The 70113-nt window shown below is 56.9% G+C and overlaps 1 protein-coding gene across 20 annotated transcripts; it reads right to left on the reverse strand.

Moving 5' to 3' along the window:
* Positions 1-221: 221 nt before the first annotated feature.
* JAKMIP3 (Janus kinase and microtubule interacting protein 3) lies at positions 222-45057 on the reverse strand. Of its 20 annotated transcripts, XM_088020119.1 has the most exons (22): positions 44923-45057; positions 34842-35339; positions 29047-29262; positions 27512-27631; positions 26801-26947; positions 25917-26048; positions 23544-23579; positions 22712-22771; positions 21602-21730; positions 20433-20561; positions 18634-18717; positions 16904-16966; positions 14680-14778; positions 13504-13602; positions 13367-13426; positions 8950-9015; positions 8190-8258; positions 8026-8103; positions 4137-4340; positions 2724-2789; positions 1062-1100; positions 222-380 (listed from the first exon to the last, which is right to left on the reverse strand). In XM_088020119.1, the coding sequence occupies exons 1-22, from the start codon at positions 45055-45057 to the stop codon at positions 222-224; spliced, it is 2688 nt and encodes an 895-aa protein (XP_087876245.1). The 20 variants fall into 20 exon arrangements, with proteins under 20 accessions (XP_087876245.1, XP_087876246.1, XP_087876251.1 ...); XM_088020120.1 differs by lacking the exon at positions 1062-1100; XM_088020125.1 differs by lacking the exon at positions 222-380 and having other exon boundaries at positions 1081-1131; positions 13373-13426; positions 27512-27622.
* Between the last annotated feature and the right edge of the window lie 25056 nt (positions 45058-70113).

The following is a 70113-nucleotide window of genomic DNA, read 5'->3' on the forward strand; positions in this document are numbered from 1 at the left end:
GGTGGGAGTGTAGGGCTGTGGATGCTCCTGCACAGAAGCAGCTCTTTGCACCTGCTCAGCAGGGAACTTGTGCATCCCTGTCACCGGGATCGGGAGGCTGCGTCCCAAGGAGGGACCCCAGGGTCCAGCAGCCAAGACCAAGCCTCTTCCAGAGGAGCCCCAGTCAAAAACGAGTTTTAATTCTGGCTCATCAGAGTGGACAGCTGCCCGCTCAGAGGTGCTCAAAGCCCCCCTTTCTCCCTCTTCCTCGATGGGACGGGGTCCCCAGAGACCAGATCCTCTTGGGGCTTCAGGGACTGGACGGGGCATCTTGTTTTGCCGCCCAGGCACCCACTGCTCTCGGGTCCAGCTGGAGGAAAGGGGTCTGGCTCCTCTGGGGGCTGGAAGAAACAAGATTCAGGACACAGGTCAGGGAGGCTTCTCTGGAGAGGAAGGGGCTGGAGGGAGGGGGTGGGGGTGGGGTCAGGGAGAGGGAGAGGATGCCGCTGCCCCGAGGGGAGCCTCCTGCACACCCTCGGAAGGGCGCGGCATGGGCTGAGCGGGATGGCGAGGCCAGCGCTGCTGGTCCTCTCATCTTACGTCGGAAGGAAGCAGTGGTCAGGCCTTTGCATGTGGCCCTGGTCTAAAGCCTCAGTAATGGCACCACGGCTGGGCATGACTGATTTCACGCCTGTGAATGAGACTCGCGTGTCACGGAAGCCCGGGCACTTCCGGGCGAGTCTGCAGTGTAAGCCCAGCTTGTCCTCGGCGCCAGTGTTAAAGGACAAGAAACGCGAGAGGGCCGTGCTCTCCAGCGCTGCTTCCTGCCGAGGCCACAGAAGCAGGGACGCAGAGCGAGTGCGAGACGCCGGCGGGGTAGGCGCCACGAAGGGTTCCTCCGCGCTCCTCCCGGCTCAAGAGGGGCAAGCGCCCTCAAGCCCTCCGACCGACCCCTGAATCCTGGCCCTGGATTTGGATCGGCCCTCTGCACACGCCATGGGCTTCTGACAGCACGCGGGCAGCTCGAGCGCAGGGGGCCCCGCTGGCCCCTGGGGGGCGGCGCCAGCCGATGAAATACTCACCGTGTCGGGGCCAGGCGAGCTATGACCACAGAATGAACGCTAAGGAGAAAAATAAGAACAAAAATAGAAACTGAAAAGGGACGGGGAGGGCAGAGACATGGAGGGAAGAGAGAGAAAAAGAGTTTGTACAGCTCTGGCAAGAAAGGACCTGGTCGCAGACACAACAAGACGCGCCTCCAGCAGGCACGGGCGTGGACGTGGCGGGCGCGCGACCCCCGGGGCGTGAACAGTGCTGCCCGCGCACCCACACGCACGCGCGGCCGCCCGCCGCCGCTGTGGAGCTGATGCTCAGGACCCGCGCGGGCGGAGAATGAGGCTGGGGTCTTGTGGAAAGACGTTCCGAGGGCCGGGCAAACCCAGAGCCCCGACAAGGCGTCGGTCCCGGTCCCACGGTAGGTGGGAAAGAGCCAGCAGCCTGCACAGATGCCACACGGAAGCCTCCCGCGGCATTGGGAGGGCGGGGGCGGGGGGGCAGCCAACTCTGCAGCGGCATAGCCACGGGAAAGGAATTCACACCCGGCGGTTAAAATCCAAGTGTTTCATACGCACAAGGCTCTCCCGTGAAGATGCAAAGGGAAACAGACGTTTATTTGCGGGGGAGAGACCGCCGCCGCGCGGTCCTGAGGCTGGACCCTGAGCACAGCGCCCCTGCCCCTCCAGGCCTGTTCCCCATGGTCAGCGTCCACAGGGCAGCAAATTCTATTTGCAGGAACGCCTCCCTGCTTCCCACCCTGCGTGGTTCTAGGGCCCGCTCACGGGCACTCAGGGCATGACGACCACTGGGCAGATGACAGTAAAGGGTCCAGGGAAGGGGCAGGTGTTGTCACTGAGGAGCAGGGGTGGGTGGGGTGTGGCAAGCGGCCACTGGGAAGGGCCACACTCTCCTGCGGCCTCTTCCTGGGATGGAGGCTGTGCTCCCCGCGGGGCTCCCGAGCAAGCAGCAGCCTCTTGCTCTTTCCAGAAGAGACAAGGCCGGGAGGTGGCCCCACTGGCCGCTTCACTCAGCACCCAGTGGGGAGCTGGTCATTTGGCGAGATCCACCCCAAGAACCGAACATCAGTGTGACCATGGAGATATGAAAATATCCCTAAATCACAGAGAAAGAACGGCCCCCAAACTAAGCAAACACCACAGGAAGAGTGTTCCCTCTGGGCACACTCTGGGCACACTCTGGACACCTTGATTTAGGGAGGGCCTAATTGGGCTGAGTGGACAGAGCCCCGGTGACTCCATGCCTGGCAGGGCTGGGGGTCTGGGAAAAGAGCCAGCTGGTCCACCCCAGGCCCCAAACTTCCTGCACGCCAGCATCTGAGTATCCTAACCCCAAAGCAGGTGCATTAAGGCCCAGAAACCAGAGACTGGTGTTGGACAGATGACCTGCTTTCAAGAGGAAAATCTGGCCTTTCCCGAACTTGACTTTTAGACCAACCGCTTGGTGAACATGGAGGAATACCATATGTCAGCAGGACCACCAGCCCTACAAGGACCCTAGGTCGACGGCCCAGTTCCCACTGCTACAGCCAGGGAAACTGAGTCCGGGAGAGACGCAGCCCCTGTGAGGCGGCTCGGCTTCCTGTTCACCATCGCCCCACGCCCCAGAGCACACTAACTGGCACCACTCCCCATGAACAAAACAGACCCCAAAACGCGCATGTATGTTACCTTTTCCTCCAGTTCCTTTATTTGCCTCTTCTGACCTTCTATTCTTTCTTCTAACTCTTTAATTCTCTGCAATGTTAAAGGAGGAAAATCTTCACTCATCGGAGTATTTGGGAACCAAGGTGTTCGTTCATTTACGTGTTGGACAAGTCACAGAGCCACTGCCAGCCGGCACCAGGAGTGAGTGACCGGGAGCCTGGCTGTCCTCTCTCTGTGACTGCTCACCGCTCGGCATCCGTGGCCAAGCAGGATGGCAGCTTGGCTTTCCTCAGTTTCCCTGGCAGACACAGCCTTCCTCAGTCGTCTGCTCTGCTCCTCCCGCCCCTACAACTTCAGATCATAGACCGTGTGCTGGAAACCCCAGGAATCGATTCACACCCTTCCCAGACGGCACAAGCAGCAGCGTGAAGGGCCACCACAAGTCACAAAGCCGCCCCAGGGAGGACTCCCTTGCAAAGGTGATGCCATGGTTGAAGCCCTAGTGTTCACATTGGTAGACCAGGCCCATGAGATGCAAATTTGTGCATCCTCACTGGACTGGGATGCCTGGACCCTGGAAGCAGCCGAGCTCTGGCCACAGCCTGTCTAATGGGAAGGACGGGCCCACAGGTGCAGTCCTCCCAGTGACCACCCTGAATCTCGCAGCAAGTGTCCTGGCAGCCGACTGATGCTCTGATCAGACGTTACCCAAACATTCACAGTAAAGCCTGGGTCACTAATTTTTCTGACTTTGCAAGTGGAGCCTTTGTATTTGGGGTGTTCTGAGCACAGAACGCATCCATAAAGGCCCCTTCCGGGCCCCATGGGCATACACGGGAACAGAGGCTGTCTAATGCCCGGTCCCTCACCTGCTGCTAGAAGTGGACCAGCTGGATTAGCCTGAGGTCCTAAAGTGCCCAAGGTCAAGAGAAGGCCAGGGGCTGCTCCCCAGCCCACGAGCTGCCCAGACCACACCTTCACCACGTCCTTACAGTTGAAGGAGGAGACATCTTAGAGACCTTGCAGTCAGGAGACCCAAGAGAGGGCATGTGCCACCCCGAGGCTGGTCTGATGGGGCAGGTAGTGTGGCACAAGGGCCTGCCATGGGAGGGTGTGGCCACCAGAGATGTGGCTACCACGGGAGGGTGTGCCCATGGGACTCCGCGGATGAAGCACCCAGCCCCCTCTTCAGCCCCCCCCGGCTGACCCCCTATGCACCTGCTGTGCCAGCTGCAGCCCCCTCTTCAGCACCCCCTCCTGACCCCCCCAGCACACCTGCTGTGCCAGATGCAGCCCCCCTCTTCAGCACCCCCACTGACCCCCCCGTGCACCTGCTGTGCCAGCTGCAGCCCCCTCTTCAGCAGCCCCCCGCTGACCCCCGTGCACCTGCTGTGCCAGCTGCAGCCCCCTCTTCAGCCCCCCCGACCCCCCGTGCACCTGCTGTGCCAGCTGCAGCAGCTCCATGCGCTCCCGTAGGATCTGGGCATCCCGCTCCCGCAGCTCGCTCATGACCTGGCGCTTCCACTGCTCCACGGCCACCTTGAGCTTCTCACGCTCCTCCTCCGACAGGATCTCGGCCACTTTGGCCCCGGCCTCTTGCTGCAGGGCGTCGTACAGCATGGCCTCCAGCTCCAGGATGTGCTGGGGCGGGAGGGGACACGTTAGTCTGGCCTGCCGGTCAAAGGGAGCCCCGTGATCCCTTGAGGTGACAGCGCCTCCAAGCCACCCCACAGAGGGGCCTGTTTCCTCCTCGACCGGCTTACGTGACCTGTAGCATGGAAACCCAGTGCAGGAGTCGTTATGACAAGAGCATTCACTTCTACACGGGTTTTGACGTGTGCAATAAAACTTCGGAGGTAGAGTCTTAGCTCACGCTAACGTCTGGAAAACGGGTAAGCAGATATTCGGGACGAGAGTAGGGGGACAGCTCCGAGGAGCCGGAGGACTGGATGCTGAGGGAAGGCCTCTTCCTTGGCTCATGGCCTTCCTCAAACCCTGGGTTTACGAGCCCCAAAGAAGGAAGAGGGGCAGTGCTCACAGGGGTTTCTCTGATGTAAGGACAGAAGTGGGGGAGGTCCTTGACTTTCAGCCTCTCCCCGGGGAGGCCGGGCCACTCTGTGGTCCTCAGTGCCATGTGTGGTGGGTCAGTCGTGTACCCAAGAGATACGTTCAGGTCCTGATCCCTGGAGCTCATGAATGTGGCCTTATTTAGAACTAGGGTCTCTGCAGCTGTCCTCACGTTAGGATGGAATCATACTGGATGGAGAAGGCATCCAGCAATCCAGAGACTCGTGTCCTTACAAGGAGAGGGGGCTTGGAGGCAGTCACAGAAGCCATGGGGGGGAAGCCATGTGAAGAGGGAGGCAGAGGCTGGGGGACACCTGGAGCCGCCAGGAGCTGGAGGGGGCAGGAAGGACCCTCCCTGGGGCCTCAGAGGGAGCGCGTCCCTGCTGACACCTGGTTTTAGCCTGACCTGCTGGGCTCTGGGTGCCCCTTTCTCTCAGCTGCTCCCTGCTGTCTCGGACACGGCCTCACCTGCGCTGGCAGCCAGGCCCCATGTGCTTGCTGAGCTCACCTCCCGGCTTCATCACCTCCACTCTCCAGATGATGAATCCTGAGAACTCCTGTACCCCTGTGCCTGGTGTGCCCCGCCCAGCCCAGGTTAGGACCCCACGCCCGCAGAGCTGTCCAGTGCCCGCCCCTTCCCTGAAGCAACTGCTCCCTCGGCCCCAGGTCGAGAGATAAGTGGGCTCGTGAAACTTGCACGGGGTCCCGCTGGGGACAGCTGGGGTCCAGACCCTGCAGGGGGCTCCAGAGTTCAGGCCTCACGCCGCTCCTGAGGGCTCGGACACAGAGAACCCCTCATGCTGCTGGTCCCCAAACACGTGCTGCCCCACAGCTAGGGGCCACGGCGCTTGCCGCAGATCTCAGGGGAATGACCTGTAGTCCCTAGGTCCCCTCCATGAGAACACCTGAGAAAAGCCGAGAAGCTGACCGGCTGAGTGCGAGCCAGGCCCTGGGACCCGCCCCCCCCAGGCTGGGGCTGAAGCTGAGGCTGATGTGGGAGAAGGCCGAACAGGGGCCGCGGGCGCTGGCAGGGCCCTGGGGACAAGGAGAGAGCCGCGTGGGGCGTGGGGCTCACCCCTCTGCCGCCTTCCAGAAATCCAGCGCCAACCAAAGCAAAATGACCCCTTTTGCGGCAACTCAGCAGACAAAATGCATACCTTGTTATAAATTCCTAAGGACTTACCAACTGGATCTGTAATACTTTTAAAACTTTTTCCTCCAGAGATTTTCCTGATGCAATCTTTGAAAAAACCAAATTCCGAAACTACAGAAACCCATCCTCCCATCAAAAATGTAATCTCTTCAGAAATGAAGGGTCTTTTTTTCAGGCAAAATGATTATGAAAAGTCCTTTCAGCTTTAGTAGACATTTTAGGGAATGAAAACAAACCCTTTGGACCTCACATTTTATTGTTCTTGACAGTCACAAAATAAACTGTCCCCAGCTGTCACCACCCGCTCACTCCACATCAGCCACTTCTTAGAGCAGAGGCGCTTAGGCGGTTAAGATAAGCTCAAGCATTTAAAAATAAATAAAATGCAGTTGGGGTGTGTGGGGGCTGCTTACTGCTAGCATCACAAAGGCTTCGCACAAAGCTGGAAACAAGAGAGGTGCAGTGACCTTCTCCCCGACCTGAGCACCAGCCACAGGCCCCCTGTAGGGTACCAGCAACTTCCCGAGAGTGGCCACCATGCAGCAGGGACCATCGTTTCCCCTTCGAAACCCCCACCATCACCTTGAGACCACAGAGCAGGGAGGGTGTGAAGCCGGGGCAGGGGTCTGCAGCCCTGTAGCCCCCCGAGGGCACCCTGCTCTCTGAGACGCAGGTGCACGTGTGTGTGCACGCGTGTGTGATATTCAGCCCTCTCTGACACCCCGCACACTGACCCGTCTTTTCGACACTGACACCACATATTCCTGAACCGTATCCCGAGGAATGCCCGGGGCCTCGGGATGAGCTGTCCCTCCGTGCACGTGTCTGGGATGCAGGACCAGAGCACAGGGAGCAGCGGTGGGGGGCTCAGGGCTGTCCAGCTGCCCCCCAAATACTGCGAGCATCCTTCCCACCCAGCACTGTGGACTGCAAACAGGGATCTTGGCCCCTATTTCTGGGAAGGTCCATCAGTGCCTGTTCGGCTCTCCAAGGCCACTGCCCTCCACCACCTCCTCTATGGCCGCTCACACTGGTGGTGAGTGGGCCACCGGCACCACCATCGTCACCCAGGAGAGGAAGCCCACCCTCAGCTTGGGCAGAAGCTCTGCCCTGCCCCACGGGGCCCTTATGGGGTTAACGGAAACCACGCTGTCAGCTTCCAGGCTGGGCAGGACCCGCTGGTGCCCTACATGCTCTCTGCACAACTACCTCGCTCTCCTAACACTCCAGAAGGCGGGCACTCAGACCTCTACTTATCATGTGGGACGTCCCTGGTCTCAGGTGTCCAGCTAGTGGGAGGGTCCGTTCCCAACCCCTCGCCTCACAAGGGCCCCTGGACAGCTTTCCCTGAGCTGGCGCCGTGACTCGCTCTGAGTCTAAGGACTGGCAGTCCAGGCGGACACAAAGGCAGGCCTGGAAGCACCGTGCCGGGAGGTGGCATGGACTCAGGGTGTAACTGACTGCCGGGAAAGTGTGGGCGTCCCACCTCCGGGAAGCCCCCCGTGGTGCGCCTCGGCTGGACTAATCTGAGCAGCAAGGATGTGGTACCCGATCTGGATTCACCTCTTGAAACAAAGCAGCCCGAAGCTCCAGAGATTTCTCCTTGTCAAACCAGTGTCAGTGAGGACTGTGTCACCGTGGTGGAGACACGTCCACAAGGACTCCCCGATCTCCGTGTTAACCCCAAGTGGGGACCCCCACGTTTATCAGCGGAGGCAAGTGCTCCCCACGGCCAGGCAGATGTACAGGCAGATACAATGTCCATTCCTCAGAGTAGCAGGTGCACTCTCACAGGAAGTCCCAGAGACTGTTTCTTACAAACATTCAACTGTGCTCAATTAATTTATAAATGTGTTATGTGTCAATGAATCCCATTTTCTCAGCTCATTTTAAAACATCCATTTGAGTTTTGCATTCACGGGGTGAAGTGTTTGCTGCCGGACCAGTAAGGCATCTCTGGACCTCACTGACCAGGAGGGAGCAGTGCAGAGACTGGCCCCACGGTGGTCACACTGGACCCAGACCCCGAGAGACACCACACAGCATGTGAACGCTTTCCCCATTTCTACCTGAAATCTGCATGCTCCCCCTGTCGGTTTCTCTTACCTTGTGAGCCTGGTCCAAGGACTGCTTCCTGTAATCCAGCTCCTCATCCAGGTAGCCCTTCTGCTTACTGAACAGCTCCTGAAACACAAAAGGACCCCTGTCTCAGCCTCGGGCATCCACCTGCTGACGCCGTGCTGCAGACACAAAGCAAGACACCCACCAACCTTCTCACTCTCTAGGTCAACCATCTTCCGATGCAGGGCCGACTCTGTTTCTTCAATCTGCTGGAGCCACTGGACACAAACCGAAAGAGCAGGTGATAGTGACCTTTGGGTGGCCACACAGGCACCAAAGCCATCCCGCCCTCCCCCAGGCGCCATGGACAGCCTGAGAGTGGGACGGGGGGGCACTGTGAGCCCCGGGTGCCCAGCGTCCAGACAGCCCCACGTGGTGTCCGGGAAGTCTGTCCCCCACTTCCCCAGGGAGAGAAGGGTCATGAGCAGAGGTTCGGCAGGGACAGGGGCCCCTGAGCACTCAGCCAGCAGAGGTCCTCCCTCAGTCCCTTCCCCTGCACCCCTGCTTGCCAGGCCTCCCTCTCCCCTTCCCGCTGGAGAACTCCCAGGCAGGCTCTGGCTGTGGGGTGGGGGCCAGCTGCAGGTAAGGAGCCCAGGGGGGCTGGGCAGCCCCCAAGGGAGGGTCCTGGTGGGATGAACAGAAAGCCAATGGTATACAGATCCACTCCATTGCCTGGCCTTTGGAGGGGGGAACTGAGGCAGAGTTGGCCTTGAGACAAAGCCTGGCTGATCTGTTACCCGCAAACAAGGGTGGTGGGTGTTGTTTGACCCCTGCGTGTGTGGGACCTCCCAGGCTGATAGGATTCATGGATTCTCCACCCCACACCCCGGGAGCCCCTCCTCCAGGGAAGGCACCCTCTCCCAGCTGAGCCTGGCCCTGTCCCAAGAGTGGCCACACAGGTGCTGTTACCTTTTCAGCCAAGGTCAGGACTGTCCTAGCTTGTATGACGACCACTTGCTCCTCATTGGTCAGATTCTGCACCCAAAGCAGACATGGGTACAGTAAGGGGGGGTGCTTGCAGAGGCACCAGACTGAAATAATGAGGGCATGGGGTGGCGGGTGGGGAGGCGAATGGGGTGCCTGGTAGGGGGTGAATGAGTGGTACCTGAATGGGGGTACCTGGTGGGGGTGCCTGGTAGGAGGTGAATGCTGGTGTCTGGTGCGGGCATGAATGGGGTGCCTGTGGGGGGGTGAATGGGGGTATCTGGTGAGAGGTGAATGGGGTGCCTGGTTGGGGGGTGAATGGAGGTGCCAGGTGGGGGGTGAATGGAGATGCCAGGTAGGGGGGTGAATGAGGGTGTCTGGTCGGGGGTGAATGGAGGTGCCAGGTAGGAAGTGAATGAGGGTGCCTGGTGGGGGGTGAATGGAGTGCCTGGTTGGGGGGTGAATGGAGGTGCCAGGTGGGGGGTGAATGGAGATGCCAGGTAGGGGGGTGAATGAGGGTGCCTGGTGGGGGGTGAATGGAGGTGCCAGGTAGGAAGTGAATGAGGGTGCCAGGTAGGGGGTGAATGGGGGTGTCTGGTGGGGGGTGAATGGAGGTGCCAGGTAGGGGGGTGAATGAGGGTGCCTGGTGGGGGGTGAATGGAGATGCCAGGTCGGGGGTGAATGGGGGTGCCAGGTCGGGGGTGAATGGGGGTGTCTGGTGGGGGGTGAATGGGGTGCCAGGTCGGGGGTGAATGGGGCTGCATGAAGTGAAACTGATGGAGAGGCGAAGACGGCTGGGATCACAGGTAAGGTGACTTTCACTGATATGGCCTCCTGGAGTCTTGAATCGGTTTTATTCTTGATCCCATTGACCCTGACGCGCTCTCTGTTCCGCCCCGCCTACCCCCCAGTACTGGCGAGCAGATGCCGTAAGCAGTGGCTGGGGCAGAAGTGGTGGGAGGGGGCGTAAGGCAGCAGCTATACATGTGTCCCTATCGTCCCTTGTGCACATCTCTCTTTAAAGCCAGCTCTCTGCATAGGCAGCCTGTATTATCAGTTACTAAAACCCCACTCAGGAACGTGGGGTGAGGGCTCCCATCCCCGACGTCTTTGCCTTTTCTCTGCATGTTGTATTCACACCTCTTCCAAGGGGCCCACCTGGGTGGTCTTCTGGCTGAGTCTGGCTTTGGGGCCAATGAGCATCCTCAGAGGCTATAAGCACCTCACTCACTCACACCCTGACTGCCACCTGCATTCGCACCTGGGTGGGATCTGGGCTGTCCCCACTGCAGGGGCCAACTTGTGGGGCAGCGGGTGGGGGGTGGAGAACATGGGAATCAGAGACCAGAGCAGAGCAGAGCCTGCTGGAGGACAGCCCCCTACAGCCCAAAACCTATCTGCTCAGAAAGCCCTCCATCTGGGGTGTGAGCTCCCCCAAGGGCAGGGGTCCTCACCATCCCCTACCCCTATAGCAGTCAGCAAAGTTGGGGGCCAGTGACCAAATGCTGGAACACAGAGGCAAGCTCTGCCCTTGGGGCACAGTGCACCCTGACTCAGCACAGAGCTGGGCTGGCCAGGCACTCCGCACACCTCCTGCTCCTGGGGAAGCCGATCAGGTGCCCAGGTGCTCCCTCCTCCCAAGGCAGACAGGGACCAGGGGAGGCCGAGCAGGTGGCTTCAGGGAGAACCTATAGGGACTTGGTTGCACTGGGCTGACAGGCTCACCACCGGGTGAGCAGCCTGGCATTGTGATACCCTAGCCTGGACAGAGTGCCATCTGCTTTACCTTCTTGGCCCCTGCTCTCCCTTCCCCGGGTGACCCATCCATCTTCAATCCAGGGAGAGCAGTGGTGAGTGGTGCTGCCCGTCAGGGAGGATGGGGGTCCACTCCGCCCCTGCTGCCTCTGTTCAACCGCAAGGGCCCTGCCTCCTGAGCACACTGAGGTCTTGGGGCTCAGGTACCCCTGAGCATAGCCCGTTTAGAGGTCTGTGCACAGTAACCACAGCACTAGCATGAGGTGGCTGTGAAGGCAGGAGGGGCCGGGCTGTCCCTGTCGCCTGCTTCATAAGCTGGGCCACTCCAAGTTCCAGGAATGAATCTCTGGGCTCAGGCTCCACGGGGCACCATCCGGGTCATGAGGTGCACGTGAAGTACACCCATATGCTCCACTGTGACCACTGAAGGGATGCCCTCTAGGCCCATCGGTAGGAACTGCCAAGCTTTCCCCAGGGTCCCCTGAGTGTAAAACCTGAAGGTGTGTCCTCCAGTCCCTGAGAGTCTCTGTCCCCATGCTCTGAGGCCACTTGATGGCTCCATGGCAGTCCTGCCCACTGATGTTCTTGAGTAGGCAGCTATAGGGCTGGGGAGGGGCCCTGAACTGAGCTCATCCTACATCAGCTCTGGGACCCTGGGCAGGTGTCCTCTTGGGCCTCAGTTTCTCCAACTTGAATCAGAAGGTTAACCAATATGGTCCCCATGATGGGGCCTGATAACTCAGGCTTGGACCCCATCCCTGTATTGGCTAATGCCTCTACAACCCACAGCTCAGATGGAGCACAGGGTCTGGGGGAGGCGCAGATACCGCCAGCAGAGCCTCCCTCCCCAAGTGAAGGATGGGCAAGAGAGAAGCATCCCTGTCAACACAGGGCCCTGCACGTGTCACAGCTGCCGGGAAGAACAACTTGTCCTAAGAATACGTGTGAGTACCGGAGTTTTGGTGTGTGTGAATGAGAATGTGTGTGCTTGCATGCATTTGTTTCTCTTTTTTTCTCCTTCTACTTCTTGAAGTACACTGATTTGACCAAGTGCCTGGCTCTTTCTCAAGAGCAATGACCAGGATGGGGAGCCCAAGGTGTTTTAGGACTAACTGTAGACTGTACTTATTAGTATGCCTCGGGAGAAAAAAAACTTCCAGGTGGTGGAGTGGGGCTGCCTTCTGGCACAGTTGAGCTGCTCATTGGGCAGGGGACTCAACAAGTGCAGGATGATAGATAAAGGGCAGATGGAAGATGGATGGGTGGGTGGATGGATAGAGGATGGATAGAGGATGGATAGATGGATAACGGAGTGTGGATGCAGATTGAAGGATGGATGGGTGGAAGATGGATGGATGGAGGATGGATGGATGGGTGGATGGATGGATGGAGGATGGATGGATGGGTGGATGGAGGATGAAGGATGGAAGATAAAGGATGGATGGACAGAAGATGGAGGATGGATGGATGGATGGATAGAGGATGGATGGATGGATGGTGGATGGATGGATGGATGGATGGATGGATGGATGGATGGATGATGGATGGATGGATGGATGGATGGATGGATGGTGGATGGATGGATGGATGGATGGATGGAGGATGGATGGATGGATGGATAGAGGATGGATGGATGGATGGATGGTGGATGGATGGATGATGGATGGATGGTAGATGGCTGGATGGAGGATGGATGGATGGAAGCTGAAGGAAAGGAGATGAAGGACAGATGGACAGAGAATGGAGGATGGATGGAAAATGGAGTGTGTATGGAGAATGGATGGAAGGATGGATGGAAGATGGACAGAGGATGGATGGATGGATGATGAATGGAAGATGAAGGAGGGATGGACAGAGGATGGAGAATGGATGGATAATGGAGTGTGGGTGGAGGATGAAGGATGGATGGAGGATGGAGGATGGAGGATGGATGGAGGATGGAGGGATGGATGGATAGACGGATAATTGGAGAATAGAAGATGGATGTATGGCTGGGGATGGAGGGAGGGATGGAGGATGGATGGATGGAATGGAGAGATGATGGTTGGAGGGTGAAGGGTTGAGGGATGGATGGATGGGTGGAGGATGAAAGGGTACAGTCACTCAGTCATTCGGTAATCAGTATTCTTCAAGGAGGCTGCTGTAGAAATTGAACTGGCCCTAAATAAGATTTGAAGATTATTTACGGTCTCTGTCCCTCCCCCCAAACCAAGGAACTGGGAACCCCTAAGAGTCTGGGACATCCAAGGTACTGGAGGATCTACAGCCCCCACCTCCATTAAGGTGTGGCAAGGCTTAGAGACTGACTGGCATTCAGTAACCGAGAACACGTGGCCAGAAGCATCATGGCTGGCAGAACTGGGTATGCACAGCAGAGGGTTCCCCATCCTGGCCGAACAGAGGCTCCAAACCCCGTCCTTCTGGGTGCGAGTCACCACTCAGCCAGGTGCAGGAACATGAGAAAGGGGCAGGATTTCTCCCAAATTCCAGGGGCCTACCAAGCGGCTGTGGCCTCAGGGACGGTGCTGGTGGGCAGGGCAGATGTGGCAGACTGGCAGCAGGACTCGTGGGGGTCCCTGGACCCTGGGGGGCTGATGGGTTGGGGGCTGGCATGAGGAGGCATGCACAAGTCAGGAGAGCGACATACACTTACGGCGTTATCCCCCAGGATGTCCAGCTGCTTCATCAGCTCTGTGACCAGGATGTCCTGGAGGCAAAGAGAGGGAGGTGAATGACAGCCAGGTGGGGTGGTGTGGGGTGCAGGGGCGGGGGGCGGGGGTTTACCGTCACGCCTTCAGCTTCGCAGTAGGCCTGGAGGGGGCTCTTCCCGTCTGCGAAGGGGGTGTGGTGGAAGTTGATGGCCGGAGACTTCCTCTCCCTCTCCTAGGACAGAGAGTGGGAGGCTGGGCATGGGGGCTGTGCTGGGGGCCACCCAGGGACAGAGTGGAGACACAGAGGCCAGCGAATGTGGTCTACATTTGTGAAACAAAGCCCAGGGGCAGCAGAGGGCCGCTGCACAGATGCCGGCGGGAGCGGGACCTCCCGGCCTGGGGAAGGCCCTGGAGCCCCCAGCTCAGTTCCCTCAGCTCCGACTCCTCCGTCCTCATCCCCCACTGCTGACTTGCCGGGTCTGCCATGATCCCCAGGCCGTCGGGAGGCTCCGCGAGCAGTGTCACCCTCCACAGGCCTACCCGAGCGAGCCCCTGAGCATAGTGGCTGGTGGCGCTGCCCCCCTCCTCACCCAGGGCCACATGCCGGAGTCCTGGAGGCCAAGGGGCGGTCATGGGTGCATGCGCGCGCGCGCACACTCCCGGCAGCCAGGGTCACCGGGGGTCCTGAAGGTGGCTAGGACTGAGGAGGAGGCCCTGGAGCTGTGTGTGGGCAGCCAGCATGGCAGACGCCGGCCCAGGGCACGTCCTCCAGCCTCCCAAATGCACCACACCCCAGGAAAGACGGTGGAAGGTGAGGGCAGCCATGTGGCCGTCCGTGCGCAGCTGGACCCTCCCCCGAGGGAGCCTAGCTCCCACTTCCTCCTCTGCAGGAGGCCGAGGTCACAGGGGAGGACGGGGGCCCAGGACAGCCACGCACAGATGGGCACCTGGTCACTACGTGGCCCCCAACTGCCCGCACTGGGCTGCTTAAACGAGCAGGGAGCAAACGTCCACTGGCTGACCACCGTGGTCGGGCGTGTGGCCCCCACTCAGCTGCCACCATCACGGCCCCACAGGGCAGAGCCATCATTGTCCAGCCCCATGAGTCTGGAAGCAGACACTCATGTCTCATTCATTCTGGGCTTTCCTCCGTGGCCGTTGGGCAGAGAGGTACCTCCTTTCCAACCCACCCTCTTGGGGTCATGAGCAAGGGCCCAGGTCAGGAAGACTAAGCGCCTCCTCCATCACAGCAGCTCCGCAGGATGGTGGCCTCTGCCCAACGCACCCCGCACCCACGCCCCCGGCACACCTCGAGTTCCAGGATCCGGAACTCCAGCAGCTCGTTTTGGTCCCTTGCATCCTGGACCTCGTGTTTTAACCGACCCTCTTCTATTTCCATTTGTTTAATCTGTCAAATAAACACGTGGTCACGTGAGGTCCACTCCCGACTTTCCTGACAGCTTCTAGCTATCTGTGGGGATGGCTGACCTGCCCCGGCGCCCAGAGCCCTCACTCCAGCCAGAGTTGGCTCATCGGAGCAGGGCGGTTGCGGATGCAGGGGCAGATGCAGGGGGCGAGGAGCTGTGGATGCCCCCAGAGTGGCCCTGAGCCCAGCCCGGCTGTCTGAGCAGAGATGGGGAAGAGAAAGCCCATCAAAGGAAGAGCCGCTAAGATGTCCCCATGCGAACCCTGCTGTCGCCAGGACAGTGCTCCTTCGAGCCCAGGCTGGCCCAGAACCCGAAGGTGCATTGCTGTCCGACGGAGGGGCCATGGACCACAGCTGCCGGGCCCCCTCCAGAGCTGACCTTCCTAATGACGGGATTGTTCAAACAGAATCAGAAACAAGTCAACCTGACGTGTGAGGCCCGCACCTTCCAAAGGGTGAAGAGCGATGCATCCTGGGGCATGCGGCCTTGGGAGGACAGGGAAGGGTGTGCCAGAAGGGCGTCCACTGGGCCAGATGACCCGGCCCATCCCCCCTGAACTGAATGTGGGGAGCTGAATGCCCTGCTGGGATGCTCAGGGGTGGATGGAGATGGATCCAGGGGCTCAACATCCGGCAACGTGCTGTCGGGGGTGGGTTCCTTCCACAGTGCCTGGTGTCATGCTGCACAGCCAAGGCCATGGGCAGCCCCTACCATGAATGTGACCCCATGTACATGGTAGCCAGAGAAAAGTAAAGATTTAAAGTGTGCACCCGAGCACTGTAAGTGTGCACACAGTGTTTGCAAGCGTACATGAACATCTATGTGTGCACGTGAGTGTTTAAATGTGAGTGTTTAAGAGTGCACAGAAGTGCTTAAATGTGCATGCAAGCAGTATGTATGCAAACTAGTGTGTGTGCAGAGAAGCGTGGAAGTGTGCACACAAGTGTATAAAGAGTATGTGTGCACATAAGCATTTATATGTAGACGTATTTTTGTGCACACAGAAGCGTTTATGTGCATGTGTTATATGTACAAGTGAGCATTTAAGTGTGCACATGAACGTTATGTGTGCACACAAGCATTTCCATGCACACAGGTGTGTACATGTGCATGAGAGCACCACAAACACAGCTGCCGTGATTTAAGACACATCTGGACGGTCCGCAGGAAGCGTGTGGGCGTTATGCATGATTCAGGACCTAACAGCACCAAAGCAGGGCCCCGTGTGGGACTGGACTGTGGCCCACGGGCTTGGTTCAGAGGCTGCTGGTCTGCGCAGAGCAGGGTCACGGTGGCGCCCCTAAGTCTCGTGAGGACGCGCTGGCCTGGCTCTTCTCTAGAAGGGCTGTGGCTGCCCGGGCAAGTGCCTCTGCCCCTGCCCGTCCTCGGCCCAGGACGAGGCCCACGGCTGGTGGGGAAGGGCCGCACACAGCACCCTCACCGGGCAAGACGATGGTGCTGGTGGCCTTTCTGCCTCTGAACCGTAGCCCCCGCTCCCGTCCCTGTCCGAGCGCCCTGCTCCAGCGGCTCTGGGGTGCCACCCACTGGGGACCGTCCCAAGCAGCGCAGGTGTCATCTGATGAGCCCTGCACAGTGCTCAGCCCTCTGTGCTGTGGGCCCCGAGAACAGACTGACTTAGGGAGCTCGTGTGTAGAACAGGCGTCTCACCTGCAGGGAGAAGGGCAAGGGAGGCGGGTCCGGGCAGGAGCTCAGGCCGCTAACGGGAACGGGCCAGTGGGCACCGTGTTTTCTGGCCCATCACATAAAATCTTCCAGCGCACAGAGCCCCAGCTGGGGGTGGGCTGCAGGGACAACAGCGTTTTGGGGCTTCCTGTTAACCGGAAGCCAGGGGAGCCCACGGATGCATTGCGCTCACCCTTTGGAAGGTGCGGGCCTCACACGTCAGGTTGACTTGTTTCTGATTCTGTTTGAACAATCCCGTAACTAGTAAGGTCAGCTCTGGAGGGGGCCTGGCAGCTGTGGCCACAGCCCCTCCACCGGACACACTCACAGCTGCTGGGCGGACCCAGCTCCGTGGGCCCTCCAAGGGCCTCTTCCCAGAAGACAGTTCCCGGGAGTGCGGGGGGGTGGGGTGGGGGTGGCTACCTTCTCCACAAGCTCTTGGTTCCTTCGATATAGCGCTTGCTTCTCTTCAATCCACTTCATGTCCTTGAAAACGGAATTAAATTAGAGAAATAAATACACCCCGGGATTAAGGCAAAGCCAGCATTTAAATCACGATTCAGCAGAACGGACTGAACACCCAGCTTCCGCAGCTGCCGCCTGCCCACCGTTCCCGTCCTGCAGTGAATGAAAGCCTCCGACCCCCCGTAGTTGCCGGTGGGGGGCGGGGCGCCTGGACAGAGAGCAGACACCTCGCACCACCACGTGGCCAGCACTCCTGGACCATGCCAGCCCACGCCAGGCGCCAGTGGCACGTGGAGCCATGCAGGTGTCACGGGTCCAGGGACCTTGACACAGAGCCAGCAGGAGCCTGGGTCACTCGGGGGGTGTCCTGTCCATTCACACTCAGACACATGGACGGAGGCCAGCCTTTGTGCTCTGGTGAGAGACGTGTGTGGACGCCCGACCGACCCGGCCCCATGGTCAGGTGTCTCCAAAAGCCCAGATGCTCCCTGCTCCAGCAGCATCCTCAGTAAGGGGTCGGGAGGAACGCCCGCTGCCCCTCACACACTCCACTTGCTTCCAGGTTCTTCCCCGCAGAGTCATCTGTGCGTGTGAAGGTTCACGTCTGCAGATGAAAGGCAGCCGCGTCCTCCTCGGGCTCGCGCCCCAGCTACCCGGCTGCTGCAGTTCTCCGGCGCAAATGGCACGGCGTGGGGCCCAGGCATCCCACTCAAAGGTCCGGGCAGAGTCTGTGAAGGCCGTGCACAGCACAGCTCCTGAGCACCATTCCCGCTGCCCGAGCGCGTGGGGCCCCGGGGGAGGGGTGGTGGCCCCGATGGGGTGCAAGCCAGTCCGGCGGGTTTCAGGTAAACGGGTACAGGTGCCCAGCACGGAATCTGGGGCCGCACATGCTCAGGCAGGGGTGTGGTGTGGGCAACATGACCCTGTGTCGCTCAGGTCCTGCATCCCTGTGTCGCTCAGGTCCTCCTCTCTTCCATCCCGCCGTCCACCCAGAGGCAAACACGTCGAGGGCCACCGTGGGTCCACAATGGCTTGATGGCGAGCCAGGCGCTTTCCCATGCAGCCCAGGGGTGGACCCTCCCAGCCCTACACAGACGTCCTCCTGCCTCATCTTGGGTCCACCTGGAAGTGCGTCATCCAGCAGGCCAGAGGCTCGTGGCCACAGGCGATGGACGCCTGCCCCCAGGATTTGAAGAGCCCAGGGGCGCCTGGGTGGCTCGGTCATTAAGCGGCTGCCTTCGGCTCAGGTCATGATCTCAGGGTCCTGGGATCGAGCCCCGCATTGGGCTCCCTGCTCCGTGGGAAGCCTGCTTCTCCCTCACCCACTCCCCGCTTGTGTTCCTGCTCTCGCTATGTCTCTCTCTGTCAAATAAGTAAATAAATAAATAAATCTTAAAAAAAAAAAAAAAAAGATTGAAGAGCCCAGAGGTGGCAATGGGTATAGGGGTGAGGGAGAAACCGGCGGTCTCCAGGGGCAGCCCTGGCCCTGAGCTGGGGGAAGAGGCCTGCCCAGGCCCCGCTGTCAAGCCGTGATGTGCCCTTCCTCTGATACATGCTCCTCTCAGTGTCTGCATTTCTTAGTGGGGCGCCAGTCTGCAGGGCGCAGGCCCCCACACACCTGTGGACCGTCCGCGCCCCTCGGGCGCCCTCTGTGTTGCGGGGGCACACGGCTCCCGCCCAAGCCTCACCTGCCCCTGCTCGGCCAGGGTCTGCTCCAGGTCTTCTATCCGCGTCTGGGCCCTCTGCACCTCTGCTTGGAGCTGCTCACGGGTCTGTAGGACGGGAGGAGGAATACATCAAACTTTCTCTCGCAGCCAGGACACGGCCGCAGGGGTGGAGGCTTTCAGGGGGCCTCAGCCTCCGCTAAGGGAGAGGACGCCGTCCTCGAGTTTACAGGGAAGGCTCCGTGAGGAGGAAGCACTTGGAGCCAGCATCCTCACGTAGCTTAGGGGGACGCCCTATAGACTCATTCTGAGCGACTGTTAGGGGAAATGTTCATCAACAGGATGAAACAGCTGGTGAGGGCAGTGGAGCGCTGCGGGGCGCTGGCCACTGGGGGGCTTGTTCCGGGCTCTGGCTGACACGGAGGGGGAAGGATGGAGGCCGCACGGACCGGGTGCACGCACGCTGGGCCATCCGCCATCGGCCCTTCCCGTCCTGCACCGCGCCCTCTGCCGGTCCCGGATCACCTTGCTCCACATTCGGCCTGCACTTGACCCGCCTCCCCGGACCCTCCCCCAGTGCCCCCTGCGGAAGCCCACCCCCAGTGCCCGGTGCAGGCAAGGCCCCCAGAGAGTCCAGGCCGCCCTCCCTGGAGGGGTGCTCTCACGGGGTCCCAACCACAGAGCACTTCATTCCAGTACTCCTGCTCCCTGGGAACAGCTCTGGGCAGAGGAGAGCACCTGGGCACAGGGTCAGGTGGCCCTCAAGCTGAGGAGGGCAGGGGATCCCCTGGCCTGGCCCTGGGTTCCTCTTCGGATGACATCAGCGGACCCTGGCTCTCCCTCCCCTCCCCACCCCCGGCCTCCGCCCTCCTGGGGCCTGGGTGATACACGTGAAGCTGGAGGGAGATCAGTTTGCTGACAGGGAGTAGGCCCAGTGACTCTCCAGGCAGCGAGGATGGATGTGGCAAGGGGACCCCGCTGACACTGTGCCCCACTTCCAAGAGTCCACACTTAGCCGGCCAGCCGGAGTCCCAGAGCCAGCTGACTGGCCCCTTGCCCTGTGTGCTAGGGGCAGAGTTGGCCCCCAGGCCCCAGGGCAGCTGGGCAGGAGAGCCCTTCAGGTGTACAGGATGCAGCCCATCTCCTTGTGCAGGGCATCCCCTCAGAGCCCTGGCAGGGCAGGCCACGCGTCAGGGAGTGGGGGAGGGGGTTCAGGGGAGGGCAGGGCACAGCCCCCGGCCACGGCCTCCCCTGGGGGCCGGCGAGGGCACCTGTCAGCCCCGTGTTCCTGCCTTTGGTGGACGGGGCATGAGCGCCTGGCCCAGGGTCCAGGGAGGCAGGGGCAGGAGGGGGACACCGGCCTGGTGAGGCTCAGGGTCAAGGTGAGCACAGCAGCTGAGCTCAGGTGTATTGGATGAATGAGTAATCTTGGCAAATTTCCAGAACCGAGCGGCAACGCTGGCCCTTCCCCATCTCTGAGCCTCAGCTCCGGGACAGCCCCCCAAGAGCACCACTGGAAGGTTTTCGAGGAAGCAAACTTCCCCTTGCCCGCCAGCCACGGTCCCCAGAGGGGACACACGTGGCTCTCCGGGGGACCATCCCTCACACCTGTGCCTGGGACCGCTCTGGGAGGCCCCACCCACTGCCAGGCCAACATTGTTCCTTAATCGCCTCAGGGAGCATCGGCAGGCCCAGCAAGAACCGTGGGAGAGAGGGCTTGGCCCGGAAGGTGAAGCAATGCAAGTGTCCCTGCCAAGGCCGGGGGTCAAGCGGGGAGGAGCCCAGCGAGAGCCGGAATGTCGTGGAGTAGAAGTCAGTTAGACCTTAACTTCTCGCTCTGCATCCAGCGTCCCTCCGACCTGCTCCTGCAGCAAGGCGTAGGCTCGCTGCAGAGCCTGGTACTCCATGGTCAGCTGCCGGAACCTCAGCTCCGTCTCCTCCTTGGCCACGCCCTGGACAGGTGCACAGAGACGCAGCGTTACCTGGGGCCGCGGGGAGGTGAGCCTGGAGCCCCCAGGTGGAAAGGCCCAGCTGGCTGCCCTGAGGCCAGGGTGAACCTCAGGGGCTGGCAGCCAGGCCAGGGGCTCGGCGGGGGCCCCATCTGCCCCCCAGATGTGTCAGGTGAGACCTGGACCAGGGAATGCTTCTCCTCCCCACCCCCACCTTCCTGCAGAGATCCCTAAATGCCTCCTTCTGGCTACAAGGGCACCTGCTGCCCCAGACAGAAGGCAGGGGGCTGCTGCGGCCTTCCCAGGGCCCCCCGGGACCCCAAAGCGCTTGCTTCTCTGAGAACAAGGCGCAGGTCTGGTATGGACGGTGGCTGTGCCTGACAGTGACCGGGCCCAGGAACCCTAGCCCGACCCCAGCTCTCCCTGTGCTCCTCACCCCCAAGGCTGCGGCAGCAGCTGTTCTACAATGTCTTAGGTCTCTTAGTGGGTCCATGGCCATGGGCCACCTGCCCGGATCGGCCAGGGGAGGCCCTACCCATGGCTTTAGTGCCCCTGGGCCTGTCAGGGCCGCGGACAGCCTGCTACTCTTTGTCCTTCAGCCACAGGGGCCGAGCCAGCGAGACCAAACCAAGCACAGCTTCCTCCCACATGCGGGGCTCAGCCGGCCGCCTGCATCTGAGGACGGTTCCTTCCCAAGAAGGACTGGTGGGAAGGTCAGGCTGGGTGTGCTTTCATCAGAGACAACGCTATTCCGCACTGCCTGTTGCCCTGACGAACACCTCGGCGTGGCCCTTGGCGTTGCTGCCAGCCTCCCCACACTGGGTGGTTCAGACCCCCCGGGGCAGCCCTTTGAGAGGCAGGGAGCCCTCTGTCCCACTGTAGAAGGACATGAGCACAGGCTCCTGGGGGGCACAGCCAGGGAGGGCCCCCGAGCCCACTGCTCCAGGGGGCAGGCCACACAGCAGACCCCCACGTCCCCGACCCTGATCCTCGCTGCCTCCAGGCCCTGCCCCCGCCTGTCCAGAAGCCCTTGTGGAGGCTACCTCCTCCAGGTCATCGTCGGGGGTACACGGGGTCTGGTCCGTCCTGTCTGTCTGATAAGAGATGGAGGAGCCATCGGATTCCAGGGAAGCCTCTTCATCATATCCAAAGAAGGTCTCCACCACAACCGGCTTCTGGCCAAAAGGAACTGAGTTAGTCCAGACATGGACCTGTGTCCCCTCCTCACCCCATGTCCACCATCCACTCCACCCAAGTCCCTCCTGCCAGTGTCCCTGACACTCTCCCTAACTCCTGGCCTAGACGGTCACGGGAGCCTCCCGGGTCCTCCCTGTGCTGAAACCCCAACGGGCCCCTTCGTAGTCCAGCTCACGAAGGTCACCTGTCACCAAGGCTGGAGGGCACTGTGGCCAGGTCCACGCCCCTGTCAACCAACATCCTGTCTTGGCTGCCGAGCCCATCTTGATGGCTCCTGGCCTTTATCCCAACTGCCTGGCTTCTCCCCACTCCTGCCTCGTGGAAGCGCCAGGACGGTGGGGGGCCCAGGTAGAGAGGGTGGGCCTCCTCCAGCTGGTCCACTCTTAGAACTCTGCACGGCCAGGCTTCCAGGCCTCCAGAAAATCTCTAAATGCTCTGCAATAATCCTGAGGAGAGAGAGCCCCAGCACCCTGTCACTCCTTCCATGGGCCCTTCCGGGGGCCAGATGCGCCAGCGTTCGTGCCTGAGGAGTATCTCCTAGGCTGCGTGAGGACCACCTCCGAGCGGTCAAAAGCCAAACAAGAAAACACACGCATTTTGCATAAAGCAGAGCACTAGTTAACGTTCTCTGGGACTATCTCCTGAATCTCCTCTAATACAAAGCACACATTTATGGAAAAGGATTGTGCTTCAGATTCCCTGGGGGCACAGGTCGGCCTGGGCGGGGCCGCGTGGGGCCAGAGGCACCCCTGCTACAGCCTGCAGGGGGTGGGGGGCGCGAGGCAGGCCTGCAGGCCCCAGGGCAATGCGGGAATTCTAACTCCCAGGCCCGGCAGGGGAAGGCCAGAGTCCCACAGCTAACCCCTCCTCCTTGCTGTCACGAGAAACGCCTTGTGTTAAGTGGCTTTTAAAAACACACATTCTGTGTACACATACGTCAACATCATCTCCTTTACCTTGGGGAGTTTGGCCATTTTCTTTCTTTGCTTCCGAAATCTTAAAAGCTTATCTCGCTCCTGCAAAAAGCAGTGGAAGAGATTTTCTGAGGGGTGAGCAGTTCCGTTTATGCTCCCACACAGTCATCTGCACAGACTTGGAGGGTGGTTTCTAGATGGGCTACCGTCTGCATGGTCACAGACGCGGCCCTGCTCAGGAGCACTGGCACTGAAGGGGCAGATGGCGCGTGGTTTCTGCTTGGGCTGAGAGGAGTGACTGTCGCCCCACTATGCTCTGGGTGCTCCAGCCTCCTTACAGTGTGTGGCTGGGGGGCAGGCTCCCTGAGCAGCCCACACACAGAAATGGGAATCCGAGAGGGACGGAGCCCAGCCCTGCTCTGTACTCTCTGAGCAGATGTCTGGAGAAGCGGTAAACCCCACACAGCTGGAAAGGGACCCTGCAGACACATAAGGAGACCAAAAACCTGTTTCTCCCCGGGGAGCTCCACTGCGTTTCCATGACCCTGACCATGTACCAGCCACGCTTAGACTGCCGGACCACGCCGGCGGGGCAGAAACCCGTGGTGGGGGTCAGTGCTCCAGGGAGGGCAACCAGCCCTGAAGAATGAGCAAAGCTGGGTGCTGGCTCCTGCAGGCATCACCAAAGGCCACCTGGGGCATTTATCTGACCCTAATGGATGGGTGTTCTCCGTCCCACTGCAAAGCCTTTGGGCAGGTAGCATGTGTTGGCATGGCTGCCTCTGTCTGGACTAGAAGAAGCCACCAGCACCAGGGGTCCCAGGGACAAGTGCATGGGGCATTGGGTGTGAATGTAGGAGAGAGAATTACTCACTAGCACGCTCTTCACGTAGCCGGCGGTTTCAAGGGTCTAGGGAGAGAAGAGCTTGTTACAGAGCTGGGAGCACAGACCTGCGACCCAGGAGACCCAGAGCTTGGCAGCTGCCCCGAACCTCAACTTGACCGCTTCCCACTACCTGGAGAGGAGGCATCTGACCTGGCCCTCATGGTCCCTCCTCCCTCCCTCAGCTGACCTCCCAAGGGCACTGGGAACCTGCAGGAGCACCCGGGGGCCCTCGGCTCAGGGCCAAGGGCCTGTCACCTGCCTTTCAGAAACTGCGATAACGCACAATCATAACTGACCAAGATTTCTTCCTTTTCCTATACTCCCCGACCCCCCATAGGTTCTTATACATGTGGGGATTGACGGTCACTGTGCAGTTGAACGAGACAAGAGGTCAGCTTGCAGGCATGGTCGGGGAATGCTGTGTTGGGGAGACCCTGCCCTACAGCCTGTGCTGGGCAGTGGGACCTCCCGTTACTTTGGAGGCAACTTCAGTCATCAAAATGAAGCAGGGCTTGGGGCCCTGGCCAGCTCAGTCAGGGGAGCATGTGATTCTTGATCTCAGGGTCTTGAGTTCAAGGCCCATGTTGGGCATAGAACTTACTAAAAACAACAAGACAGGCCAGGCAAGCACTTCTGGGTCACGAGACACACCAGCAGGAGAGACACTGCTGTCCCTTCTGCTGCCCCTAGAGGTCACAGAATGACCAAGGCAACTTGCTCTGAAATGACCCGAGGGGACCCCAACAGGGTAACCAGAGGAGGGTTCGGTGCAGGACTATTTTCAACACTGTGCTGGGGGCATAGGGGCCATACGGACAGGGCAGTGTTAAGGGGGGGCCCTGAAGAGCCTGTGCACGGCCTAATGCCCAGCTCCTGGGCCTGGACCCTCTCTGGAAGAGGGCCTCTGCAGATGTGATTGCGTGGGGCATCTGGAGATGAGACCATCCTGGATTAGGGTGGGCAGGAGGGAGGAGCAGGGACACAGGGAGCTGGCCCACGGAGACAGGCGGACACCGGAGAGACAGGCCCACAGCCACCAGAAGCTTCCCCGCGGCAAAGGACGGACCCTGGCCTCGCGCTTGCGGAGGGCGCGCGGTCCTGCCGCACCTAGACAGGATTCTGGCCTCCAGACTGAGAAGAGGTTGCTGTGTGCTAAGTCCCCAGGTGCGCTGCTCTGCCCCGGGGGTCCCAGGAGCTAACACCGCGGCACACTGTCACTGAAACCCCGGGTCCAAAGTGATGAGGAGACGACGCGGTTGTAGAGGGCCACTCAGGCATGACCGCGGTGGAGCCCGCAGGGAGGGGCCGGGGCAGGAGGGCCAGCGGCCGGGGTAGATGAGAGGAGGGGGGCCGAGGGAGACGGGAGGGGAGGGGCCCGAGGGGCGGGAGGGGAGGGGCCGAGGGGCGGGAGGGGAGGGGCCCGAGGGAGATGGGCGAGGAGGGGCCGAGGGGCGGGAGGGGAGGGGCCGAGGGAGGTGGGCGAGGAGGGGCCGAGGGGCGGGAGGGGAGGGGCCGAGGGGCGGGAGGGGAGGGGCCGAGGGAGGTGGGCGAGGAGGGGCCGAAGGGCGGGAGGGGAGGGGCCGAGGGGCGGGAGGGGAGGGGCCGAGGGAGGTGGGCGAGGAGGGGCCGAGGGGCGGGAGGGGAGGGGCCGAGGGGCGGGAGGGGAGGGGCCGAGGGAGGTGGGCGAGGAGGGGCCGAGGGGCGGGAGGGGAGGGGCCGAGGGGCGGGAGGGGAGGGGCCGAGGGAGGTGGGCGAGGAGGGGCCGAGGGGCGGGAGGGGAGGGGCCGAGGGGCGGGAGGGGAGGGGCCGAGGGGCGGGAGGGGAGGGGCCGAGGGGCGGGAGGGGAGGGGCCGAGGGGCGGGAGGGGAGGGGCCGAGGGGCGGGAGGGGAGGGGCCGAGGGGCGGGAGGGGAGGGGCCGAGGGGCGGGAGAGGAGGGCCCGAGGGGCGGGAGGGGAGCGGCCCAGAGATGGGAGGGGAGGGCCCAGGGGTGGGAGAGGATGGGCGGAGAGGACTGGGGGGCCGAGAGACGGGAGGAGGGAGGCCGAGGAACATGGGAGAGGAGGGGCAGAGGCAGGGGAGGGGCGGGGCCGAGGGGGAGAGGGGTGGGGCCGACGGTCGGAGGAGGGACCAAGGGAGATGGGGGGGCGGAAGGGGCGGGAGGGGGGAGACCGAGGGAGGAGAGGGGAAGGGCTGAGAGAGATGGGAGGAGAGCCCAGGGGTGGGAGAGGAGGGGCGAGAGAGACTGGGCAGGACCGAGGAAGACGGGAGAGGAGGGGCTGGAGGGCGTGGCCGACGGAGATTGAGGGGGCGCCGGGGGGTCGCGGAGAGACGCGGGGGCTCCGCCGAGGGGGCGCGGGCACCTTAGAAAGCTCGTCTATGAGGTTCTGCTGCTCCACAATTTGAAGTTTCAAGAAGTCAACTTCTCTTTCGTCTTGACTTTGATCCAGGTCGTTTAAGGAGCTGGGTCTCCTGATGATCCCGGCCCTCTGTCTCTGCAAAGCCAACCAGACGCGGTCACAGGGGTGGGGTGAGGGGTCGTCGGGCGGCGGGGAGCCGGGGTCCTCCCTGCCAGCGGGCTCGCGCCGCGCAGCCCCGTCTGCCCGTCGGCTCGGGCCCTGGGGGCGCGCGCGGGGCGAGTCTGCACCCCCAGACCAGGCAGCGTGGGTGGCCCGCCTCCGCACACCCCGCCGCCTTCCGAGCTGAGCGTGGGAAGAAGGCATTTCTGCAGTGGGGTGCGGGGAGGGAGGAACCAACCCTCCCCTTCCCCCGCCACGTCGTGCTGAATGACCCTGGCTAAACTAAGAAGGGACACAGGAGACTGCACGTAGCGGAGTCTCGGGGTCTGTGCGGTGCTGGCCTGCTGGCTCCTTCCCCTCCACGCAGGTGGTCTGGGGCTCTTCCTACCTGGGCCTGAGATTTTCAGAGTCGGCAGATGCGGGGTGGAGCTCCTTCCTGGTGTTCGACCGGGCAGCAGGCCTGGGGCTGACCTGCCCAGTGACCTCCCCGCCCCGTTCTGCCCAGGCGGGTGCCCAGGACCGCTTCCCTCCAGTGCTCAGACCCTCACTCGCCGCCTCCTCTCCCAGCCAGCGCCCAGGTGTTTCCAGTCCCCGCAGTGTATGTGAGTCGGGGCGGGGGGGGGATCCAATGGTCAAGACTTTCACGTGAGAAGTGCAGTGGGTTGTTGGTCACTGCTGGTGAGCGTGAGCAATCCTCCTGGCCCCAAGGGCCAGGCGGGGCCCCTTACCATTTCTATGTTCTCCTGCGTGACAAATTTTAACTTGTTTTCCATCCGACGTAAAGTATGGGACAGATCTTCATTTTTCCGAGTGAGGCGTTTGTTTTTATCCAGCAATGGCTTGTACTGACTCTCAGCTTCCCTTAAGCGCTTTAACTGAAAGACAAAATTAATCACACAACATGATTTTAAGGGTAACGTGGAGCCAACAATCCCTGTACAGAGTTGGCAAACCGGCCAGAACATGCTCTGGCTCCAGCCAAGGGAGGTGGTCTGGGGCCAAGGCCCTATTTTGCCAACAAGAGCTGCAGTGGACTCGCCTGGCCCATGACCCTTCAGAGCCCTTGGAGAAGCTCCCACTCAGACACAGGTCACCTGGAAATTCCAGTGCCTGTGAGGAGTGATTGTGATGGCTTCACTGAGGCGGGAGGGCCTCACTCATCCCAGACAACACGCAGGACGGAGGGTACTTTTGCTCAATAATATGGAGCAGGGATCAACCAACCAGTGCCCGAGGCCCACATCCGGACCTCCCCACCAGCTTTTGTTCATAAAGCTTTATTGAAACAGCTGAGAGGCCTGTATGCAAACCCTGCCCTTGGCACCATCACTCCTCCTTTCCACAAGGAATTTTGGAGGTGGACGCCTTCTGCACCCCACCCCAGCAGTCATAGACCCATAGGATCCAGACCCGCGTGCCCCTGCCCCGCTGCCCCTCACCAGCTCGTTCCTTTCTTCCGACAACAAGGCATTTCGGTCCTCCAGCTTCCGAATGATCGCACTCAGCTCTGCAATTTTAAGTTGGAAGCGCCGAGCATCCTTTTCATCCAACTGCTGTTCCTAAAACAAAAATCAACTGCAAATAACTGTTCGTAGACACAGGCATAAAAACCTCTGCAAATCCCAGCGCACCATGGAAAAGAAAGCAGTTCTGCGTCATGATCGCCCGTGATTGCACATGGCAGGTAGTTGGGTGCAGACCCTCCCAGGGACAAGCGACCGATGGCTGACCACCATGAGCACCGCAAACCGCACGGTGGGGACAGAACGAAGGAGCAGAAATGTCCAGGATGTGCAGAGGTGGAAGGCCAGGGCGTACAAATGCAGGCACCGCAGGTGTGGGTGCCCCGGGCCTTCTCGGGGCGGCTGCTGGCTGCAGCTTTCAGGAGGGGTCTGCCCTGCGAAGGAGGTGGGGTCGCAGTTTCCCTGGTATGATCATGTGAGCACAGGAAAAGATGTTCAACTTAAGACTTTCAAAAGATGGTTTCCCAAGAAGTGTGCTCCCTCACACTGAGGTTCTATAAGGTCACTTTTGACACCTCTGGAACCTCATTCAAAAATCAGTGGAAACATTTTGATCCAGTTTCAGAATCTCTCTGGAGTTAACACAATCCATCAAGTGCCAGAGCAAGATTTAATCCAGTTAAGCCATTTATAATAAGATTATAAAAAATTATTTTCTATTCTTGAAAAGTCGCTGTCCTCGGGCTGGCTCAGCTCAAACATTTTGTCCTCAAAGCAAACAAATGCATGTCCGGGAAGGACAGAGGAATGGTTCCTCATTCAGCAGGTGCAGGAGAGGCTAGGGAGCAGGCCCCACAGGACCTGCACTGAGGTCCATGGAATTTAGACTCCCCCCACCCCGGATTACCCAGAACCACTCCAGAGGGCTCTGAATGAGGAGCAGCAATGAGTAATGAATGATGTCACAGCCCTGCGGCTGCTGGCTGTCCCCACACTGTCACGGCAGCCTGAAGGGGAGCAGAAGGGTGGCACGGTCACATGAAAAGCAGGTGGGGGTGACTGGTGAGGGTGCAGGCGATGGAGAGCCAGGAGCCTGTGCACATGGAGATGGAAGTAGTTCAGCCTCATCCCATCGCCCCCGGTGGGAACCAGGAACAGCAAGCAAGGACCCTTAGCCACCTGCAGGCCTGGCAGCTGCAGGTAGGCTCTAGCTGGAAGCCTTGGGGGGCCATGGGGGATGTGATCAAGTGAAGGCCAGTGCTGTGCCACGCTAGCCAGGAAGGAAGGAGACAGAAGTCTGTTTGCCCTCCGGCCAAACTGGAGAAGCCGAGGGGTCCGGGGTCAGCTGGTGGGCTGCAGACACGGTCAGCGTCCCCGGGGCAGGAGATTCTGGTTCTGGACTCTGGACCTAGGCTCTCAACTCCCTGGGGAGCTGCCTGAGCAGGGCCACAGAGCCGCGTGCAGCGCTGTCTGTGACTGTGTCACCGGGCAAAGCGTGGGGAGGTGCTTACAGGGCTTCCCGAGTGGTCTGAGGCGTCTCCTGCACCGCCTGCATAAGGAAGTTCCCGTCTGGGGCTGCCCAGGTGCCGATCAGCCTCTTTGACCTGGGACAGCTGCTCATCTAGAGCCTCTTTTTGAAGCTGCAGTCTCTGAGCATGCCCGGCTTGAACCCCTAACTCTCTCTCCAGCACGAAGACTGCTCTGTCTTTAAATTTTATCTCCTCCATCTACAAGGAGAACAGAACACAATCACACAGGCAGGCAGAGTACAGATCTGCAGTTACCATAGAAACAGGGGGAGGAACCCTTGGAACCAGCATAGGGAGGGTCCCCGTGGCAGCGGCCCTGCCAGTACGTCTCTGGGCTCAGAGACTGGATGCAAAGCAGGTCGCCCTGGACCAAGAGCCCCACTGGTCAGGCCGCAGTATGATGCCCCCACCCCGGACCCCCCCGTCCAGGCTGACCTCTGCTCTGCTGGTTCAGTTCAAGCTGGTGCAACTGAGACTCCTTCCTGGACTCTGTGCATCCCTCCCAGCATCCCTGTGCACCTGGCAGGACCACCCTCTTTAGTGCTGGACTGCAGGGGCTCCTGGTGGCGGCCACTGGGGGCTGGCATTGGCTGGCGGGTCCACAGAGCCCATCTCTGCCTTCTGCTGTGTGTTGGGCAGGGCAGGGGGATTCCCCGAGTTCCTTGAACCCCATCCATAGGAGAGTGTGAGGAGCAAGGTCCATCCTCCAACAGGGGGGCTGTGGGTATGAGAGGCAGAAGTTTCTCGGTGCCTCTTTCCTCTCCTCTCTGAGGGGCACCCAGCCCAGAAAGAGCCGGAGACACTGTTCTTGTTCTTCTGTACCCTGCCTCTCCTTGCGCCGAGGTGTGGACAGACAGCAGAGGTGCTGCCTGACTGCAGGCAAAGCTGCATTTTTAGTTAATCTTGCTTTGAGCTGAGGCTTGGGGGAGGGGGGTCTCCAGACGAGTCAACTCCAGACTAGAGGACAGGAGAATCTGGCCCACCCAGGCCTCTGCGTGCCCACAGGCTAGTGGCTGTGAGGGGTCCACGGCTCTCCCCATTCTCCCTAAAGTGCTCGGCCTCCTGACAGCTGCAAGATGGCCCTCTGCACGCAGCTGCCACCTGCCTCTGAGCCCCTCATCCGGGCTGCAGAAGGGGAGTGGGGAGGCAAACACACCACCTCCGCCCATTCTTCAGATGGACGGACTCGGCGGCTGCAAGGGGTCATTACAAATGGTGCTTGATTTATAAGACGACTCAGTTTAAAATGTATTTTCAAACAACGGAACAGGATGGGATACTTGATGCTTCCCTTGCTGTTTAAGGCTAAATAATCTAATAAATCAGCCATCTGCTGAAGTCAGCTTGGAAACAAAGAGATGAGATGTCTCATTAGCCCAGATCACAGAATTCACAGGCAAGCGATGAACTGAACAGAATAAAAGAAATCCTTAATTGCTAAATTCCCATTTACTGGAGCACATAGAAACACACTGAATTAGTGAAAACAAAGGGGCCAGTAAATATAATTGTGTTGCTAAGCGGCTATGTTCTGGGGTCTAATGACACTCACATTCAGACACTTAAAAACATCACTCTTCTTTCATCAGGAAACCAGAAAATAAGAGCCCAATGAAATGAGCTCTTTAAGCAGATGGTTTGGACCAAAAAGCAGACCTCCCTGAGACGTCACCCGTCCATGTCATGTGCTGCGGCCAAGTGGGGTGACCGGCTCACAAAGGAAATTCAAGGACAGGTGCTTTCACGCAGGGACAGGATTTGATTTTGCCAAGGTGGAAAGTCACTTTAAGATCAGCGACAGTGTCCCCCAGGGGGTCCTCCGAATGCCGTGGGGCCCCGCGCGCAGCAGGCAGCAGACGCCCAGGGCGGGGTCCTACAGCTCCCACCTGGAACGCCCATTTGTGTAGGGGGCATGCAGGCGCGAGATGCAGGCGCGAGATGCAGGCGCGTGATGCAGGCGCGAGATGCAGGCGCGTGATGCAGGCGCGTGATGCAGGCGCGAGACGCAGGCGCGTGACGCAGGCGTCCCGCTGCGGTGGTGGAAAAGCTTTGTCCAGTCCTGGGGGCCCCCACCTCTACAGGGAGCTCCCCCACCCCTCAGCCCCTCTCCCAGAGCTCCCCACCACTCCCCCCCTATAGCACCCACACACCCCACACACCCCACACACCCCCTCACCCCCATGAACTCCCCCACGCCCACCCCCTCCACACCCCTCTCCCGGTTACAGAAGGTGTATGGAAACCGAGGCAGCCCTTGGGGTGGTGTGTCCCCAGGGGAGGATGCTGAGGCAGGAGAATGGCCCTGGTGGAGAGGAAAGCGTGCCTCGCACACCCTGACCCGCCCCCTGCAGTCCAGAGCAGGCTCCGCACAGATGCACAGAACAAGAACCGCTATGGGGAGCCTGGGAACCTGCATTTACAGGACCCTAGTGGGTGCCCGGCTGGCTCGGTTGGTTGAGCATCTGACTCCTGAGGCTCAGGTCGTGATCTCCAGGTCCTGGGATCGAGCCCCTCGTCCTCGGGCTCCAGCCTCAGCGGGGACTCTGCTTCTCCCTTTCCTTCTGCCCTTCTCTCCCTTCATGCTCTCTCTCTCTCTTTCTCAAATAAAGTCTTAGAAAAAAATCTCATTCTGGACTGTTTGTCACTCGTGCATGAAAATACAACTGATCTTTGCATATTGATCCTCATCCTGAAAATCTGCTCTTTTAATGGTCCTGGGAGTTTTGTGGTGAATTGCTTAGGGTTTTCTACAGACTCATACCACCTGCAAAAAAGACAGTTTTAAATCTTCCTTTCCAGCCTGATGTGTTTGGTTCCACTCTTCCACCTTCTTGCCCTGACTCAAATTCCTCAGTGGGGAAAGAGAACCGAGAGAGGCCCCAACACGACGCAGAATCTCTTGCAGCCCGCCTGTCCGCAAGCCCCGTGAGGGGTCTGGGATAATGGGGGCACAGCGGCTGCAAGGAGCGAAGGAGCACAGCCCCTGGAGGGAACCGCAGAAAACTCTTTCAAGGCCAGTTTTCGTGGCTGCCCTCCGGGGAACGAGCCGCTGTTACGTGTCTGAGCGCGAGTGGGGCAGAGACGTGTTCGTTCTGAGAAGGAGCACGCTGGGGCATTCGGTCTATGATGGCAGAGAGGAAAAGCTGCACAAGGAGTTAGGAGGCAGAGTGAGGGGCGTCTCCGAGAAGCCAGGCTGGAGAGCAAAACTCGGAGGCCCGGCGCCTCGCCACCGGGCCCTCTGGGAGCAAGACAAGGAGGCAACAAGCATCTCCCGAGCTGGGGACTGTGTTTCCAGTTAGAAAAGGCTCCCGACCACCTGGCGTGTGGCGTGAACAAATGTTCCAGGGGACGCTCTGGGCGCAGAGGAGGCCCCGCAGCTTCGGGGTGGGGGCGGGAGGGACCCGGGGAACAGGGAAGGTCAGGAATCACATGGTTTCCACTTACTCACAGCTATGCAGAAGTTAAAATACAAGGCAGAGATGCCTTCAAATTCCTGATGGAAAGCTTCTGCAACTTATAATTCCCACCCCTGTTGAAGCATTGAGCGTGGAATAAAAATGTCATACACACAAAGTCTCACAAAATTTATCTCCCACGTTCTCTGTTTCTAGGATGCGTTTCGAGCACTTGTTCCACCAGGAGAAGACATCATGTATCAGAAAGAGGAAGACGCGGGAGGAGGTAGCCCAGGAGAGGGTGGAGGCCCCCAGGGTGGCGGGAGGTCAGGCTTGCGGCGGGCTCAGGGGGAAGCAGCCCCGCGCGGGCAGACGGAGGGCTCCGGGAGGGGCGTCCCAGGAACAAGGGAAATGGGCGACTGAACGTGTAGACTGCTCACGGCACAGATGCCCCTCCTGGAAATTCAGGGCTGAATTAGGAATAGGCACGTAGAAGATTAAGCAAATGAAAAAATGAATTCCAGGGGAAACAGAAGTATGTACAACAAAGGTAATACAACCGTGGGTTACTATGGGTCTTTTGTGAGTAACACTAATGCAGCAACAGTTGTGCAAACAGTGAATATGCACTTAAGGCGAGATAAAATTCCCAGCATCCTGTGGGACCCTCTCTTGCCCCCAAATACCCTCGGCTCGGGGCCCAGGATGCTGGCCCTGTGCTCTCACCTCCCCGGCTGGGCTGAGTTGGCCGTGGCTGGGCCCTGCCCCCTGGGGGCCACGCTGCTGTCCCGTGCTGTCACCCGCCCCTCCCCCAGGGCCCCAGCAAGCACCTGCCGTCGTTGCCACCCGACAGGTCTCCCCTGACACGGCCCACACCTTCCCGAATCGGCCCCTCACTAACAGGAGCTGAGTTCTCCCGTGAAGACCTGGCCGGGACAATTAGGGGTAAGCGGGAGCAGAGAGGTAGAGAGCCAGGGATCGGCGAGAGGCAAAGAAGAAGCAAAAATGGAGGTACCAAGAAGTAGAAATTTGGGGGCACCTGGGTGGGTTAAGCGTCTGCCCTCGGCTCAGGTCATGGTCCCAGGGTCCTGGGATCGAGCCCCGCATCGGGCTCCCTGCTCCGCAGGAAGCCTGCTTCTCCCTCTCCCACTCCCCCTGCTTGTGTGCCCTCTCGCTGTGTCTCTCTCTGTCAGATAAATTAAAAATCTTAAAAAAAAGTAGACATGTAAGCATGTTTTTGAGAATGTGGCACAAAATCCAGAAGAATCAGCCAGAAGAGCTGCCAGTACCTGCCCCTGGGGTGTCCACAGCAGGGTTGGGGGCAGCACAGGGACCTGCTGGCTTTGTTACAGGCGCTCGGCTGAGCAGACGGGGCCACAGGCCTGCAGATGGTGAATCCAAGTGAGATGAACAAAGGGGCCACGTGGAACCGGGCAGTGAGCACTGACCGCCCTGTCCCCCACCGTCCGCCAGCTGGTCACACTGGCTTCCCTCCCTTTCCGGGGCAGAAGAGGAGGGCAGGGGCCGTCCTGTCGTGTAAGGAACCCCACACTTCTCACAAGTGTGCCTTGGTGGCTCAGGGCAGCCTCAACACATGGCTTAGGGTTGGGCAGCACGGAACGGGGGACAGTCCGGGAAAGGAGGGGGGCCGTCCAGGTTGGGAGTGTTTGGCCCCCGTGTGCACATCGCGGCAGAGCTGTGTTTGGCTCCTAAGTCTTGCATTCGCCCCTGGGACGCTGGTTCGGAGAATGGCTGCACCCCTTTTGGGAAGTACAACATGGCGGCACAACCCGGGGCAGTCTCTGGAAACCAGAGCCCAGGGAAGGAGGGAGAGGTGCCCCGGCTGCACGGCTGAACGGGTTGGAAAGATTGCTGCACCCCATCCCAGGGGTCCTGAGTGGGACCAGCAGCAAAGCCAGCTAGGTCCTGACACAGCCCATGACAGGGGACACAGGGCTCCAAAGTAGAGCTCCGTTTCCCCCAAATTACTGAGGAGGTCCAGGCTCCAAGGGATGAGGAGAATCAGGCACAATCCCTCACAAACCCTGAATATCTCTTCAGCTTCTTCGCTCTGGGTCTCTGAGGACGTCGACGCTGCGGGTGCCAGCCACGGACAGCGGGTGTCTGGAGCCATCCCGATGCCCCAGATGAAGCTGCCAGCATTTGGCCATTCCTGACCAGATGATGGCAACTCCCTATGGTCCAGACGGAGTGGATACCTTCCCTTGTGGCACCGACATCAGGACAGCCTCGGGGGCCCATGACCTTCACCCGTGGGCCTTCTGGTCTCACCTCCTGGATCCAGTGAGCTCCCACACCCCGCATCCCCCCGCCCCCAGCGACCCCGCCAGCACCCCTCCCCCGCGCCCCGCGAGCACATACCAGCCTGCGGATCTCCCGCTCGCACTCCTTCTTGATGCGGGAGATCTCCTCCTGGTGGAGGTGATACACGCTCCTGATTTCCGCGGCCTTGATCTTGTCGGCCTGGACCGCGATGGTCAGCGCCTCCTCCACCTGCCTCTTGGCCCCCTTGAGCTCCGAGATCTCCTGCTGCATTTTTATCTTCTCCGCCTCGAACCCCTTCTTGGCCTCCTCCTTCGCCTCGGACAACAGCACGATCTTGGCCTTGTCGGGGGCGCCGTCCCGCAGGGCGTGCAGCAGGGCCTGCAGCCGCTGGTTCTCGTTGTCCTTGATCTTGATGACCCTCAGCAGCTCGGCCTCATGCTGCCGCAGTAGTGCTTCACGCACAGCCTGCAGCTCCTTCATCTTCTCCTCATGCAGCTTCGTCTTGAGCTCGGTGAGCAGCACGGCGTTCTTGTGCTGCTCGTGCTCCCGCACCTGCCTCAGCTCCTGGTTCTTCTCCCTCTCCACCCGGCTGACCTGAAAGACACGAGCACGCCAGTCCGTTGGTCCGGAACCCGCCTCTGCCTCTGAGCGCACCTAGGGACCAACGTGGGCAACTTTGTGATCCTTCCTGCAAAGCTGGGAGCTATCTTCCCTTCGAGAATGTCTCCTTGCGGAAACCGAATCAAGCCTTGCAGGTGGAGAGGGTGAACACACACGCCTGGGCGTCCGCGGGGCGCTGGAGGCTGGAAGCACCGCGAGCCTGGAAGGGAAGGTCACAGACATGTGGGTCCACAGAAATCTGCTCGGCTGCCGCACCCCTGGCCAGGCCTGACCATGCTGCGAACACCCGACGGCCACCTCGCCCGTGAACCACCAGGAAGAAGGTGCGGGATGCCCTTGGGCACAGGCCTCCAGCCCAGATGACGGGGTATTGCACTCACCTTCTCTGACGTTCTTGGCCAGTGGGGAGACCACTCTAGGCCACTGCACTCTCTGTCTACATGACGTGTAATGTCCAGATTTAGGGAAACACTCAGATTTTTGACTGAATCTCGTTTTCATCTCAAACATCAACCTTGGCTCAATGACCAAACCACCCGCACGTGGCAGGAAGTGGTGCTCAGAACCTAAGGTCGGGGAAAGGAGTGGCTGACCCGCCCAGAGTCCAGCGCTGCAGGTGGCCCTTCGCCTCGCTCCCCACCTCTGGGCTCCACGGCACCTCGTGTGGGGCCGGCATCCTTGATCCCTTCCTTCTCCCACGTGCCCCCCCAAACCGAGCTTCAGAGCTGGCTCCCCACTGCCGCCCACTCCTGGCAGCGTCCGACTCACCTCCCGCCACCCACTCTCCACAGGAGGAAGAGCCTGCAGGGATGAAGCCCCAGCCCAGCCCTCTCCTCTGCTTCCAGTGCATTCAGAGAAAGGGCAGAGCCGGGGAACCACGGCGGACGGACAAGCCCCACTATGCCTTCCCTGCCAGGGCCCCTGGCACTCCAGCTAGCCACTTTGGGTTCTTTTCCCCAGGGTGATAAGCTCTGACCCTCGACCCAGGGCAGGCCCACCGCCCACCCCCCAGACCATGGCCGGCAGCCCCCAGATGCCCAGCCCTGCCTCCACACACTGAACCCGCCACTTTGTGCCCCTTTCTCAGAACAACCCAACCCGCCCCCCAAGATGGATGGATGCCTTATTCATCTCTCTCTCTCGGGCTGTGATGTCCCTCTCCCATCAGAGCAAATGTCCTGGGACACACAGAGAGGGGGAGGCCACGTCTGCCGTATCCACGGTTACTTCCCCATCAGGATGCGCATGTGACCTGACTCACTCAGCTGGTGCTCCTGGCTGGTGGTCCGGTGTCCAGTGGGTCCACCCCGAGCTGCCTCGGGACGGCTCGGATCCCACAGTGCTGGCACAAATTCTAGTCACAGAGCTCTGTCTTTGGGCCTTCCAGGTCCCTGACGACTGTCCAGGCATCTGCTGGGCAATCAGGGTTCCCGCCAAAGAAGGGGGCTGTTGCTGAAGCCTAGCGCACAGGCATTTAGTCCTTTCCCATCGAAGATGAGCTGCCGTTTCTCCAGTTCAAGCTGAAGACATGGGAAAGCAAAATGTCGATGGTGGTTCTCAGTGGTGTGGGGGGGGCGATCTGTTCTCTTGGGGGGGGCCACTGCTGAGTCATTGCAGCCCCCACTGTGGGGTCAGGGGTCCTGCAGCTGGACGCGGGGGAGCCAGATGGCCTCTTGCATGGGAATCAGTGGAGGGAAGAGCCACGTTGCCGCGGGTGGTCATAGAGCAGGTATTTGTCGGAGCAGGAGGCTGGCAGGGGACTCTCAGAACCGGGCAGGGTTTGGTTCTGACGGTGGTCCAAAGTGGCTCAGAGACAACGGTGCCCACACCTGCCGCGCACCTGCCCTTCTGTCCAGTGCCTGTGACTGTCCCTGCCGCACGTGGGAAGGGCTGGTAAGTATGCCGCGGGCAGGTAGGAGCAATGGGCTCAGACAGCAAACGGTGGCCGGGGCCCCTTCAGAGCCCAGGTCCTCCACCACGGCCCCCGCGGTTACTGAAGAAAGACGCACAAACAAAGCACATGGCACTCCCAGGAGCCGCTCGCTCACCGCAGTTCTGAGCAAGATGCACTGAACGGGAAGACCAGCCCCGCTGCTTCCTTGGGCTCTGAGGTGCCCCACAAACGCACTGTGCTCCCACCTCTGCGGTCGGCCCCCCTGTGTCTCCCGCAGTAGGCTCTCCTTTCCCCTGAAGCTCCGCCCACACAGGCCCGTGCATTCCTCCCATCTGGTGTAGGCTGAACCGCCAGGCTCCAGGCTTCTGATCGACTTTCCCTGCGTAGCTTCCGTGCCTCCATCCCCTCACACAGAGACTCTGGTTCTCAAGGAGACCGGGGGTGGACAGGGGGAGAACATCCCATAATTACTCCTTTAGCCACGCGAGACTCGCAATCGCTCGGAACGTGGGAGCTGCAGTGTTCATGCCCTTCCCACCAGTTAGGATTCCCAAGAATGGTTGTTTTCCCCATTCCCTTCCCAGTTTGTTAGGGCTGTGCTGTGTCTGCGTGGTCGGCTCCCGTGGCCGTGGCACGCCCCACCCTGATCTTGGAGCTCTTCTTCTTTTCCTCAAGGAATTCCAGGGACTCTCTTCATTTTCTCGCTGCTTTGCCCCGACGAGGCCGACCAGGCCACGGAGCACAGGTGGTGGGGGCTCCCGTGGCCTCGCCATCCTCAGGTTTTGTTCTGAAAGAAGCTATGTTCAGTGCTGCCCACAGTTCTCGCAAAAAACGTGGAGCTGGTGACTGGGGTGGACCCCGGCACGACCCCCAAGTCCCACACCAGAGGAGGGGGCGCCGGCACGTAAGGACCCCCCACCCAGCCGGCCATCCAAGTGGCTCGGACCTGCTCCCGGCACACAGGGCCCACGGCGATGGGCGCTACTGTCTCCCCTCCTTGGTCAAGACCAGCTTCTACACTCAGGCCAGACCACAGCCCCACGAGGATGGCCCACGATGGGCCCGCGACCCACACAGGCACTCACGGACAGGGTGGCCACCATCCGTAGTCCTAACCGGACGTCCCTAAGAGGGACCGATGTGCTGGAACAGCAGAGACAGGCGCCGGGCCAGGGCGCCAGGGGATGGGTCTCCCGCCAGCCAGCTCCCGAGCTGGAATGGAGATGCGCCCAGAGTCTTACAAGCTGTTGCATGAGGAGCGTAGGCACCTGACTCGCGGGGTGTGTTAGCTGCTGAGATCGTGTTCCTGATTCAGACTGCTGAGAAAAGGCACGTCTGTAACAAGCCCACGCAGCGCAGCCTCGGGCCCTGCGGGTGGGATTCTGCGTTCAGACTGCCGAGCTGGGCAGGCCTGACACGCCCACCACGCGGCCACGAGTCCTGGGGCCTCAGCACCCGCTCCACACACGTATATGGTTGGGAGCAGCCATGATCCCTTACGGGGCCACAGAACGTTCACAGCTCTCAAATACTGGTTAACAAATTTTAAACTACGTGGGCAACAGTGCCACTGGGACCCGGCTTCACTGCTTGTGGGCACCTTCGGTCGTGCTGGTTTTCTACTGGACAGGACCTTCTTCTCTGACTCGGAGTCATCCTCAGGGGCGGGCTGTGGAGGACGAGGCGGTCCGCGTGAGGCCTGCAGCAGAGCAGGGGCACTCTCCTGCTTGTCCTCTCACCCGCCGGGGCACTGACCCACGCCAACAGCCGCACCGCGCCACCTCCTGATGATGGACAGGAAGGCCTTGCTTTGAAGAGCTGAATGCGCACCCTTATTTTACACGTGAGCTGTTTGTGGCCTTTGCTCATGTTAGGCCACTTTCCAGAACACTCTGTCTCGGTCCTTGTTCTTTCAAGTGACTGGCTCTAAGAAGGCAGCACTTTTTCCTCTGGCTCATTATTCTGTTCAGCTGTGGTTCTTCCTGCCCCGTTTTTGTCCGCAAAGTCCCAAGTGGCTGTATTCCTAGTGAGATTTCTGTGTCTCGCCTAACCAGGAGGAAGAGCCTGCAGCTTCCCCCCGGAGCCCCTCGCGCCCTGCGGTGAGGACTCAGTGTTTCTGGGCCTGGATGAGCGGAAGACTTTCCCATGGGAGGTTTGGAAACAACTGGGATTTGGGGATTTGGAGAGAGCTCCCCGTGATCGACTCCCACACCTTCCGTGGGTGTCACGCAGACACCACCACTCCCCTCGGACCCAGTCGGCCGCGGCTGCCCGGCCTGCAGTCCGCCCTCCGCATCCTTCCCTGCTTGGCCTCATCACAAAGAGGCAGAACGCGTGGTATTTCTAGACCCCTCACCTCACTGGGTCTTGAAAGACTGCAACCTTCACATTTTCCAGCACGACCTACAGTGAGAACTACACCGACCTCGTGGCCAGGACACCACTCAGTCTGAAAGCAGCCGTCAGTAAGCTCATGGTCCCCTAGAGGGTCCTGATCCGCGTTAGGACCCCTCCGCTCTCCCAGCATCCTGGTCCAGACAATACGTTATTGGGCCTCCGCTGCCCCTACCTGCACAGCCCTCCATGGCCTGACCTCGGGGCCACCTTTCCTGCCGCTGCATCAGGTGAGCCCTGTCCCAACGGAGCAACCCACAGACCCACCTTTGCCGGTTCCTTCCAGTCATTCTGGTCTCTGTCCAAGGCCACCTCCTCTTAGAGGCCCTCCTTGATTGTACCACCGCCAGCATGACTGCTTGCCTGGCTTTACCTCGCCCAGACACCTGGTCCCGTTCCTCAGTGTCTCCCTCCCCTGGGACACGGCCTGGGGGCACACAGGTGCCCAGTGTTTCCTGAGCAGCAGCCTGTGGCCTGGGGAAGTGGGGAAGCCCCTTCCCAGTTAAAGCAGAAGCCGCTTCCTGATAGCAGGTGTAAGGCTTGCTGTCCATTCCTCCCACCCAGTCCCAGGGGTGCTCGTGAGCTGGGGGCACAGATGTGGGCGGGACCCCGTGAGTGCAGGTCGTGGGGGCTGCTCTGTGCCCGGACTGGAGCCGAAGCCTTGGCATCATGGTGGAAACACGGGGCCTTAGGCACCATGCTTGTTTTTACCTCGTTGTCCATGGTCACCTCCTAATACTCTCCTCTGCTTAACAAACGCTGAGTTCTTTTCCACGCAGCTCCCACGAGGCCTTCCATGTCAGCTCCTCTTCCTGCCGAGCTGGCTCCCTCTTTCCAGAAGGTTCTTCACCAGAAATGGCACCACTTCAATCTCCCGACAGAGGGTGGGCAGCAGGAGAGTCCTGTTTTTATTTAAAGCATTTCATTCTTTACTGTCAAGTCTCCATTCACTCAAGTATCCCTCGTGATAAATTAACCATCAGCCTAAAATCCAAAGCACTAAGTTTGCGGCGGCTACGTTCACTGGCGTCTCTCCATGCTTCACAGGGACCTTCTCTACCCTGGCAACTGCCATCTGCAAAATGAGATGTTGCTGCTCCAGAATTTTGCGGGGAATTCCTGACGACGGGTGGGCGCCATGTGGGGTGTGAGCGCTCCTCGGCCTCGGCCAGCCTCCCACCACCCAGCCAGGTTTGCGGGTGGGGACGGGTCCTGCTGGCTTTCCCCAGACTTCTGCCGTGAGGTCCAGAACCAGGCCCTCCTCCTCAGGGGCTTCCAGAACAACATCTGGAATATGCTGAAAACCAGACAGAAATCTCCAATCCCACGGTCTGGGTCTGGTTACACAGATTTGTCCCGCAGTTGCAATGGTGACGTTAACTGTGGTACACGTAAAGATTTCAGGACCGGTAAGGACAAAGCTGTTGACAGTCGTGATGACTGGATTCGTGTTTCACATCCCCCACGTCAGCATGACCAAGGGTGGCCAGCACTGGTGGCATTTTGTGGTGAGGGTATTGCACTGGGTGAGCAGACAGAGGGCTCCCGGAGCCTCGGCGGGAGACACCTGCTCAGGATCCTAGGGGCATTTTGTTGACCGACCTGGCTGCTGGGGGAGACAGGAGAGTGCAGGCGGGAACTGGAAAGGGGCCTGAGGGGCGTTTCAACCCCCGAAAACCCTGCTCCCAGCTCGCCGCCCCCGGTGGATGTGGGGACGGAAGCTGTGAACCCTGGGGGCGCCTGGGTGGTGCAGACTCTTGGTTTCAGTTCAGGTCATGACCTCAGGGTCATGACATCGGGTCCCACGTAGGGCTCTGCGCTCACTGGGGAGTCTGCTTGTCTCTCCCTCTCATTGCTCCTCCCTCTGCACGCTCTCTCTCTCTCCAAAATAATTAAATAAATCTTAAAAAAAAAAAGGAAAGGAGAGAAAGAAAGAAACCATGAGCCCCACCGGCGTGCTAGGGACTGCTGAGCAGCTCCCGGAGCTGAGCCCACGTGGGAGCCCGCTCCGCCTCCCGCCCGTCCCAGGAGGCCAGCACCACGTCCTCAATCCTGCAAGGACGCTGGGCCCAGGGAGGTCCAGGCCTCTCAGCGGCTGTGGGGGAAGCCGGGCTTGGACCAGCCCCACGTGGCAGGAGACAGAAAGGACGGTGTGTCTGGGAGGGTCTAGAACTTTTCTCTTTGAATCCCAAAAGACAATGGCATGTGTTAGGTCTGGGTGGTGGGTACCCGCCTGTCTGACATATTACCATCTATAGACACACGCACGAGCACGTTTAAAAGAAAACAAACTAGAATGTTTTAATGATGCTTGGTGGGAAGGTGCAGTTCTGGCTTGGAAGTGGCAGTGGGAGCCCAGAGGTGGCGAGGGGGGGAGCTCAGGCTCAGAGAAGGTCCCTGGGTCTCAGTGGCCACGGCACCCTCGACTGCTCCTTCCCACCTTCTGGACTAGCAACAGGGGCTGGAAGGTGAGGAGACGATGAAGAACATTACCCTCTATGCCTCCTGGAGGTTTCCTGAATGTAGGAAATCCAACAGTCCAAGACTGGCACCTCCCTCGGGCCTGTGGGGCTCTGCTCCCTGCACCCCCTCCCTGCAGCACTGCCAAGAGCAGCACCTGGCTGCTGAGGCTGCGGGGAAGGCTGGCTTAGAGCAGCACCTCCCGGGGCCCTGGGAAGGGCTCCCGCAGGGCAGGGTGAGTCCCGCAGGGCAGGGTGAGTCCCCCAGGGCAGGGTGAGACCCGCAGGGCAGGGTGAGTCCCGCAGGGCAGGGTGAGACCCGCAGGGCAGGGTGAGTCCCGCAGGGCAGGGTGAGTCCCGCAGGGCAGGGTGAGACCCGCAGGGCAGGGTGAGTCCCGCAGGGCAGGGTGAGACCCGCAGGGCAGGGTGAGTCCCGCAGGGCAGGGTGAGACCCGCAGGGCAGGGTGAGTCCCGCAGGGCAGGGTGAGACCCGCAGGGCAGGGTGAGTCCCGCAGGGCAGGGTGAGTCCCGCAGGGCAGGGTGAGACCCGCAGGGCAGGGTGAGTCCCGCAGGGCAGGGTGAGTCCCGCAGGGCAGGGTGAGACCCGCAGGGCAGGGTGAGTCCCGCAGGGCAGGGTGAGACCCGCAGGGCAGGGTGAGTCCCGCAGGGCAGGGTGAGTCCCGCAGGGCAGGGTGAGACCCGCAGGGCAGGGTGAGTCCCGCAGGGCAGGGTGAGTCCCGCAGGGCAGGGTTTGGCTGGCGGCCGCATTTCTAACAGGAGTTACGGGAAACTGACGCAACAGCAAGGTCTGGAAACCGCAGGCTCGGGCCTCACCACCCACAGAATAAATTTCAGCTGTCTTGTAAGCCACGGCAACTGGGATGTCTGGGGGTGCTCTGGACGGGCGCTGGCGTGAACCCTTGCACACACGCACACACACACAGGCGGGCGTGCACACTCAGACCCAGCTTCCTTGCACGTGGCCTCAGACACGCAGACAAGGATGCTCACTGCCCGGCCGCTGTGCCAGCCGAACACTGGAAACAGCCTGGATGTGGCGGCAGGTGCAACGTGGGCAGGTCGACATGGGGGGAGAGCCAGACCCACTCCAGTGCTGCACGCGGAGCAGTTAAGAGACCAGAGCACCCAGTGTGTGGCCTGCTGTCATCTGTGCTGCGAGGAACCGCAACACGAGGGACTGGGGCCTTTTCTTTTGTTCCTTCTGAATTCTGTACCAAGAGGTCAATCTTCCCAGAACATAAATAACAATAGGGCCCGGGCTGCAGGACCTTGGCCGCCAGCCCCAGGCCCCTTGCACGGCAGCAAGAGGGCAAGAGCTCCACTGCCGCCCGCCTTGGGTGCTGGTGACATGCAGCGAGCCCACTCCCTCCCGCACCCCCACCCCGGGGCCGTTGCGGGACGGGTGGGCTTTGCTAAAAGTGCACATGAAGGAGTACCATACCGCTGTAGCGGGCAGGGTCTGCCGATGAGGCAAGTACCACACCCCGATGTCCACGTGTCATGCTTCTGAGCGTTGGACGGACCACGCTCTCCCAAAGGACCTTATCCCAGGGCTGACCCACGGCGCTCACGCGTCTGAGGCTCGGCCTGCGGCCGTGGTGTGGGAACTCTGTCCTGGGCCTCAGGATGTTTGCACCTTCGCCCCTGGCTCCCCCAGACCACATGTCTGGGCCTCTGGGTGCCGGCCCTGCTGACGTGGTGACCACCTGACCCAGAGCAAGTGCTGAGCCCGATGTTCCCTGACTCCCTGGTCCCAGCCGGGGCCCGGTGGCTCTGACTCTCCTGTGGGCCCACAGAGGAGGCCTAGCCACGGGAGTGCCACCTGGTCGCTGGGACAGCAGCCTATGGTATCCGAGCTGCAGGCCCATCCCCGGGGCTCCTTGAGCTACTCCTCCCCGGCACCCACGGTCCTGTTCCTGTCCCCTTTGTACGGAGCAGGGACCCTCGGCAGGAGGGTGGGTGACCAGCATGGGCCACAGGCTCAGCCAGCAGAAGGCACGTAACGGGCGGGCGCGGCCGTGTCCTGATGGACACGGAATCTGAATCTCATGTGATTATCAGCAGTCATGGAATATGACAGCACTACTCTTATGATTTAACCAGGCTGGGTCATGCGGCGGTTAGAGACCTGGCCCCGAACACCCCGACCCCCTCCCCCACCACCTCCCTGAAGGACTCTGAGCTGGGCAGGACTCCTCCATACCCACCGCTCACCACATTCCCAGGAGGCCTCGGGTGGGGGGTGAGGGCAGAGGTTCTGACAGAGAGAGAGGACCATGGGCCAGTGGGATGCCCCCCACCCGGGCCTGGCCTGGCACGGAGCAGGCCATCCTGTGACCAGCCCCTCACGCTCCTCCGGAGACCCCGGCACATGCCCCGCCTTCCCCACGGCCTCAAGGACCCCAAGTGCTGGTCGTCTGGGCGGGGCCGTCTCGGGCCTGCCCACGGGGCTCTTGGCTCCCGGCGTCCGCACCCCGGAGGGCCTGCCCCAGTGTTTCTGATGGCTCCAGGAAGCGCTAAGTCCAGCCTGTTTCCTTTATCCACACAGAGGCTGTTCCACTGTCACCCGCTCAGGGGACAATTCCCAGGATGGCGCCACTGGCCAAGGTCCCTCTGGGGGCCCAGGCGCTGAACCAGGGTGGTCCCCCACCTCCCGTCCCCCCATGCCCCCACTGCCGTCCTCCCAGAGCTGTCTGTCCCCCGTGGACCCTGGGATCAGCTGGGCAGACCCCGGGGCCCAGGACAGTGTGGGGAAGCCGGGAAGGGGCAGGGGCGGCAGGGGGCCCACCTTGCTCTTCTCCTGCTGCAGCTCGATCTGGATGTCGGTGAGCTTGGCCCGCAGCTCCTCGTTGGCGGCCTGCAGAGCAGCGAGGAGCTCCGCCTTGTCCCCCTTGCCTCGGCCGCCCGTGCCCTTCTTGGACATGGTGAGGGTGGCCCAAGGGGTGCCCGGGGTGGGCTGCGCGTCTGGGCTGGGCTGTCCACACCAAGCTCCAGCAGGTAGCGCCTCGTTGCGGCTGCGCTACATTTTCTCGCTCACCTGGAGAGAAAGCACACCTGGTGAGCAGACTGCGTCCTGTGCCCTCGCGGGAGCTTGGGCCGCGTGCGGCCTCGTGGGGCAAGTGGCGTCCTGTGCCCCAAGGAAGCCGTCCAGACTGCACGCCGGTCCCCCAGCCCCAGAGCGCAGAGACCTATGCCCTCCGTACGTCACCTGTGACGGGTCCCCACCTGTAGAGCAGGTCCCCATGCCTGGCACATGAAGAGTGCTTGGGGGTGTTCTTTCTGTCCCTTTGGAATAAGAGGTCGGGGACTCAACTTTAAGGCCCAATTTCATACCCGGCTGTGGGCCCCAGAGACAATGGTGGGTGTGAACCAAGAGCTTCTCAGACAGTGAGGTTGAGGCCGGGACCTCCAGGCCCCCCAGGGGACCCAAGAACTTTGCCGGGGAGGACATGCACCCTCACCCTGAGCCAACTTAGGGGGTGAACGTGTACCCTCAACCACCCCACGGGCGGGCTCCCTGCCCTGGGGCCAGCCCATCCACCGCCCACTCCCTCCCCAGGCCTGGGGCTGCATTTCCTTCCCCACATGTCCCCGCACCAAGTGTGGGAAGCAGACCAGTCAACCCACTGTGTAGACTGTGTGGCCTGGGTTCAGCAGCAGGAGGCTTGAGTCCTGCTCCACACTCATGACCTAGGAAACCCCGTGCCTCCGTTCCCTCACCTGCACAAAGGAGAGACAAGGATGTCCCTGGCCCCCCAGGGGGCTTCCTTCCTGCACTTCAGACACCAGGACGGTGACCCAAGCCACAGAGGTGCCCTGTGCCCACCCACCCGCCCCAGCTGACAGACCGGGAACTTGCCTCCAAAACCTGGGGTATCGGGTCAAAGTTCGGCCTGGACGCAGGCCGGGACGCTGTCACTTCTAGGGGAGCGCTCTCCAAGTGAGTCCCCACGGGCTTTGTCCTCGCTGAGGCCTCGGGATAGGGAATCAGACAAAGCCCCAGATGGTGGGGGCGCAGGGGAAGGCCTGGGCGGGCGGCACACAAGTGGGGGGGGTGCTCGTAGGGAAGAGGGCTCACAGCCGGGCTGGGGAGCAGAGCCGAAGGGAGACTCTTCCATGGAGGAGGGAGAGCAGAGCTGGACAGAGACTGTGAGGCTGTCAGGCTGTATCTCCGCAACGGCGTGGCCTCAGAAGAGAGTGCAGCAGACCCTCAGTCCCTCTGCCCAGGCCTGATGGCAGACCCACGGCTCCCTTCCTGCTCACAGCCCCCGCCCGGGAGGTGAAGAGCATGTTCGGTGGAAGGGAGGGGCCGAGTCCCAGGCTCCCGATTTCAGTTAGATTTTCTGAGTCACCCCGAGACCGTTTTGTAGATTTTCCAGCTCTGCGTAAAAGGGTCTTCCGCCCGCTTGCAAGGCCGTTTCCCACTTGCCGTCCAGTCTTCACAGGTGGCGCCGAGAGACCCCCCCCCTCGCTCCAGCCCCTGCCCGCAAAGCCACGCAGCTGCTGCTGGTTAGGTTAGGGCAGGCTGGCGTGCAGGCACCAAGCCCTCGGGGCCACGGCCACGGGACCGTCACCGTGCTTCTCATCAGGACTCCCTCTCTGGCTTTTGGCTCGACACCCCCCAGAGAGACCCCAGTCTCGGGTGACAGCCCCATCCTCCTGCCTCCCCTGGTCGAGACCCCTACATCTCCCTGCTGCCTTCGCCAGATTCCAGGGAATTCCCAATCTCCTGGACAATTTGCTGCATTCCACCCCAACTACCCAACTATTATTTACTCATTTCTTTCTGTAGATAGGTTGTTTTTTATGTATATTTTTTAAAGATTTTATTTATTTATTTGAGAGAGAGCAGGATGGGGGGCGGGGGGGTGGAGGGAGAAGCAGAAGCACACCCCCCACGGAGCAAGGAGGCCAACATGGGGCTCGATCCCAGGACCCTGAGACCATGACCTGAATCAAAGGCAGCCACCCAACCGAGCCACCCAGAAGCCCCTATTTTTTACGTATTTTAAAGTGACTCTGCAGGCCGTTCCCCGAGAGAGCGCCAGCATCACAGGTGTCTAAAGAGCTAATGGCCAGGCAAAGATGGAGGGAGACATGCCCTGCCAGGGCTCCAGACAGACACCTGCTCCACAGCCCTGAACCTGCTGGGCCCCCAGGCTGGACGGCAGCCCAGGGGCCCCTCCCGGCCTGCCCTGCACCCTCCGCCTGGCCACCCCCACCGCCCACCGCGCCTTTTGCTTGGTCTGGAATATGATCTCACAAGGCTCAACACGGACACTGTTGGCTCTGGCCTGGGCTCAGGACTCCTGCCGGCTGCCCCACTGGATCCCCAGGCGCTGAGCTGCCTCCACCTTGGTTCTGGACACCCGGCCCTAAGAATTTTCGATGCAGCAAGGGGTCTTGAGCCCTCCCTGACATCTCCCCAAAAGCAGAGTGAATATTTTTCTCCAACACCAATTTGGAGGCAAATATGATAAACATGTAGACTTTATTATTTATGGAAATGAGTGGGAACCAAATAAATCGCCCCCCAGCCCCCTGAAGGCACGCTCACCCACACCCTGCCAGGGACTCCTGGCAGCCTCCTCCGCGGAGCCCTTGATGGGATTACCGCCTGCAGGGGAAGGAAAGGGGATTTTTCACGCCTTACCCATATCCTGTTTGCGCTAATGACATCAGCATTAAGCCTTCAGAGGATGAGAGTTTGATGGAATGAAGCATCTTGCCTCCCAGACTCGGCCGCCTGGATGCGAGACAGGCTAGCAGGTGAGAGGGGCTGCACCCAGCAAGCTCTGGGGTCTGCTGCTCCATGTTACGTGCCTCTGGGCGCCCCATACCCCTCCCTCTGTGCCCACACCCGCTGAAGCACCAGCTGTAAGGATCGCGTCCTGGTCACGGATCCCACGTCTGTCCTGTCACCCTGGGAGATAGAAGAGGCGGTCGGAGGGAGACACAGGGGCCTTGGGGGACACAGGGGCGTCGGGGGACACAGGGGCATCGGGAGGCCCTCGGCCCTTGCCGGCTGCTCTGGCCCGAGCACTCACCCCTGCCTGGAAGAACCACCGACCGCTGGAAGCAGGGACCGGAGGTGGAGGGTGGGGTCGGCAGGCCACCACCAGAGGCCACAGGTGGGCCCCCAGCGAACATGCTTCAACCTCCGAGCGGAACAACCCTGAAGACCTGCTCAGGCCACTGGCTTCCCGTGGCGGAGCTCAGTCCACAGCGTCCGGCATCCGCGTGCTGGGGGCGCAGGGGCGCTGAGGGACCACCTGCCACAGGCCGGCAGGGGCAGAATCCACATAAGGAGCCCGGGCATTTCAAATACTTACGGCCTGAATTAGCCCCCCTCCCAAATAAGTGTCGCGAACCTACTTGGGAGACGTAGGGGTGTGGGGGAAGAGGCAGGGTCACGTTCATGCCCCAGGCTCCGCGCACACCGATGCTGATTTGCCACCAGCCACATCTGTCACACGTTGTCGGGAAGTCATTAAACCATCAGATTAATAGCTCAGTCTGCCCCCCTTTGTTTCGGGGTCTCTGAGGATGTAATAAATTGAGGAGCTCGTTCTGCTCTCTCCAAGTAAGTGCTCTTGCGTTCAGAGGGTTTAGAAAGGGAGACAAGCTCAGAGCCGCTGACCCCCTAATGAGGAAGCTGTGGGGTCAGCACCGCCCCCACCCAGCCCCTGCCGGCCTCCAGGCTTTCTCCAACGTGGAGCCGCGCTCTCACTGCCCGGTGTGGGAGTAGAACCCAGACATCCATGAAAACCTCCTGCGTGCACACAGCTCAGGGCAAGGCCCCGCACACTTGGCCAGAGGCCGGGGCATAAAGGGGCTTGGGCCTTCTAAATCTGATAGTGTCTGACCTGGATTCTTTCCTGGTTAAACATGTTACCTACAAAGAAGAAAGGATGAATCTGATGCTTCTAATCCTTATCGTTTCCATGGAAATCCAAGGCAGGCAGTGGGGAGAGGGTCAGATACACCATGTCGAACCCCACAGGGACCCCCCGAGTTCAGGGTGTGTCTCCCTGTTGGCAGTCGGACAAGCGTCCGCACGCTGGTGCAGGCTCGGCCAGGCAGAGGACCAGGCTACGCAGTCGGGCAGACGCGGGGTGTCGGTGGGGCACTCGGCCCCGGGGGAAGGTGTCTCGGGCTGCTCCCTCTCCACGCTGGGCCCTCAGAGTGAGCCTGGCAGAGGGGTGGGGGGGCAGGCCAGGTGTGGGTAACCCTCACGACACACAGCTCTCCCATTAAAAGTCTCTTTCCTCAGAAAACATGAAGACCCCAGAGAGGGAAATCAGCCGGCCATGCATGGCTGGACGTACATGTTGATCCAAGAATTTGATCCACACCTGGACACCTTGAGGCAGGAGTCATGCTGGGGGCGGGGGGGGGGGCGCAGAAGAGCGTCTGGAGGGGTGGGGAGCAGGGACAGGTCTTGGGAGGTGGGGAGCAGCACGTGGGGTCTGGGTGCCCAGGGGTGGGCGGCGGTGAAGAAGACGGGGTGTCCCTGCTCCCAGCAGACCCACTGTTAGCATCAACCCTGGGACAGCCCCAAACCACAGCGGGGACTCAAGCACGCTGGGCTCTTTCCCACAGCTGGCCACGAGGTGGCCACAGGACAGACGGAGGATCCACAGGAGGGCAGGCGGGCAAAGCAGCTGAGGCCTCAGCTCGACTCGGAAATGCGTTTTCTAGAAGCCAGAGACAGAGGTCAAGAGTCCAGGTGTGCCACGTGATGTCACAGTCAGGGAGCTTCCCTGTCGGCTGAGGGCAGGAGCAGATGCTGTGCCTCCAGGACGGGACCCGAGCGTGGGAGTAGCCACCTTCCTGCACCCTGAGCGGCCACTGCCGAGGCCGTGGGACTCACCGTGACGACTGGGACGGACGGGGAGGCGCCCTCCGTCCCACAAGGACACCCGGTGCTCCCACAGTTGGCCGCGCATCTCTGAGAAGTGACTCGGGGTTGGCCACACAAACTCTGCCTTGATCTCAACACACCCACATCTTATCTGTAACCAGTCACGGTCCCCAGTCCACAAAACTGACTCCAACACGTTCCCTTCCCGTCGAAAGGGTTTCCTGTGGTTCACGGCCAGAGTTCGGGCCCACCCGTGAGCGAGTTAAACTCCAGCCTTGACATAAACTTTTCAGCGTGAATCCCTGTAGATGAGTGCGCAGCTGTAGGATGATGCAGAGCGATCCCACGTGCCTCCATGCAGCTTCCCCGGGGGCTACATCCTGAGAAACTGCAGTGCAGGACGGCCACCAGGATGTGGCCCGCATCTCCCCAGGACCGCCTTGAAACCCCGCGCCCACCCTACCCCTCCTTAGGCCCCGGCAGCGGCGAATCTGCCCTCGGTCTCTACATTTTGTCATTTCGGGAAAGTTACAGAAACGATGTCATCAGGACGTGACCTTCTGGGATTGGCTTTCTACTTCAGCATAAATCTGGGGATCCATCCAGGTTGTGTGCACCGGTGGCTCATCCACGTGCAGTGTTCCCCCGCGTGGAAACCCCGCAGCCTGGGAATCCGCTCACCTGCTGAAGGGCGTCCGGGCTGTTCGCGGGCTTGGCCGCCGCCGCCGTGCTGCTATAGACATGTGCACAGGTGTGTGCTGAGCAGAGTCTTCCTTTCTCAGAAAGAACGCCCACAGCGTCTGGGTCTCGCACACTTGAGGAGGTGGTGTTCTACGAGACACCGCCGAGCTGCTTTCTGGAGGGGCTGCCCCGTCTACCCTCCCACCAGCAACGAATGTACTGCCTCTGGTGCTTTTCATCTGCTTTCCCTGATCGTTAGTGACCGACTTCCTTTCACCGGCTCGTTTCCCATCTGTGCGCGGCGGCCAGAGAGGGCAGGCTCCTCGTGCGGTCCTTTCTGCCTGTGTCTGCTGGGGTTTCTGAGCCGCTAGCTTCTTCAGCCCCGGCGAAGACCCAGGGACCTCACCACTGTGTCTCCCCGGGTCCCGGGTCCCTCGTTGGCCTGCCTTCTTCACCTTCTTACGCTTGTTCTCGATCCAATATCCAGAGGGTTTTGTTGTTCTGATGGGAGGACTAGGGAAAAGTAGGTTTACCCTGCCTTCCTGGAGGCGGGAGTTTCTCCATCAAAGGAAAAATCTTACACTTGTATCTACCGTTATGTAAGAATGATGATTATCATAAGCACAACAATCACGACAATATAGACGATTTAAACCACAGGTGTGATTTAACATTTGCCACCTCACTTCCCAGGGCAGAGGGCAGACATTATGTTAAATAACTGTAGTCGCCAACCACCTATTTGAGGAAACGGTCCTCACCGCCAGTACTGGAGGGAACGGTCGTCCCAGGAAAGACACCTTGAGTAAAAGCCACTTTGTGCTTGGTTTTGCGTTTGCCTGATTCAGTCCAGGGAAGAAGGCTTCGATCGCACTAATACCAACAGGTCCTTTTTGAGACAGAAAAAGTGGCAGCGATTATGGATCTACACAGTGGACCACTGAGCACGTAAATGGTTCCTGGGGGGCAGTGCAAGTGTTTTAGAAATAACAGAATCAAAATACTGAACCAATACACAGTTTTGCTTCTGCTGAACCCGTCACCTGACTGACCGCCATTTAAAGTGGAGACGTGAACACAGATTTCCAGCATAGGAAATAATCTCAGGATCGCCAGCCAAAATGCCAGTTCTTCAGGTGAGGAGACCAGGGTCCAGAGGAAGTGTGTCCCCCAAGGACCCAGCGCTCCTTCCTGACAGCGCCCCCAGCCTGCTGTCTCCACGAGAGACAGCGCAACACGGATCCCCCTTGCAGCAGACAGCCCAAGCTGTGACTCTCAGGCATCAGAGAGAAGACTCAAATGCATGGCCTCGGGGGCAGGCCAGCCTAGCCTGCCCAAAGTTCTCTGCCTCTGTCGAAGGGGGCCGCCTCTTTCCAAACAACTCAGCCGGGGCCCGGGACCAAGCTCAAAAATATTTAAAGAGGGGCGCCTGGGGGGCTCAGTGGGTTAAGTGTCCGACTCTTGGCTTCCACTCAGGTCATGATCTCAGGGTCGTGAGATCGAGGCCCACGCTGGGCTCCATGCTCAGCGGGGAACATGCTTCTCTCCTCCCTCTGCCCCCTCCCCACCCCGCTCGTGCTCTGTAAACAAATAAATAAAATCTTAAAAAAACATATTTAAAGGAATACAAAAAAAAAATTCACCCCCAAGAATACAAAATTCACCACATCTGGCATCCAATCAAAATGACCGGGCTGTCAATTATTTCTCAATAAAACTGAGGGGGAAAATGCCAGGCAAGGAAGTAGGGAAGCAGTACTCCTAACAAGGAGGGGAAAACCAACCAAGAGAAACAAATGCAGACATAGATCGCAGACCTGGAAGGTGAGGACGGGAGAGCAGCGGTACAGGTAACACCCACGAGCTCAGGAAGGTGCAGGAAGTGGGAGCATGGGAACAAGAGACGTGGAAACGTGTCCAAGGATCCAAGTCAGGACCACGGAGAGCAGAGCGTGGGTGGGAGCCAAGGATGCGCCTGGCGCCAGCCACAGAGCTGCACCCACAAGAGAAAGGTCCAGTGAGCAGGAGGCACCGCAGGAAAGGGAGCCAAAACAGAGATGGGAGTCCCGCGGACACCTGTTTAGGAACACGGCAATGACACCTACTTCCGTAGAAGTTTCACACAGTCCTTCCTCTTTCTTGCACTCCACCCGCCCCACGGAATAAGGGAATACACATTGCCCCCAATGGAAAGCTTTTTTTGCTTGTTTTAAGGCCTGTAAGTAATCCCTCTCTTACATCTTTATGACAAAATATATATAATTGGAAATTTAAATGTTCCCTGCAACCTTCAGCACTGAGGTTGTGAAAATGTCTTCCAGGTTGAGTAATTGTTGCAAAGATTACAGCTGTGTAACTGGTTCCGATAGCACCAGTGAATCATAAATTCTGATAAATTATCAAATATAAAAAGTAAAATTGCATTTAAAGGCATCTCTGCATAATCTGGACGGGGGTGGTGGTCAGGGTGAAGGCTTCCCTTTCTACTCCAGAAATAGCTCTCTCAGGAAAAAGGAGAGTTGCTCAGGGCAGCATCTGGAAACACCCACCTCCTGACCTCTGTCCGCGGGTGGGGGTCAGTGTATTTGCTCACTGGGGATGCAGTGGGCAGCCACCGTTGGCTCTAAGAGCCCCTGTCCCAAGAACCAGCGTTCCCGACACAGACAGCAAGGTGCATAGCGCTCAGCCCAGGGACGAGGCGCTTCGGTGCACGGCAAGGGCTCAGCAAGCACCATTTGTCTATCTGCTTCTGCCTCTTGTAAAGGTCCCAGAACTTCCCACGATGGACATGGCTCACGTTTAAGTTTGACTATGTCTATCTTGATCAACCAGTATACATGGTGTATCTGTTGATTAAAAATGTACTTACAGTTATAAAGTGCTTTAGTAGTGAGAATTTTGTAGAATATTTACATTGTCGCCATAAATCCGGAATTTTTAGTCCCCTTCCATCTTATCCATGCACACAGTTTGTTTCAGAATGTTGTTTTAAATACAAGATTTCTTAGAAACATGACTCTTCCATCCCATATGGAACAACTATATTGATTTAGGAAAGAGGGTCAGTGTTTAGGTTGTGAACACCCAGGGAACACTTGGCGAGGGGGGCAAATATGGTTCCCCTGATTTTGTCCACATGCTAATCCTGGAACGTGTGAACAGGTTCCTTTATGTGACAAGAGCAATTTCACAAATGTGCTCAGGTTAAGACTCTGAGATGGGGTCTGTGGTCCCATCCAATCACACAAGTCCTAAAGGCAGAGGCCCTTTCCCAGAGAAGGCACAAAGGGCACAGCCTGAGGAGGATGAGGGCAACCACCACTGGCCTGGAGATGGAAGAAGGCGCCCCAAGCTAGGGGTCGACACAGCCTCTGGGCACACAGAGCCTTCTGGTCACACAGCACAGCGAAATCGAACCTGCGGTCCAATGACACGTTGCTGAGCTCTGCTAACAACCAAGTGAGCAAGGACACAAACCCCACCCCCCCAGAACCCAGAACCTCCAGAAAGGACAGTGGCCTGCCACACACAGGCTTAGCCCTGCCCCAGACTTCCGACTGAAGAACTATGAGACAGCAAGTCTGTGTTGCTTTAAGCTACTAGATTTGTGGCAATTTGTTTTGGCAGCAACGGAAAGTTAATACAGACGTTATTAGTACCCGAGGTGGTACAAAAGCTGCACAGCAGCCTGCCGTGGGTGACACCTGCATGTCAGGCAGAATCCCCTGCAAGCCAGGCCCACGTCTTCTTTTCCTCAGTCAGCTGGTCACAGGGAGCCTCCCTGAGGCCACAGGGGTGAGTGGGAGAGAGAAGATGCCGTAGCAGGAGAGGGACTGTGGGAACTGGACAACTCACCTGTGTCTCGGGCCTGCTCAAGCCAACCTCGTCTATGCTTCACGTCCATTTGACGATGGGGTGCTGTGGTGCACGCCTGACCTTGCAGCCTGGAGGGTCAGACGACATCCTGTTCAAGCTCAGGCTGCACAGCAGCTCGGTGACCCACCATTAAATGCTGTTCCCTAGAGCCCAGCAGCCAGCCACATAGCTGCAGCAGTGAAGGAAAACGGACTCACTCAGTGACCACTGAGACACTTGGGACCATGGTACCCAGAGAGACCCGTACAACATGGGCCCGGCAGAAATACAGCAAACTTTTTGTAACAGAAAATAGTTTCTCTAGTCATATAATTTTACTAAGCAGGATAAATTCCAACCTCATGAATGACCACATGACTGAAAAAGATCACACGGTTCAGAAAATAGGCCTCACATTATATTCCACATACATTATGTTCCAAGCTAAGGGGAGGAATATAACTCAAAAATATTAGATTATTTGGTTAATTGTCAAAGAAAAATAGATCTATTTTCTTTCTATCTATACTGCCTTCTTAACGAAATTCCAAGTGGGTTGAAGAGAACTGATGATGAAAATCAAAGCAGGGAAAGTAGAAATGAGCATTTCTGAAATCTCCGGAGAGAAAGGCCTTCTTAGGCTTAGAGAAGATAAAAGGAATTCGCAACAGGAAAAGCCAGCAGATTCCACCACATTAAAAATTTACATCTCTTTATTATAGATGTCATGCAATTAAGGAGCTAAAAACAAGCTGAAACAGTATTTGCAGTAAATTCAATTAAAAAGTTAATAACATTACTATGTGAGGAGATCATGAAACTTGATAAAAATACTAAGATCTCACAAGACAAATGGGTAACTATCAAAAGAGATAATTTACAAAGAAGGAAAAAAAGTGATTTTAAAATCACAAGAAAACCTCCTCTATTTATAATGTAGAAAATCACAAGAGAATGTCTCACCTAGAATCTATAAAATCCTATCTTTTCTTGAGCCTGTTAAAGAGTTGAGGTCCCAAGGCAGCCTCTGGCAGAGCAAAGGACAAGGAAGTGGGTAAGAAGAAATCAGCTCCAATTTTAACATGATTCTAAGGGCCTGATGTGGGCTGGCAGGTCAGTTTGGAATTGCTGGAGCCCAGACACAAGAGAGGTGAGGGCAGGGCAGAAGCCGGAGGGGCTCCCCGCCTGGTGCAGACATGCAAGAAGCTGTCTGCTGCCTGGGACAGGTACAAGACCCTCCCCACAGCTAGAACCCATCTTGCACCCAAAGCAAAAGCCTTAAGGCACTGGGAGAAGGGAAGCAAGCCCTCTTGTCCACAGGGTCACCGAGATAAGGATGAAAGTAAGATCCCTCCTTCCTTTCGGGCCCAGGATCTAGAAAAGAATCCCTGCCTCTAGGGTAAGAGGCGAAGCCCAAAACATCTGTCCCTGGGGAGGAAGACAGAGGCCCCTTGACACAGAGCAGAGCTTGGCTGCTGTGGAGGAGGGCAGGGATCCTCAGAAGGCTGACCGCCCAAGTTGAGGCATAAATGCCTTGACTAATCTAAGGATTAGTCAGAAGAATCTGAGATCCCCTTTCCTCAAAACAAGCATCAAGGTGAGTAACAAGCAACAGCAGTCTAGCTGGGTGAGTGACAAGGCTGCAGAGAGGGCCCCTTCTGCGGTGCAGGTGTGCAGGGTGTGTTGGATGCTGAGGGTGCAGCAGGAGCATGGAACAGAGCCTGCAGTGTTCCAGGCACCATACTGAGCACGGTGTGCTGGCAGCCCACCATGAGGAGTCTGAGCCCCGTGTCGGACTGGGCGTAATGACAAAAACTGCAAATCCCTAGCCTAGTTCAACTACTCCCTGGGTCAGCTCAAACCCACACCCTAACTCAGGGAGACTTGTGTCCACGTCTGTGCTTAAATATTATTTCCCTCAAATATTTTCTACTGTTCCTCTACAAACGATGACTGATATTCAATAAAAAATTACAAGACACAGAAAAACAAAACAAAAAACAAGGAGAACCACCCATTGTCAAGCAATCAGAAGAACTAGACTCAGAGATGTTGAGTTGTTGCAGTTACCTGACAGAACATTTAAGTAACTGTGACTAATATGCTCAAGGATCTAATGGAAAAGATGAACGTCATGAATGAAGGGACAGAAACCAGCAGAGAAATGGGAACTATGAGAAAGGCTTGAATGGAAACATTAGAAACAATGATCATGACATCAAAGGTGAAGAATTCCTTTGACTGGTTCACCCAAGGAACTGACACGGCTGAGGGAAGTCTCCGAGAACTTGAAGACAGGAAACTGTCCAACGTGAAAAATAGGAGAAGAAAGAAAACAGAGTCTCTAACAGTGTCAGGCAAAATCAAGAAGCCTAGAAGAGGAGGGGGGGGTGGGGTCCCAGAGTAAGACAAGAAAACAGGGAGAAGAAATATATAAAGAAATAAAACAACAACAATTGTTCAAAATTAGTGAAACACACAACTCACAGATTCAAGGCGCTCATAGATCCTCAAATAGGAAGAAGAAATGTAGACATACCATGGTCAAACTGATGAGCACCAGAACTAAAGAGAAAACCTTGAACAGAACCGAAGAGGGAAGGAAGCACACGACACTCAGAGGAACAAGATGAAAATTAAGGAAGCTAGAAGACAATGGAGCAACAGCTTAAAGTGCTGGAAAAACCAAACCAAACCAAACCAAAACACCTACCAAGACAGAATTCTATCCTTAGCAAACATATCTTGTAGAAATGAAGGAGCTAACCACCTCACAGCCATTATGATGGCTACTATAAGAAGTTTTTAAAAAGAAATATTTTTTATTTTATTTTTTTAAAAAAAGATTTTATTTATTTGAGAGAGAGAAAGAGAGAGACAGCGAGCATGAGCAGGGGGAGGGGGAAGGGCACAGGCAGAGGGAGAAGCAGACTCCCGACTGAGCAGGGAGCCCAATGCCAGAATCAATCCCATGACCCCAGGATCATGACCTGAGCTGAAGGCAGACGCTTAACCAACTGAGCCACCCAGGCGCCCTAAAATAAATATTTTTTAAAACCTAGAAAATAACAAGTCAGGCTGCAGGTAAATCAGAGCCCTTGTGCACTGTTGCTGGGAACATAAAATGGTGCAGCTGCTTTAGGAAACAGTCTGGCATTTCCTCACACAGTTTAACAGCCACCATATGACCCAGCCATTCCATCCTAGGATGTACTCCAGAAAGATGAAAAACATGTCCACACAAAGTTCACAGCAACATTATTCATAGTAGCCAAAAAGTGGAAGCAACGCAAATGTTCATCGACTGACAGATGGATAAATAAAACATGGTCTAGCCATACAATGGAACATCATTCAGCAATAAGTAGGAATGAGGTACTGATACAGGCTACAGTATGGATGGACCCTGAAAACATGACATTACATGAAAGAAGCCAGACATAGAAGGTCATATTCTGTATGATTCCATTTTTGTGAAGTGGCCAGAAAAGGCAACTCTAGACAGAAAGAAAGTGGATGAGTGGTTGCCACAGGCTCAGGACAGGGGAAGTGAGAAGCGTCAGCTAAAGGTACAGGGCTTCTTTTTGGGGTGACAGAAATGTTCTAAATTTGTGGAGACAGCTCCCTTACCCTGTGAATATACCAAAACCCCGTGAATTCACACTTTAAGTGGGTGACTTACATATTATTAAAGCTGTAACCAAAAAGAAGGAGAAATAGACTTTTCCAGACAAACAAAAGTTGAAAGAATTTACTGCCAGAAGATCTGTGCTACAAAAAAAAAATGCTCAAGGAAGTTCTTCAGGCAGAAGAGATATTATCAGATGGGAAACTGATCTACACAGAGAAAGGAAGAATGTTCAAAGTGATAAAAATGAGGGTGTGTATAAAAGACTCTTTTCTTATGTGTTGTCCCTTTAAAAGATAACAAATTATCTAAAGCAAAACCAGGAACAGTGCATTGTAGAGTACAGAGTACGAGGAAGTAAAATATCTGAAAACAATAAAAAAAAATGGGAAAGAAATGAAAGTCATTAATTACACAAGAACTGTCACAATATCAAGGACTGCAAAGAGCTAAAGATGATATTGAGCCCCTGAAGCGAGCACCAAAAATTAAACTGAAAGAGAAGGGCAATGAATAACCACCAGGTAAATAGTGTCATAAAAATACTCAATCCCACAGAAGTCAAGAAAAGAGGAACAAAGGAGAGCTAACACAAATGGAAAATAAAATGCAGAAAGCTATGTTCAAGTCCAATCGTGTCATTAAATACTAAAGGTAAATGGGTGAAAAAACACAATGTAAAGGTAGACATGTTCAGATGAGATTTTTCAAAAAGGCAAGCACCCACTTTACACAACCTACAAGAAACTCACTTTAAGGCATAGATGAGTTAAAAGTAAACGAATGAAAAAAGTTACATCATTCAAACTCTACACAAAAGAAGCTGAAGAGACTGTATTCATGTTATATCATGTAGATTTCAGAGCAAGGAACATTACCAGGGATTAAGAGGGACATTACAGAATGAGAAAGAAGCTGATAAATCCAAGGGCCACAGCAATCAAACAACAAAGCTTCAAAAACACGTAAAACACAAATCATAGAAATGCAAGTAGAAATAGGAATTTTCACACCTAGAAATGGAGACTTCAACACTCACCTCTCAGTAAGATGTGAAACAAGTGCACAGAAGATCAGTTAAGGATATAAAAGATTTCGGGGCTCCTGGGTGGCTCAGTCGGTTAAGCGGCTGCCTTTGGTCATGATTCCGTCAGGCTCCTTCCTCAGTGGGGAGCCTGCTTCTCCCTCTCACTCTGCCTGCTGCTCTGCCTACTTGTGTTCTCTATCTATCTTTGTCAAATAAGTAATCTTAAAAAAAAAAGGAAATAAAAGAATTCAAAATACTATCAACCAATTTGACCCAATTGACATTTGTAGGATAGACACACCATCCAACAAGAGAATATGTAGTATTTTCAAGTGCACATAAAATATTCATCAGAACAGACTATATGCTGAAACAAATCTCATCGAAGTTAAAATAACTGAGATTATCCAAAGTACGTTCTCTGCACCCTTCCAAAAAATGAATTAAAAATATGTAGTAGAAAGATATCAAGAGAAAATTTAAATACTTGGAAATGTTAAACACACTCCTAAATAACCCATAGATGAAAAAGAAATTAAGAAATTATAAATAAATTAGAAAAATATTTTGAACTGAATGGAAATAAAAGCACAAATACCATAATTTGTGGGGCAAAACTACAGCAGTATAGAGAAAGAGCTAAGGACAATAAATGCTTATATTGAGAATGAGGAAGATCGCCAATCATAATCTAATCTAGTCTAAGCTTCCACCTTAAGAACACAGAAAAAGAAAAATAAAGTAAATATAAGGTAAGTAGAATAGAAATAATAAATGTTCATAGAAATCAATAAATTCAAGGGGCCCCTGGGTGGTTCAGTCGGCTAAGCGTCTGCCTTCGGCTCAGGTCATGATCCCAGGGTCCTGCGGTCGAGCCCCGCATCGGGCTCCCTGCTCGGCGGGAAGCCTGCTTCTCCCTCTCCCGCTCCCCCTGCTTGTGTTCCCTCTCTCGCTGTGTCTCTCTCTGCCAAATAAATAAATAAAATCTTAAAAAAAAAGAAATCAATAAATTCAAAAAGAAAAACAATAGAAGAAATCAATAAAATTAAAAGTCGGTGTTTTGAAAATATTAACAATATTAATAAATCTCTGGAAAAACTGGTCTGGAAAAAAATGAAGACATAAATAACAATATCAGGAATGAACAAGGGGACATCACTATGTGTCCTACAGACATTAAGAGATGATAAATGAAATGGATAAATTACTTGAAAGACACAAACTAACAAAGCCCACTCATAACTTCAGTAGCCTTTTATCCATTAAAGAAATTGAATTTGTGGTAAGAATCTTCCAACACGGAAAATCCTAGGCAGAGACATATGCACTGGTGAATCCTAGCAAAGATTCAAGGAAGGAAGAAGAACAATTCGACATCAACTCTTCCAGAAGAGAGGTGAACACTTCCCAACCTTATTCTGATATCCAAACTACACAAAGACATTACAAGAAAAGACTATCCCTCATTCAGATGGATGAAAAAATCCTTAACAGAATTAGCCACTCAAATTCAGCAATATATAAAAAGGATAGTACAATGGAGTCAAATGGGACATGTATAAGGAATGCAAAATTGGTTTAATATTTTTTAAATGCGTCCCTTTAATTCACCATATTAATATGTTGAAAAATATGTAATCATCTTGAAAAATGTAGAAAAGCCTTTTGACAAAATTCAAAATCCATTCACAATAAAGACTTTCAGCAAAATAGTCATAAAAAGAAGCTTCCTTGACTTGATAAAGGCCATCTATAAAAGAACACTTGCAGCTAATGCCATACCTAATAGTAAAAGACTTACCGTCTTTCCCCTAAGATAAAGAACAATGCAAAACCCCTACATTCACCACTTCTATTCAACAGTGAACTAGGAAAAGAACTAAAGGCATTTTTGTTCACATATGACATGATCATCTCCGTAGAAAATCCCAAAGAATCTACCTGGAACCCATGAGGTTAGCAAATTAACAGATTTAAAGGTCAAAAGAGAAAAATCAATTATAGTTATCAGATATATTTCTTCACACTAGCAACAAGTTATTCTATCACAGAATAATACCTTTTCCAACAGCACCAAAACAATATGAAATACCTAGGAATAAATCCAACAAAATATTTACAATATTTGTATGCTTGAAGACTCTCGCTGTGTCTCTCTCATTCATGAGAGAAAATTAAAAATTCATTCATGAGAGACATTCATGAGAGAAAATTAAAAACTAAACATTCATGAGAGAAAATTAAAAACTAAATGGAGAGATATTCAGTGTTCATTGATCACAAAACTCAACACTGTTGTGATGTTAACTTTCCCTAAATTGAAATTTAGATTAAACACAATCCCAACCAAAATCCTAACAGACCTTTTTTGTATAAACTGACATTTCTAAAATGGCTATGGAAAAAGTAAATGATCTAAATTAAGCAATTTCGAAAAATAACACATTTGGAGCCGGAAATCACTACCTAGCTTCCAGCTCACAATAAAGCTACAATAATCCAGATGGTGTGACACTGACGTAAGGAAGCACAGGTCAGTGGCACAGAACAGAAGAACAGACCCATATAGTCTCTGGTCAACTGATGTATAACAAAGGATCCAAGAAAACTCAATGGAGAAAAGACGGTCTTTTGAAGAAATAGTGCTGGAATATTTACACGTCTATATACCCAAATGAAAAAGCCCCAAATACCCACAGTTCAGCCCATACTTCACATCATGTTTAGAAATCAAGTCTGAAGGGATCATGAAACTGACTGAACCATAAAGCCATAAAACCTCCAAGTGAAAACATAGATACAAATCTTCATGATCTTAGGACCAAAAAGCAAAAACCATACAAGAAAATATTGACAAATTGGGCTTTATAGAAATTTTAAATTTCTTGTCTTTGAAAAATACCGTTAAGAAAATGAAAAGACCAGCCACAGACTAAGAAAACATATTTGCAAAACACACATCGGATAAAGGACTTGTGTCCAGAATATATAGGTATATACATTCTAAAATTCTCAAAATTCAATAATAAAAGGACAACCCAGTTTGAAAATAGGCAAAAGCTTTGAAAGACTTGTCACCAAGCAAGTGTACAGACAGCAAATAAGCACATGAAAGGATGCCCCAGCCATCGTCAGGGAATTAGAGTAAAACAAGGTGCCCCCACTCTACACCTGTTAGCATGGCTACTTGGGAAAGACTGGCCATGCCCGCCCTGTGGGGATGCAGAGGGACCAGAATGCTCATGCATGGTTGCTGGGAATGCACCATGGTTCAATCACCTGGAAAATGCTTTGCTACTTTCCGAAAACATGAAACACACACCTACCTCCCGTAGGATCGGCCTATGTATGAGGCCAGGGGAAATGAAAGTCAGTGTCTGTACAAAGAATGTTGTACGTGAATGTTCATAGCAGCTTTATCTGTAACAGCAAAAACTGCGAGCAACCCCAAAATCCATCAACCAGGGCATGGTAAACAAACTAGGGTATAGTCACACAATGCTCAGAAAAAAAAAAAAAAATTAATGATGGGTGCAACAATAAATCTCACCATAGTTATGCAGAGTGAGAGAAGCCAGATCTAATATATATATACACTACATGACTGCATTTATATGCAATTCTAGAGAAAATAAACTCATGCAACGACGAGCAGCTCAGGGGTGCCCTGGGGAGACGGGCTTGTCCGGAGGATCCGGGAGGGAGGGATGAAAAACCTTTAGAGAGGTGGTTATGTTCCACATCTTGAGGCTAGAAGCAGTTTCGAGGGCATAAAGGGAAGTTTCAAAGCCCCGCATGATACACTCACTCGGCTGTTCAGGCATCCCCGTGAGAAAGGTGAGCTGTGGGCCCTTCTGGGAAGGAGGGGGCGACATGTGCTAACAGACCCACAGGGTACTCCTAGCGTTCAGCCCAAGGATTTTCCATCTGGCAGTCTACCCAGGGAGGTCTCTGGATTCAGGAAAACCTTCCGCTCAGAGGTGCTCAGTGCCATGCTGTCTGCATGAAAAACCAGAACCAACCTCGACTCGTAGGGATGCAGTTCCCGCACAATGAGACACTGGGCAGACTTTAAAGGGATGCTTGGTAAGAGCTTATTCTAACAGGAGTGTCTCGTACAAGGGGGAAGACAGAAGGCAAAATGGGAATGGATAGGAAAAAAAAGGAAAAGGAAGATATTCTAAAATTTTCATATCTTATTTTGTGAGTCTCTTTTTTCTCTTTTCTAGATTTTTTTTTTACTGTTTCCATCATGAGAATATACTCACTTTACGGGGAAAAAAAACCCCAAAACCCTGTATTTCATAAAGCAAACGCATCTAAGGACCTGTTAGAAGGACGCAGACCCTCATGTCTCGCCGGTGTCCAGAACAGGGGCTGCACAGCTGGCCGTCGGGTGCAGGGACCCCCCAGGGCCGGGAGGAGACAGCGCCGACCTATGTCCATGGAGGTGGTGAGCCGGGGCCTGCGGGCAAGAAGCCTTCTCTTCTTTCTTCCCTGGGTTCGCTTCAGCGGCTCTGACAGTGGCCCCAGCCTGCTCCCGCGGCTCCCACCAGGAGGGGGGTCCACCAGGGCTCCGGGGCCCGGGCCTCTCTGTGACGGCTGTGCGCTCTAACCCCGGAGACGCCGTGTGCGAAGCAGACGCCGACCGAGTCTCCGGGTGTCTGGGCTTGAACATTCACGGCCTTCCCCTTGGGTCAAAGTCCTCATCGCGAGCAGGACAGACTCCCCGGCTGGGAGTCGGGCTTCCCTCCTCTAGGCTTGGGTCGGGCTTCACGTCCAGGCCAGGCCATTGTTGGGCCCAACTCTCTGCAGCATGGACGCGGGTTCCCACGGCCCGCCGCGTCAGCTGTGCCCACCATGGGGGTGTCGTTAGAATTTCCTGAGCTGTCACAAAGTGCTGGCTCACGGGGCCGTGGGGAAGGGTGCCAGAGGGGCGGCCACAGCCTGCCGCTTGCTGTCCTGTGCGGCCAACGAAGGCTGGCTCCCACCTGCGGCTCCCGAGCACCCCTCAGGCGCTCCCCGAAGCCCGCCTGGAGCGCCACACCTGAGACGGGGGATGGGAGGTTCATGCAGGAAGACGGGTGGGGGGTTGTTTCCAGAAAGACCGTGTCTCTGCACGACAGAGGGCTGCTCCAGCATCCACGCGGCTCCTGGGTCTGGAAACCGGGCAGGAGAAAAGCGAGAAGATGTGGCATGTGTCCCACGTGGAATGCCTAGGGCACAGAAGCCGTGGCCGGCGCGAAGCCTCCACGAGCTCTTAGAGCAGCTTCTTCCAAACTACGGGGACGGAGAGTCTTGTCGCCTTCTTCGAAGCGGCCTGGCTGCGGAGACCCTCACAGCCGTTCAGATATCCCAGCCGGGACCTCCAAGCGGCTGGCCCTGGAGGGCGTCTGTGGGCTCCCTGCCGGCGTCCGGGGGGTGGCCACAGGGCAGCGCAGAATCACAGGAAAGGAAACCGGGACACGAACGCACCGCCCCCAGCCCTCGGCCGCACCCTCAGCTCAAGGAGCGAACACACCGCCAAGTACTAGACTTTCCGAAGTCCCCAGAGAACCTCGGACAAAGCTGACCTTTCACCCGTAACCTGGGAGCGAGGTCACGCCATGGCAGCCGCCGCGGCAGACCTGTTCAAAGCCTCGGACCCGCTGAGAATATTCTGGTACAAACTCCGGTCCGGGTTTTGAGTGAAGGGATCCCTTCTCTTCTGTGACCGGCTCAGCCCCACTTATGGGCAGAGCGGCGGCCGTGGCAAGCATCTACCCGCTTACACAGCTGTCCGGGCGATGGTGAGATCTCAGCGCGCCCGTGTCTTGCCGGATTCCCCGTGGTACGTGGTGCTGTCTCCACCACAACCACCGGTTTCCTCGGAACGGCCGGGGAGCCCCGGCCATGGTGGGGTAGCCACCGCGTCTGCCGCGGAAAAGGCTGGGAAACCAGCTAACAAAGCTCCTGCTTTCCCCAAACACAAGTTCCTCGCATGAGAAGTGGTGTCCGTGGACAAAATGTGAGTCCTGAGCAAGTTTCACAGAGAAGACCCCACCCGACCCTGCGGCCATCAACACGCCTGGAACTAAACAAGAAAACCAGCCCAAAGGCATCCCCCTGCACCGGCTGCCCCAGTCGGGGGTAAGGGAGCCTGGGGGCCCCGGGCTGCGGAAGGAGGCGCTGGTGCTGCGTCCCCGGGGAGCTCACCACACCCGGCGCTGGCTGAAGGCCCCGCCTGGCCCTCCGCCCGCGCCGCGGCTGCCACGTGAACACGCTCCAGCCTTGAGGACGTAACCGGAAAAGCACGGTGTTTTTAGGCGGAGAAACCCACTGCCCACAGGGAAGCAGGCCCAGCCTCCCCGGGCTGCACGCAGGAGCATAGGGCGCAGGGCATCGCAAGCCTCTCGGGCCACCATATTCTCCGCACAGCTGAGGACATGCTCTTGCACACTTTTCACTTCCCGCGACATAGGGCTGCATACTAAATATAGAAGCGAACTCAAATGTAATAAGCATGTGCACAGAGACCTGGAGCCCAGGCCAAAAATAGCAAAGCCTCTGCAGCATTCAGAACAGAAAGCCTGCCCCCCTCAGAGCTGGGTTCCCGGCTCTCACCTCTGCTGCCTCCTGACCACGGATCCCTCTGGCTCGGCCGGGACTCAGGCCGGTGCAGGCAATCTGCTCCCAGGGTTCTTCTATGACTCAGCAGAGCGCTCAGCTCTTATTTTTCAGTTGGAATTTACCAGCCCTGCATCCAGGGGGAGGGACCGTCTCCAACGCGTTTCTAAGCAGATGCCGGCAGCCGGTCCCTCAGCTCTCCTCCCAGGCCAGGCTTCTCGGGAACGCCCAGCACCGCGCTCCATCCCCAGACTGCATAGACGGCTACTGGGTGGGGGAGGAGGTGGGGAAGGCACAGCCCTGTGGACCGGGCCTGGTAGCCGCTTTTCCCCGCACGCACAGCAGGAGGAATCCCCGGCCTGGGGCTCGTCTGGCCATGTCCTCACCCAGAAACAAGTGGGGGCTGTGGGCGGCGCTGCATGAGTCCTGTGCACAGAGCTGGCCCCCGGCGACCAGCTGCTTCAGGAGGTCATTTCAGTCCCCTTCTCCTTAGGAAAATCCCCTCTGGATTTTACGTAGCTATAAGGTCAGTGATACGAAGGCACTTCCACTCCAAACAGATGTTTTATTGTAAATGGTGAGGCGCTAGAAGGATGAGTATCCACTAAACCCTGAGGCATGAAAACATACGAATGACTCCAAGTGAGGCCATGGCCGGTCATGTGAGTGTGGAGCACCCCAACTCTCCTGGCCGCTCAGCCAGCCAAATTCCACAATGAAGCTCCGGAGAAGCAAAGTGCAGCGAAGTAGGCACTTTGGAAAAGGCAGGTCCTACAGGGTTCCAGGCTGCAGGGCACTTAGGAACAGCTCGTCTGATTGGATCAAGGAAACAATTAGGACCAGTGATGCAGGTGGCCTTGCCCTTCGCTGCCCTGCCCAAGATGTTAGCCGAAGCTGCACTGGGGTCTAGAACCAGGAAGGGATGAGGGACGAGGCTCCCAGCCGTGGTTCTCCCCAGTTAGGGCCTGATCCTTGGCCAGTGGGTGCGCTACCTGCCCCTCTGCTCCCAGCCAGCCCTGCACCTACCCTTCCCTTCACCTCACCCCTCCAACTTGGACCCAAATGTCCAAATTTCACGCCACCCTAGATCCAGCGGGCGTCATACTGGCAGGAACCCACAGAGTGAATACCGATAACATCCAGTATGATCATGAGAATGTGGGAAATTGTAGGTTGGGTTATCCTTGTGCTTGCCCACACCTGCGTGACTGTAAGTTAGAACACATCACCAAGTTGTTCTGGTTAACGCTGGCGCGAGCCTCCCACAGCAGCAAGAACACTGCTCGCGGACACTCTCCCGAGCTCTTCACAGGCACTGACCCATTTCAGTCACGACAGCCACCCTGGCTAACAGTCGTTACCGTCTCTCCTGCACAGGTGACGAACCCGAGGCCCGGAAGGGCTGGGCAGCTTGCCCGCGGTCACACAGCTGACAGGTGCTGGGCTGACGTGCACCCGAGGAGGCACTCCGGAGACCAGGTCAAAGCCCACCCCTGCCGAGGGACCCGTGATGGAGACCTGCGACGAGGATGCAAACGCTTGTGGGGCCAGTTCCAGCCCCGCACCCGCATCACAGGGAGGCTGCTCCCCAGGCCAGAGGCAGAGACACAACAGGGGGTGCACAGCCATGAACTCAGCAACGTGACGCCTAGAAGCGCACCCCAAGGAAATGGTAGAATAATGGTGTTTGAGCCGATACGATTTCATACTTTCATAGCACTCACCCTGTGCCAGGCGTGGCTCCGAGAACTTCAAATACAGCTCATTAAGGATGATTATGGTAATGTTGCCCGTAACATAATGCAAACAATTGGCAGCAACCTAAGTGTCCGCACAGAGATAATCGACATCAGTGATGGAACGCTCATAAACCAGAATACAAGGGTACCGGCTGAACATGGCTCGCCGACGCTCACTGACATGGAAGGATGGAAACAACATATTCAGTGTTTTTAAATGCCACTGTGTATACGGGCACCTGCCTGGCTCCGTGGGTGGAGTGCGAGACTCTTGATCTTGAGGTTGTAAGTTCAAGCCCCACGTTGGGCACAGAGATTACTTAAAAATAAAATCTTAAAAAAATAAATAATAAAAAAAATTTAAAAGCCAGTTTGTATAATACATATGATCACATTTCTATGTCAAAAAATAAATGTGTGCATTAAAGACAGAAATATAGACCAAGAGAATAGAGAGCCAAGAAAGAAACCGTTGCATACATGGCCAAATGATTTTTGGCAAGGGTGCCAAGACTGTTCAATGGGGAAAGACAGTCTTTTCAACTAATGGTGCGGGAAAACTGGATGTCCCCATGCAAGGGGATGAAGCTGGACCCTTACCTAACACCACACCCTGAAATTAACTCGAACTAGATCAAGGATCTAAATGTGAGACCTACAAAAACTAAGCTCTTATAAGAAAACACAGGATCAAAGCTTCATGATGCTGGACATGGCAATGATTTCTTGGATACGACACCAATGGCCCAACAAGAAATGGTCAGGGGGCGGAGCAAGATGGCGGAGGAGTAGGAGACCTGGATTTCGTCTGGTCTCAGGAATTCAGCTGAATAGGGATCAAACCATTCTGAACACCTACGAACTCAACAGGAGACCGGAGAAGAGAGTAGCAACAACTCTCTGAACAGAGAAGCGACCACTTTCTGGAAGGTAGGACGTGCGGAGAAGTGAATCCGAGGCGATATTCGGGAGGATAGACGGCGGGGGAGGGGGCCTCCGTCGGCCGCTTCTGGCAAGTGCTAGAGCCGCGGAGCACAAAATCGGACCTTTTAGAAGTCGGCTCCGCGGAGGGACGTCGCTCCAGTGGCTAAGCGGGGGGTGGAACCCTCGCGGGACAGTGTGGTCTCAGGACCCTCGGGGTCACAGAAAGACCAGGGGTGCCTGAGTGCGGCAGAGCTCCAAGGGATCGGAGCGGGGAAGCCGGCTGCAGAGACGGAGCCGAGGCGCGGGCGCTCAGCTCGGGGTGGCCATAAACTGTGATCCGCAGCCCAGTCGAGCCACTGCTCCTCCAGCAGGGACCCAACAAGCGGCAGATCCGGGGAGACTCCCCTTCCTCCCCCGGGAGGAGTGGCGCGGGAGCGCACTGCAGGGATCTGCTGGGTTTGGAGACTCCACACGGGGTCAGGTGCCAGAGATAGAAACGCTCGGTCACAGGCCGGGTGAGCACGGAGTGCGGCCAGAGACCGGGGACACAGGAGTGACTGCTTTTCTCTGGGGGCGCACTGAGGAGCGGGGCCCTGAGTTCTCAGCTCCTCCGAGTGGAGATGGGGAGGCCACCATTTTCACCCTGGTCCTCCAAGGCTGTACCGAGAGCTTGCAGGGAACAAAAGCTCCCGAGAGCAAACCCGAGCAGCTTGCTTAGCCCGGACCGACAAGGGCGGGGCAATTCCGCCTCCGGCAAAGACATTTGGGAACCACGGCAACAGGCCCCTCCCCCAGAAGATCAGCACGAACAGCCAGCAAGCCAAGACCAAGTTTACCGATCAAGGAGAACGGGAGAACTCCAGCGCTAGGGGAATACTGCACATAGAATTCATGGCTTTTTTTTTTTTTTACCATGATTCATTAGTTTTTCAAAGTTAATTTTTTTAACTTTTTTTTATTTTTCTTTTTCCCTTTTTCAACCAACATCTTATCAATCCCTTTTTTTAAAAAAACACTTTTTATTTTTCATTTTTAGAGTCATATTTTATCCCTTCATAGTAGTTACCCTTATTTTTGGCATATATATATATATATATATATATATATATATATATATATATAAGTTGTTCTCTCTTTAAAATTTTGAGATACAGTTTCTTCTAACCGATCAAAATATACCCTAAATCACTAGTGTATGGCTTTGATCTAGTCTCCTGCCTGATCACATTCTCTCCCTTTCTTTTTTTTTTAAATCTTCTTCTTCTTTTTTCAAACAACTTCTTATTGTATCAATTCCTTTTATAAAATCTTTTGTACCTTTCATCTTTACAGTCATCTGCCATCCCTTCATTGTATCAACCCTTATTTTGTACATATGTAAGTCTTTCTTCCTTTAAAATTTTAGGAGGCACTTTTTTCTAACAGACCAAAATACGCCCCAAATCTAGTGTGTGGCACTGATCCAGGCACTAGCTGATCATATTTGATCATATTCGGGTTTTTTTTGTATTGTTCTGTTTTTGTTTTTATCTTTTTCTTTTTGTTTTTTTCTTTCTTTCTTTTCTCTTTCTTTTTTCTTTCTTTCCCCTTCTTTTCCCCTGGTTTCAGGTCTTTTCTGATTTGTATAGAGTATATTTGCTGGGGACGTTGTTAAC

This window comes from Eumetopias jubatus, unplaced genomic scaffold (genome assembly GCF_037043125.1).
Source record: "Eumetopias jubatus isolate StellerSeaLion01/CBP00866 unplaced genomic scaffold, mEumJub1_p1.0 scaffold_17, whole genome shotgun sequence".
In the NCBI taxonomy this organism is placed as follows: domain Eukaryota; kingdom Metazoa; phylum Chordata; class Mammalia; order Carnivora; family Otariidae; genus Eumetopias; species Eumetopias jubatus.

Coding starts and splice junctions, on each gene's coding strand:
- JAKMIP3 (XM_088020119.1), bottom strand. CDS start 45,057: ATGTCCAAGAAGGGCACGGGCGGCCGAGGCAAGGGGGACAAGGCGGAG. Junction 22,772..23,543: donor GCTACGTGAAGAGCGTGCTA/GTGAGTAATTCT, acceptor TGCTTTTTGCAG/GAGCGAGATAAGCTTTTAAG. Junction 21,731..22,711: donor AAATGGCCAAACTCCCCAAG/GTAAAGGAGATG, acceptor TTTGGCCAGAAG/CCGGTTGTGGTGGAGACCTT.